Source organism: Poecilia mexicana, unplaced genomic scaffold, assembly GCF_051168715.1.
Source record: "Poecilia mexicana isolate PSO_F unplaced genomic scaffold, ASM5116871v1 scaffold_9, whole genome shotgun sequence".
In the NCBI taxonomy this organism is placed as follows: domain Eukaryota; kingdom Metazoa; phylum Chordata; class Actinopteri; order Cyprinodontiformes; family Poeciliidae; genus Poecilia; species Poecilia mexicana.
Window position 1 is genome coordinate 23,479,474 of NW_028263378.1, and position 72,089 is coordinate 23,551,562.

General features: G+C 40.4%; 2 protein-coding genes across 4 annotated transcripts; both read left to right on the forward strand.

Annotated features, from left to right (window-relative positions):
- Nucleotides 1-8,524: 8,524 nt before the first annotated feature.
- On the forward strand, nt 8,525-16,694 carry unm_hu7912 (un-named hu7912). Its single transcript, XM_014992549.2, has 2 exons — nt 8,525-8,759; nt 12,155-16,694. Exon 2 carries the CDS (start codon nt 12,207-12,209, stop codon nt 15,405-15,407), a length of 3,201 nt encoding a protein of 1,066 aa, XP_014848035.2. The 5' UTR covers nt 8,525-8,759; nt 12,155-12,206; the 3' UTR covers nt 15,408-16,694.
- A 1,872-nt stretch (nt 16,695-18,566) lies between these two features.
- On the forward strand, nt 18,567-54,068 carry gapvd1 (GTPase activating protein and VPS9 domains 1). 3 transcript variants are annotated; one of them, XM_088009024.1, is made up of 28 exons: nt 18,567-18,698; nt 27,777-27,995; nt 28,415-28,682; nt 28,765-29,337; nt 29,427-29,510; nt 29,986-30,120; nt 31,266-31,458; nt 31,959-32,039; nt 33,842-33,996; nt 34,319-34,448; nt 34,678-34,803; nt 34,914-35,087; nt 38,809-38,946; nt 40,550-40,684; nt 41,396-41,515; nt 42,224-42,301; nt 42,981-43,327; nt 44,067-44,154; nt 46,349-46,420; nt 46,547-46,675; nt 46,760-46,886; nt 46,986-47,098; nt 48,670-48,829; nt 49,007-49,194; nt 49,521-49,734; nt 49,845-49,917; nt 50,718-50,915; nt 51,203-54,068. In XM_088009024.1, exons 2-28 carry the CDS (start codon nt 27,811-27,813, stop codon nt 51,341-51,343), a joined length of 4,425 nt encoding a protein of 1,474 aa, XP_087865150.1. In that variant the 5' UTR covers nt 18,567-18,698; nt 27,777-27,810; the 3' UTR covers nt 51,344-54,068. The 3 variants fall into 3 exon arrangements, with proteins under 3 accessions (XP_087865150.1, XP_014848046.2, XP_014848047.2); XM_014992560.2 differs by lacking the exon at nt 31,959-32,039 and having other exon boundaries at nt 33,839-33,996; XM_014992561.2 differs by lacking the exon at nt 31,959-32,039.
- Nucleotides 54,069-72,089: the final 18,021 nt, after the last annotated feature.

Here is a 72,089-nt window from a genome sequence, read left to right on the forward strand (position 1 = left end):
AGGCTGCTGGGACCAACTACGGCTCACTGAAGGGAATAAATCCTAATTCATATACCTCACAGTCTGCTTGACTGCAAGACTTTTTTACTGTGCACTTTTTCAGTTCTGTTTTTCCACCTTTAGCTATGGCCCTGATTTGCGGGACCTACGTGTTAGATAGGATTATAATAACTTCAGCCACAGGAGGCGCCAAATACAGAGAACATAAAGAAAATGAGGGGAGGAGCAGAAGAAGTAAAAAGAAAAGATTTTTCGAGAAATACGGCGTGGAGAGATTTGCTGTTTTCCTGCGGTGGACAATTTCTCTCTCAAGAACAACAAAGACATTCTGGTGCGATATCACTTTTGTCTTCATTTTATGACTTCAAAGTTAACAGGTTAAAAACCATTATTGTCCTCCATAAGGCTGTAGTGAAAACTGCTAATGAAGCCGGGTTGCTCAGGTGACCCAAAAATAATACGAATAGGAGAGCATGGTTCCACGAAAGCTCTTGTAGAGACAACGAGAAATATGTCAAGCCTTTAACAACAATATGTGGCATAATATCACTTTTCAAAAGCCTCCTGCAGTTAGAGTAGGCACTGATAATTCTGCTTGGCTAACAACCTGCTATAACATTTCTGATTTTTATGTTGTCATGTCCACTTAGCAGAAATACTCCACATATTCTAATAGCACATGTTTCCCGCAGGAATATTATTGTTTGCGGACAAGCTAGCGATATCGACGATCCAAATGAGAGCAGTGAATGAGAAACACAGAGTATATAAGAGAAACAGCAGACAATTAAAAATGATTTAGTTTTAGTTAAAGATGAAGTTATACATGTTGGAATCATTATTTAATTGTTTGCATTAACTGTTTATAATTTGATACTAACCTCATCGCTTCAAAAAAATTTTTAACAGATTCTGCACATGAAGAAATTTGTAGTTTTAGTTAAGGAGAAATGTACTGTTAGGGACAAATATGCTTTTCTGTGGCATTTAGCTAAAAATAATGTCCAGTAAAGTTTTTTTTTTTCCTTCTTAAATTTAAACCTTTGGAAATAATTGCAACTAACTACAGAGCTGAATAGGTTTTCACCGTTTAGTTAGTGTAACAACAGTTGCACACTGACCACAAGGTGGTGCAGACCATCAGTCTGCCGCCTGCAGCCTCCGGCAGCACAGAACCACTCACACATTACAATTGGTCAAAGTAGGTTGTTTTTATCATTCTCAGTTAAAAATTCACAATAGCATCACGTGCACTCCGGTCACATTTATGAATGGTTTATCAGTGTAAAAAATTTAAAAAAAAATTGTTGTATATATGATGCTTGCGAGGTTTCAATTTAAAAAGATCTTTTCTAAAATTTTATAATTTATTTTCATTTACTTTTGACATTTAAATTGCAATCATACAATCATATATATATATATATATATATATATATATATATATATATATATATATATATATATACACACACACACATATATGTCGACTCAAACGTACTGAATACTGTTTATCATCAAGTCATCTTTGGTAGGACAGTGGCCTGTTTCTTGCTTTATGATGTCATATGGTATATTTTAGTCTGACTTTCCTAAAGGCTTTAATTCTAAATACAGCAGCTGCAGCTGAGAAATGCTAATATATTGTACTATGTGACCCACCATTCCAGACACACACTCATCTCTAGGGCCCTGTTCTGCATACATCGCTGACACCATCTACAGATGAACCAAGCGGACTGTTTTACTTATTCTCATCAGGTACAAAAGGTGCAGTTTTAACCACTAAATGGATCAGCTTCTACATCTACTGCAAGCTTCCATTGCAGACAAAAGGAAATGTGTAAAATACAGTTTGCAGACAGAATAATATATATGCTCACTCATGAAAGGTCAGTGCTTTTTTTTTTTTTTTTTTTTGGTGTTTCGTCTTGCTGCCTTGCATTTTCCACCCGGAAAGATCGCACTGTTCCCTCCTTGAAAATCCAGGTTCAGGAAGTGGGAAGGATGCTCATCCGATCAGGGGGGGTTGGGGGGGAGGATTTTTCTCTCCTGCTGTCTACTGACGGCACCAAAATAATGACTTTAATATCTTGCCAGAACACCAAAGGCTGCTTTTCATAGCTTAGAAAAAATTCATTCATGAGAAAAATAACAACAGGCGGCATTTTGTGTGTAATCCTGCTGATACAGATTTCATGACTTTGCTGGTAACAAACAAAGGATTCATACACATTGCCGGCAGTAGTTTCGCTCTGTTATTGCCAAGAGAGTAGAAAGCAGAGGAGGGGTTGGGGTGTGTGTGTGCTGGAGGGTGGGGTATCACGACTTCTTCTCAGATCCGTGATATTTGTAGAGCTGACCCATTTAGGGAAGCTGCAAGTGCAGGTGCATCGTGCATGTGCAAGGCTGCAACCAGGGTGCTCAGCTACATAGTATTAAGATTGCATTAATTCAAAAATAGAAGCGGGTGTCCAAACCGATATGCACACGCAATTTGACGGGGCGACTGGTGCAAACTGCACAGACCTCCTAGCTGTCCAGGCAGGGAGAAGTGTTCCCAGCTCCTCGTCACGTGTCTTCATTCAAGCACAGAAAATAACAAACCGTCTCAGCTGTTCTTTTTGTAGACAGGATAAAGGGGCAGACGTATGCACGACTCAACTCTTAATACTGCAGCCCCGAAGAGGCTGTTACAGCTTTTATAGGAGGCTTACAGCTCTGCACAATTAGTGCAACCCAGTACTGCTTTTGCATTGTGCTGCTGCGGGGTGGTCGGTGAATGATATCCATATTTAGAAGGCGCTCATTGATTCTCCCTCGACGAGGCACAAAAGATTTGTTGTCTGTCCGGTCTTGAATAGTGGGGACCTTAATGACAGCCCTGCTTTACAAAACCCCTTTCCCCGGACGTTAATCGGTGTTAGAAGAACAGGAGAAAAAAAAACAACCCATAAAACTGCACGTTGAGGCTGCTGGCTTCTCTAAACGGACCATTACCGCGTTCTATTTCTATTCTGTTACATAATATCACGGTGACAATGCACCAGCGCGAACAACTCACATCTCTCAGAAAGAAGCGGGCGCCCGCTGAGAGGCCCCGTCTCCTCATTCCAAAGTGTTTCCCCCTTTAATAAACCTGCACACACATGACTGAGTGATTCCTCGGCCAAAATGGCAGACGATGAAGGATGAGAGGGAGAGTGTGCAATGAAGATTTAATTAAATCTCACCATGGGATGTTTTGCTGGGACTCCAGAGACCAGGACAGAGGAGTTTGTGTTTTGCTCAGGCAAGCTATGAATAATATCTGCACTATTCCCCACTTTGACCCAAATGCACGGAGAGTGGGAGGATCGGAGAGTAAGGCCGCATCGCTGCAGGTTTTTTCATCTGATTTGCCAAGCACACAACTCTTCTACTTCAAGCTGTCAATCTCAGCTGGAGATGAGCTGCTCTGCAGAGCACACGCTCGCTTCGGCGTTTCCTCCCGGCGTACGTTCCACACGACGCCGAACTTTCTTTGCGTCTGCCGAGTGACGAGCAATTTCGCCTCGCTGCCTCTCACTCGCGATGTGACGTAGATTTTAAGGTCTCTACGGATAACTCTCGTCAGTCCTTTACTTTATTCCCTTTCAAATCAACCCTGCCTATTTTGCTCCTACTCAGTGTGGGTTACCATGGATACCGCTCCCAACTGGTTTGGCTGGCACATGAATTTGTTTATAAATGTTTCTCTGAGTGGACTGGAATGTTCTTTTTTTTTCCCTCTGTGCAGTCACAATGTTCTAATTAAGCACAAGCAAATTAAGTCTAATACTTTTCTCGTTTCTGTCCAAAATATTGTCATAAAATCTCTTCATGTGTAGAGTTTTTAGACCATGAAGTTTCAGATACATAAGGGAAATCTGCTCCTCCTCGGGTTATTCTAATTATGACTTGCTGAAGTATTCACATCCTCTGAACCTTGCATAACTTATAACATTACAACATTTTTTCAGAGAGTTTATTTGAGAGATCAACGCAAGGTAGCACATGATCGTGAAGAGGAAGGAAATAGGTATGTGAAAATCTTAAAAACATAAAATGTGGCATGTGGATATGTTCAGCTTCCTTTACCCTAAAACCATTAAATAATATCCATTGCAACACAGTTGTCTTCAGAGGTCACCAAATTCATAGTTGGAATTATGTGTGTAGTTTGATATGTTAATCCAGCTGTTCTTTAAGCTAACACATAAAGAAAATAGCTAACAATCAGGAACTCACCAGACAGACCAGGAATAAGGGTTTGGTGATGTTTGACCATTCAAAGACTTCAATTTACTATCAACATGTATTGTTTTTCTTGTTATGTAAAGTACCTTGCTGCTAAAATGTGTTATACATATAAAGTTGACTTAAATCAAGTGGACAATTTATGTGAAGACTTGATAATTGCTGACTGATTGAGCTTCAGCTGTATTGATCGGGGAGGAATTTTTGTCTCCACGTGTGACAAAAAAATTCACATGCGGTGTCTAAAAGACTTGCGGCTTCAGCTAAGATGCTTCTATAAACTATTGATACCCATGCATTTGTTCTTTCCCCTTCACAGTTATTCACTGCCTTGTGTTAGTCTGGCTAATAAAATACTTTGTAGTTGTAATGTGAGGAAACGTGGGAAGGTTCGAGGTGTATAAATATTGCTGCAAGGGACTAAAGCACAGTAAAAACAGTCATTTGCGCTTAATCTGGTCTGATCCAGTAGGACCGAAAATTATGGCAATGTGGAATCTGAAGAGCCCTAGCTGAGCTGTAAAGCATCTAAATACTTAACATGGCAGCCTCTAAATCCTCATCAAAGTTCTGAGTGGTGTGCATCCTGCACGGACAGCCGCGACAATCTGGGCCAAGGAACGTGGACAGAGAGGATTCACTGGTTTAATTTGTCAAAGACTTAATCAGGGTTTGACTGGATTTATGGGGAAGTCTGGGTGCGTCTCCCACTGAGTCTTCAGATTCTCCTCTGCTGGACTTCTGTTCCTTCTCAGTGTGAGCTCACTGACTCTAGATGTCTTGCTGATGGATCCCAGAAAACCAACAATATTCGTTCACGTGGCTCTCTGAAGGGGTCTAATTCTGGCTCTTTGAAATATTCAGCAGTGCAGGGGCCATATACAACATCTCTGGCTCCCCTGAGAGCAAAGTGAAGCGGTATTTCTTTGCCCTTTGTTTTTTATCCCCATGTAATGCCTTTTCCTTGTTTGCTGTGACACATTATTGAAGTCTAAAATAAAAATACAGACTTCACATACTCTCACATTTGTGTCTTGCAAGGGTATTCACACCGCTTGAACTGACAAACCGTTTACCATTTTATAGCCACAAATGTAATGCATTTTATTATGATTCTGTGTCTTAAGCCAACAAAAGGAAACATAAATATGACACAGAAGCAAAAAAAAAAAAAAAAAAAAGCATAGTCTTTAATACACTGTGCAAATAAAAGTCTAATGAGTGTGCCTTTGGCATCGTAACCCAGCCAACATGTGGAAGAAGGCGCTCTGATCGAATGACGCTAAAATTGAATTTGTGGTTTACATCTAAAAGTTAAGTGTGTTGGAAAACTAACACATGCCAACAAATCAATTTGAACACATCTATTCCACTGTTGGAGATGTGCTTTTTTTATCAGAGAAAGTGTCAGATGTGAAAGGAAGACGTGTAGAGCTGAATGCAGGACAAACAGGTTCCACTTATCACATAAAATAGCAAAAGACGTAAAAGAAAAAAAAACTGTGATTGTGACATTACAAATGAAGAGTTATGAGTAATTTTTCCAGTGTACAATAGCTATTGTACATGCCTGGGTTTCTGATTGCGTGTCCATCCCCACATCTCTTATGTAATTCCCTCCAGTGGGAACTCAGAAACCAGAAAGTAAATCTACAGTGAATCGCTTAATCTAACATAGACTTAATGGGAGCCAGCCAGAGAACTGAAGGGTGTTTACTGAAAAAAAAGAAAAGCATGAAAGCTTGTTTGAGCAGTCAAGGCAGTGCTCTGCTTCAATGCTGCTGCTTTGAGGCGCAGAAAGCCTGATTGATCCCCGTCAGTAAGGTTTCTAATCAACAGAGAGCCATTGATTTTCTCTCCACGCACTCTATGAGATGCCCAAGACACCTGCTGGCAGCCAGCTGACAGACACTGCTAATCAACAGCTGACACACGCTGATGCCAGTTTGCCATGCCGGAGCCGGTAAGCTGCACATGCTAGCATAGAGATGCTGCAGCATGCACAATGTGAGATCCAATGTTTTGTGAATCATATCTCATACACGTGGTATGTCACAGATGGGTTCTCGGTAAGTAAGCCGGGGGTTGTTTTGTAACCAGCGTGCAGTGGGCAGGAAGACGAAGACTCACCGTATCCAAACATGCAAACGCACACATAAAAAAAGAACAAAACTGGTCATCGTCTTAACACGGGAGACATATTTTTACAGTGACAAAAAAAGACCTTTGCACCGAGTGTCATTACGATCACCGCTGTGATCAGCAGAGTTTGTCTGGAGTGGCTTCCATCCGCAGGGAGAGAGAGCCTTAGTAAGCAGTTTCTCTGCTGGAGTCACATGATTTGAGTTGAGGCTCGCAGCCAGCTGTCCCCATCATGAATTCAGACAATGCAGAAGGTTGATGTAAGATTGGAGTTCGGAGCAGAGGCATTTTGAACGGGGAGAGATGGGTGTAGAAACTGCAAGATCTGCCAGCAAAAAGGAAACAGGTTGTTGGATTAAAGTCACAGCTTCCAACATGCACCTGTGTCCATGGGCTAGGCAAGTTTGAATACACATACATTGGAATAGCAAAAGTGGGTCTACTATTTGGTTATTCAGTTAAAGTAAATAAAAAAGTGTATATGAAGCAAAAGGGACATCTGTTCACTAGATGTTAATCCTTAAACCCAAATGATGGATTCATGTTGTTGCAACAGAAGAACCAAAGAAAGAGTCAAATCTTTGGCCCGAGTTTATTGGGTTAGAGGAGAGGGAGGCTAACCGTACGGCCATTTTGACCTATTCAAAGAATCTGATCAAACTTCAGTGAATGAAATGTTGCTGGATAATAATATCAATGTCAATATACCATGCTAATGACTATATATTTGTCCACATAAGTCAAAAATAGCCCTTCACCTGCTAAATAGCTGGAATTAGCTTGTGCTGTCCATAGCCAAAATTCAGACTTTGACCAATGAATCAGCCATACAGTCAATATTGCTTCACAATTAAAAATTAAAATTAAATAAAATGCATTTGCTTTAAAATTATTATTGTTTTTAAATCTAAAGTAGAATTGTTTTGTAAAGTAAATTTGTCGCATGAAGGTGAAATAGGTGTATTATTTCTTGCTGCTATTGCATATTTTATATTCTAAAAGCTACAGAGTTAGCTCTTTAAAACTCCCAAACTGGATTTCTGCTGCTTTATGTGTGTTGCAGCAGAGACAGCTAAGTAGCAGAGTGACACTAATTGAACTGCTTAGCCATGATGACTGTCATTAAATTTGGATGGAAGAAGGTGAGTGCTCACAAGCCTGAGAACAGCACCTTAAAGCAACATGTTGTGTGCTTTGCTGCAGGAGGGACTGGTGCACTCTACTAAATAGATGGCCTCCTAAGGAAAGAACATTATTTGAAAGCTTTGAAAGAATATTGTTTGAGTTTCTGAAAACATCAGAAAGGAAAAGCAAATCAGTTTTTCCATATGAACATTGACCCGTAAAGTAAAAAATAGCTAGGTGAACTGAGGACAAAAAATTAATATTTTGAAGAGGCACTCTCAGTTACAAAGAAGATTTTTGATGAGTGAGCAAAGAGACCTGCCGCTTTTAAATTAGTAGGCTGCTGTAGGATATTTGAAGTCTTCATTCATAGCAAACATGTTGAATATGTTGAAATAAAAACTAAGAAATAGTTCCTCTTCATTTTCCAAAATTATTTTGTAGAGGAACCCAAAGGTGTTAAATTATATCCCTGTTTGCTGTAGGTGTTATGTCATTATTAATATTTGATCCAGAGCTGAGTTTGAAAAATGTCTGGATCTGGATTATTTTTCACCTTGCAGTTTTTAGAGTGCATTTATTTTCTCTCCCTATATATAAAAATCTTGGCATAAGACAGGTTTTCTCTACCTCTTGCCCAAGAGTGTGGGAGGGACATCAGCAATAGTCAGTCAAGTGAGAAAATCTGCAGATAACTAGTTTACTGTAAAAATCTCTGGAACTGAGGCGTGCCAGAGTTGCATTTTCTCATAATGGACAGCTCCAACGCGAATCTGCCATTGCAAAATGCACAGAAAAATCAAATAAAAATTAACACCCCCGGAAATGCCCATTAAATCTCAGCAGAGACCGCATTGCTGCTTTGCTCCGACGCCCAGATCATCCCCCCCTCGCCCATCCTCACAACAACCCCCTCTCCCCTCTTCCTCCCTCCCGCCCGCTAAAAACACGCACAGCCACGCCCCCAGAGGCACGCGCACAGGCGCAAGCTGTGACACACCTCCTCCTCCATCACACACCAACACAGAGATGCCAGCGAGAGCGAGAGGGAAGAGCTGGGTGATGCAGATAACATCATGAAGGACGAGTGCTCGGCTACGGGAGAATCGCAGCAGGTGCGATAAGGCTGAGGCTTCAACTCGCGGAGAAATAACAGCCTGCTGCTCTTCACCATCATGTCCACCGCATCCGATCAGCAGCTCACCGCCGACACGGTAAGGCCTCTCCGGTACCCTTTCCTAAATGTCCAAACTTTTTTTTTTTTCCTTCTTTGCTTTTCCGCATTTTTTTCCTCCCCCGAAACCGATCTCATTTCGAGCTCAAAGGCGGCCGACCAAGATGCGGACGGCCGTGTGCGCCATTGCCGCAGCACTAAAATTAAAGGGGCGTAATAGAGCGTTAAAGCAGGTCCTCCCAAGGCTGAATGCGCCCCACGGGCCTGTGGGATCTGCATTAGATTTATCACTGCCTACAAAACCCAGCTAAAGGACAGAAAAGACTACTCTTTTCCAATCTGAGTATAAACAAGATTGGGATATTTAAAAAAAAAATGTTTCTGTGACATTCTTTCTGATTACTTGCACGCCACAGATTGCCCTCAGCACCGGTTTAATGGCGATGCCGCTAATTATTAGTCAGTTTTATTTTCAGACAGATTTGTGCAACTGCAGGGGGGCTGAATGGTTTCCTTGCTGTGGGCTGTAGCCATGGAGACAGTATGTGGCATGTGGCTTTAAACTGTTAGAAAGTGCAGTGTTCCTGCTGAAAAGGAGCTTTGAGGCTGGGGAGTGAATGGAGTGAATGGAGGAAGGAATGCACATATTTACCTAGTCAAGATGAAAGTTATGGAATTATGAAAGTATCTGAAGTGGGGTTGTGATTGTGAACTAATCCCCAAATCTCTATCACATTTTTATCGCATATATAATTGTTTTATTTTAATACGATTTTGGCTTAGAAGTTGATGATTTCAATCTAGATGAGACCGCAGTAGTAATCACAAATCATGCACTGTTACACATGGTTTTTGTTGCGTTGTTGTTAGAACAGTGCGACCTAAAACGTTCAAGTTGATTTAGGCACACGTTTTACTCCATAGCTACTGGGTCAAGTCTAATTTGTGTGTCCATTTAAATGATGTTATAAACTTAAAAGTAGAAAAACATTTCCCAAATTAGTGTAATTTAAATGAGCATAATAATAAATGTGCACCTTGTCTAACGATGTAGGTTTGTGTGTAGAGGTTGGATGTAAACAGGCGTGATATTAAGGTGAGCTGCAGAGACATGATGGGGAGATGGCTGGTCACTCCTCTCATCATGATGAACAGATGGTAACTCACGGTTGGCTTGTGGGCGAGTGCCAACTAGAAAGTCCATGTTTGTGTTAGATACACAAAAGCCCCTTTTTGGAACGTTTTGTCCCCGGTGTTCTTATTAAACCTAAAAATAAAATAAATAAAAAAATCTGAATACATTTTAATAGATTATTAAATGTTTATCTATTTAAAACATTTTGTCTTTGCATAGTAAAGACAGGGGACAATATTCTAATCAATTATTTCTGACTGATTTCTTATTTGTGTCAGATCTGAATTCATTCTTGGTTCAGACGTCCAGCTGAGGTCACCGATCCATCCACACGATCCTGCAGGATGTATTTTGGCCAATTTTACTCTAGAAGTTTAAGCTAAAAAAAAAAGAAGAAAGTTGTACACTGCAAAAATTAAAATAAAATAGAAATCAGTGAATTTCACAGTACAACAGTACAATTTTGAAAAGTAAAAAACCGTAAGACTGTCTGAATGTCAAACTTACCGTTGTCATAACGTTGTCATTTCTGATGTAAAAACTACAAATTGATGTATGTAAAACAAAGGAACACATTGTATTTAGCGCACAGTTAAATAAACCACAGGGCAATCCCATAAATTAATTTAAAAAAATATATTGTTATATATATTAATTCATGGAAGCCTGCTGTTAGTAGACAGTCTATAGCTGCAGAGAAGCACTGTGCTTTGTAGCATCACTTTCTTCTTAAATATTTTAGCATTGAAAAAAGGAGAAAGATGTTAGGCATTTGTTATGATGGAGGGTACCTTAAATTGTTGAAGCATTAAAAACTGAGGCGAAAACTGTGGCAAACAATGAGAGCTCTAACAGACAACAGGAAGGCTAACTGTAAAGTAGCTGGCAATTTCCATGCCATGGACCATGAAAGTTGAGAATTTGGCAACCTACTGGAAGACTTTGACACACTGTATAAATGCAGATTGGGGTGATGGAAAAGAAAGAGTGGCAAATAAGTGTGATAATACCAATCGATACAGACATTGCAGTATTAAAAAATTATATATCAAAATGTCATATTTTCCTTGGAACCCTCATAAAAATGGGTCCCCGTTATATGTTCATCACGCCAAATAGTAAAATACTATTTCATTCAGCTGTTTAGTGAATTCTCTTAATCACCTTGTCATGAATAATTAATGACCGGTTGTTGCAGAGAGGTTTGTTAAGGAGAGGCTGGATGTAAAGGATACAACTCAATAAAACTAAGGAGTTGACAGCAGCAGAATATTTAAACTACTGTGAAGTTTTAAAGACCTTTGACCCTCACTCCCCTACTTAGCCTCAGCAGTCTGTAAGCAGATTAACCAGCTCTGAAGTAAAACGTTGAAATGCGTGAAATGATCCTTCTGAGGCATATTACGTAATTATCAATCTCGCCATAATTAATATAACTGAATGTAGGGCACAAATTGCAATAATATGGCTGGCAGTGCCAGTTTTCATCACAACAAAAATAGCATTAAATTTTTAAGTAAAGGCATTGAAAATTTTGCTAATGACAGATATTAAACTGTGATATTGGGATTGATTACAACTCAAAAATCCTGGATTGGAATTAGGATAGTGTATGCACTGTCTTAATTCCATATTATTGCTCCAACTTATATATAAGTTGTAACTGTATCTGTAACTTATATATAAGTTAAACCAAAAAACCCACATGAAATAACAAACATATATATATATATATATATATATATATATATATATATATATATATATATATATATATATACATATATATACACATAAATCATGAATTGAACCTAAGCTGAAGTTCTTTTGCTGTTTTTGGCAACAATACATTTTAGCAGTATCAATAAAAACTATTTTTGGATCAAATTGCACATAAATGGCAATTTGTTGTGTGTACTGGCATGTGTACATATTTTTTCCCTTTCTTTCTTTAACTTAGTTACTAAAGAATGATTATTTATATGCTATTTTATAAATGTTTCTTGTCTAAAAAAAGTATATGCCTTGATTACTCTTTTATGTTAACTGTTAACACAAGCCTTAAAAGAGGAAAATGATTACTACTTTGTTTACATACTGTGATGCGGTATGATTCTTGCCATAGCAACCATACAGAGTAACAGAGTATCTAACTATTTACTTAGAGGCTGGTATCAGTTGTCCCTGAGTAATACTTACTTAAAGCACTGGGTTTCCATTACATATCTGTGTGTGGCTTCTAGGAAAAATAGAAATATGATGAAAAATGCATTTCTTTTGTCGCTCTGTCTCTTCCTTAGGCGGTCTTGATCCTAAATGGAACTGACAGGAGAGCCGTGAAGTTTCTTCAAGATGACCAGAACGCATCCCCCTGATATACTGGCGTCAAATCTGTACAGGGACATCACACTAGGCGACATTACTGGTCACTCCGTTTCTCTCTATTCCTCAAAGCAATGTGACTTGAAAATGCTCGATAAATCGGAGATAATTAATAAAAGACACTGCCGTAGTTTCGACTTTATTGAATCCCTGGATGACCCACAGTCCTTCTCCTCCTCAATGGAGCAACACTACAACAGGCCTGAAAATCAGCCATTAAACAAAGATCTCTGGAATGGACTTGATCAGCCAGGCCATCTTCGATTTTCATCTCCTGACCTTTTTAATACCAAGCAGTTCCAGCAGCAAGCTACCGAAGACAAAACAAGTTATCTTACGTGGTCAGAGTCCAAAAAGAGGTCAAGGTCTAAAAGTGCCCCTAGACTAAAAGCTACCCTCACCCCTGTCCCCATCTCTGTATCTCCACCACAAGCCAGGAATGAGAGGGACGGATCTCAGGCTGTTTCAGATTCCATGAGGACTGCTGAAACCCAACGGGAATCCACTAGCAGGCCTTTCTTGAATGAGGTGCATCCTATTAAACTACAGCCCCACACCCCCCTCTATGTCTCAGACTGTTTTGAGCAGGATAAAACTGAAAAACCAACTGTAAGCCCGCATGTCAGGTGCCGTGTGGACATCAAACCAGATGCTGCTGTACTGGAGCACACATCAAGGCAGATTCCCAACGCACATGGTGAACATCTTTGGCAAAGGTACTCGCAGGCCAGTAGCAGGTCTGGTTTATATGTCCCACGGCACATTGCCTCTTCTCCAACACCAACTCCAAGTGAATGCTATAGTGGAGATTTTAGACAAGGATATCTCTATACCACCAGCATGTCTCCTATCTCCTACCAGCATCTAGACACACACCGGATGCCGTCACCAACAACACCATATCTGAGCCAAGAACACAGAGCCTATTCTAATCCTAACATACCAACAAAGTTTTTCTATACAGAGGATGCTGTCCGGTATCCACTTCACCCCTACGCTAGGACGTATTTCCAGGATGATCGGTCCAGCCTAACCAGTTTTGGCAGTACAACCCCAAGTCAGTATGATCCGAGGACTCGATGGGTGCACACACTTCCTGTGAGGTCATACTATACCGACCACCTTACCAACAGAGAGGCAGCTCACTCTGTATATAACAGACCTTACTCCACAAGTGAGAGAGGCTCATATTTTTCTCAAACTCCACTTTCTAGAGCTTACTATGGAGAAGACGGTCGGTTCACTCCATACAATATGAGTAGCTCAAGGTCATTTTATTCTAAACCGTTCTCCTCTCCTGAAGAGCAGTACTTCCCCCCAAGGCTATACAACACAGAAGGTTATCGACGCCCTCGAATGTCTCAGGCCTTTTCAGATGACTGGTATCGCTCTAGTATTTCTGGTTTCTCGAGCCACTCATCGCAGAACACACCACCAAGAGTGAGACAAGACCTCAGCATTCCTCCGTGGTTTACTAACAGCTACACAGAGGCCAGTCGACTTGGAGCAGATGTTAAAAACCACTCTAAGTCTTGGGACAACATCATCTATCCACGGAATGAACGAGAGCAAACTGTGCCACGTGGACGTAGCTATGAGAATCTGTTTCACCAAGCAAGGCAAGGGATTTCCTCTGATGTTACAGCTAAGCCGGTCATACTTAACCTTTCAAGTTCACCAAGGCGCTATGCTGCTCTATCTTTATCAGAGAACTCTTTAGAGAGGAATTCAAACAAACCATGGAGAAATTCTAAGAGTGGAAACTGGTTTGTTACTCCAGAGATCACCATAACAGACAATGACCTATGTGCAGGAAATGCCAGGCGTCGCGATGTCCATTCTGTCAGCTGGGATACTTCTGATGTTGATAATGCATCAACTCAGAGGCTACTTAACGAAAAGAAGCAATCCAACACGACAGAGGTCACCAAAGAAAGGAAACATAATAACTTCTCCCTCCAGCAGAGTTTGGAACAACTGGATGAACTCTTAGCTGATTTGGTGGTTGACTACAAACCCCCAACGAGCAAAAAATCCAGTGAAAATCTTTTAGACCAGTTAAAACAACTGATCACTGAAGACGACAAAAACACAGAATCCCCGGGACTCGAAAACTTAGAATGCCTCAGCACACAGCTTCCATCATCTAAATCCAGCCCAGACACATTGAAAGATCCTGATAGTGGGTGTGATGCTTTCCAAAGGAGCGCAGAAGAATGTTCTCCAGACCACAGCACAGATGAAGATGACACCATGGCATGTGCTAATAAGAAGTGCAATCGGATTGAGAGCATGTTCAATGCTTGCTTGTACTACAAGTCCTGTCACAGTTGCTATACCTTTTACTGCTCAAGAAATTGTCGCAGGGATGACTGGGAGATCCATAAAGAGACATGCCTCTATGGTCGTGTCAGCAGTGTGTGTCGGCATACCCTTAAGTTCTGCAGAGAGAATTCAGAAATCCACAAGGCCTTCTCACGCATCGCTAAAGCGGGCTACCTCTCCAGAGGGAGAGGGGTTCTCTTTTTGGGTTTTGCAAATCCAGAGACTGCAGAGAACTTCTTGCAAGTTGGACTGGAAAGCCTCCTCATGTCTCCTACATATTTGTCTCTTAGAGAGCTGGATGGATTTAAGGACAACCTCGGAGAATATTGCAAGGAATTGCAGCAGGCAGGCAATGAATATGACCCCAATGAATGTTTCCTTCTGAATGTATCAGTAGCTGTTGGTGAACTAGTGCCTAACAGACCTTCACCAAGGGTCCCAGCACCAACAGTTAGAAAATATGCAAAGGTGTCCTTGGCCTCCTCGAGTCCAGACAAAAAAGTGCTCAAGAAGGACGATGAAATGGAAACTCTCATTCTCACACCACCCCCAGGCACACCCGACATTGACAAAGAAGGGGAGGAGGGAAGGAAAGCGAGGGAGGTGTGCTTCGTCAACATCCAGCGTGAACTCAGGACCAGGGGAGTCTTCCTCCGTCATGAGTACCCCAAAATCTATAATCAGCTGTGCGAGTTTGTGGAGAGTAACAAAAGGTTCACTCCCACAACAATTTACCCAATAGACAAGAGAACAGGGAAGCAGTTCATGTGCATGATCATGGCGGCATCTGAGCCAAGAACACTTGACTGGTTGGGTACTCCTCATCTTTTAGATGATATTATATAGCATAGCACTTAATAGTAACAATAATGATGTCAGCAGCACTAATTGTATTTACTGTTAATTCATATGGTGGTTTGGAAAATTGAACAATTGTACATGTATAAATATGTGACTTAACTTACTCATTTTCTCACCCTTTCTTAGTTTTGTCTGTTCCCAAACTCTTCCCCCAATTCAAAGACAAAACAAAATGCACTTTTCAAGGTTTACCTGTGTTGGCTTGTTTCGATCATGATGCACTCAGAAGAACTTATAGCCTGCATGTAGACTAGGCTTAAACCCAGTTATTCAGGTGTTTTAAAGTGTAGGAAGACAAATATATAAAGCACATATTATTCAGGGAGTGCACTTCCATTCACTCCATGTCGTAGTAAAGCCAGCCCAAACCATATTGCAATGGTAATTTTATTTTCACTATCAAATGTTATATCAGAAATTTAAAGGCCATGTTGCAGTGGTTGTAATATTACAACTGTTTGTATTCAAGTATTTCCTTGGTATGGTTATGTGGATATTATTTAGCAACACTTTATTCAATGATGTTTCATAGACAAAGAAGTACAATCGAACCATCTATTTTTTTTTTTTTTTGCCAGTCTGACTAAGCATTTTAGTTGGAGCTTATCTCATTTAATACTAATGCTTGATGTCATTCTTGTAAAACATTGCATAGTATGAAAGTGGCCTTCAGTTAAGAACAAACAAATGCATTTGACACAGAGCAATGTATGGGATAGGTATTTCTAAAGTATTAAGAGCTTTAGATATAGGTTGTTTAACTAGAACTGTACATAGATAACTATTTTGCTCAAAGCATGTTATTTATATTTAAGTATTTTTAATTGCTTTTGCTTATAAGTGAATTTATTATGTTGACAACAGCTGCTGCTTAAAAATGCAAGAGGTATATCACACCGTATTTACTGGATATTGGATCATTTGAATATCTTGACCTAGAGACCTCATAGAAACTATTACCACCACACATTCTGAATTTAACCATATGCAATGAAAGAGCAACCTTGATTTGTAAAATCCTATTTTACTATAAAAACAGAATAATTCCTTTAAATTAAGAGTTGTTTGCACTAAGACATGAGTCCTAAAATGATAGTGTTCCTAACAAAGCTCCAGCACTGAACTTAGCCTGCTTTAATTGCCCTTGTTCACTAAGCTAAGGTTGCTCTTTTACTGGATTATATATCTTTGTGCAAGAGCTCTCTTCAAGTTTCTATTTTGTGATGTTTCTAACCTCTGTATAAATATATAATAAATGGATTTTAACAAGTGGCCAAGTGTGAAATATTTTAACTTAGTTTAGATTTAACGGAGTTCCATTTAGCAACAGCACCTCTTTTAGTGCTCAACCGAGATTTCAGCTGCCAGAACAAGTGTCAAACTTGAACAAGTATTTTTAAGGAAACTTAAATTAAATATTTTATACATACTGAATCCAATGTTGTTAGTCCTTTAAGTCTTTCAATAGAATATGAGATATGTGTTAGTATAGCATTATCGGGCAGATAAAGTAAGTTTGGGGATTGTTAACATTTTAGCTAAGTAGCTTTCATCCAAACTTTATTTTTAATAGCTTTTTCGGGAGGATTTAGTTCCAGTTATCAGCATAGTGACTTGTTTAAACAATGTTTTTCCACAAAATGTGAGTGAGCATCAAATCTTTGCTGTTCTTGCTGCAAAGAAGAACAGCAGCAAGAAATGCCAGGGCTCTGTGGCATTTCTGTTGTTAGAGCACAACCAAGTGGAGGAAAACACTTACTACTTCCACTAATATTTTTGACAACCTGCATGAACTTATGGAGGCCCAAATCTCCATATTTAACAACCTCTACTCGTGAACTCTGAGTTCCTTTCATGTTTGAATAAATAAATTGCAAAAAAAAAAAAAATGTAGGCATTATTTTTCATGTTAATACTAGTTAGCTTGTTACAAATTACAACAGAGGGCATGTCCCACTGGTTTTTCAAAATGGAAACTGAACATGGTTATGTCAGTCTTATTCCCAGATCAATGTTATGATTGATTTCAGAGCCAATAAAGTAGTCAGCAGCACTTGTTATTCGCTCCTGTCTGTTTTACCAATAAAAGTGATTCTGACTCTTCTTTATAGAAAACAAACATACTGCCTAAATGATGTGAAATTAAGAAAGGGACTTGACAAGATAAATCCACACTACAATGCTGTCAGTGCTATCATGCGATAAAAAATACATAAAACTATAGAAATAAATTTGGTTTGAGAATGGTACCAGAGAAGTAGTTCCGCAGACAGAAATTATTTTTGTGAAAAAATGGAAGATCACAAAAACATTTTAGACTTGAGCAGCTTGTACTGGCAGCATGTTAGAATAGCTCTGCTACATTAGTTCTGATGTGTTCTTTTTGCAGACGCATCTTTTGTTCATCGTTTTTTGATTGAAGCATTGCTTTTTTGACAATTACTCCCTATGGCTTTGGATGCTATGAAGCTGGAAGGTTTTGGGCTCTTTCTTTTTTTACTTACTGACTGTTGTTATGTTGCATAACCTTTTCTCTCCTCCCCCCACAACTGGGAACGGCTGATTGGGATCCCCAAAACTCAAGTAGTATCTGAACTATGACCCCCAAATCCTAGAGAAGTTGAAACGGAGGCTTCATGGGTGCATAGCAGGACAACAGAGCAGAAAGCGGCAAAGGTAAATGAGGTGGATCAGCAGTGCATGCTAACAACATATGGTAGTGTTATCCAGGACATGCTACTGTGAAATATCGTCTCTGTCCCTGAATGTTGAGCTGTTACCATGTCATGACAGTCATGAGACTACCATGCATCAACAGTCTTCAGTAAGAGGCCTAAGAGTTGTTTCTAGATGGACTGCTACTGGAGAGCCCTCCTGCCCAGAGCAAGACCATTCACAACTCTGAAGATACTTGGATGATGAGTACACACAACATTTATTTTCCCTTTGGAATAAAAAAAATAAAAATAATGTACCGTAGGTAATTTTAAACATATGGATAATTTCCCAAAGCACTGGTGAATGGTGTGCATGTCTGCTCACTTTGTAAGATGCACAGTACATACCTGTTTATTTTAAAGTGGGAAGCTCCCTTTAACAGCAACAACTCCCCGTCTGCGCATGTCTCCTCGTGATGACAGCAAATGACAGTACTGTTTAGCTGCAGCCAGTGTTAAACCGCTAACCGCCAACAAACAGTTCTTCTGATCTGACAAGTCTAATGACTAGCCGTGTTTAGAGACTCGGGGAATAACCTGCAGAGGCCAGTTACACTTGGTAAGTAGCACGACCTTCGTCACGCCAAGTATTTTGAACAACGTCTGGTCTCTGTGGACCTCATAGTCGAAGGCTAAGCTAAGTCTGCTAGCTTATCCTTAGCTTTCGTTGCTAGAATTGCTAACGTTAATGTTAGCCTGCTCACCAGGTTGCATTCTGCGCCCCTCCTCCAAATCAGTGCAAACACACACTTTGTCGTTTACTCGTCCGTTTGTTGCACTTTGGTTTCTTTGATTGCCTTCATTTTTTTCCGTTGTCCGTTGGGTTTATCCGTCAAACTGGTCGTTCAATGGTACTTTACACAGAGAAAGAGCCCTGGACAAGCCACCTTAGCTGGCGATATAAAACCTTACTTGACGTTAATAAAAGCTATCGGGATTTATTGACTGCCTTGCTTAGCAGGAGGTTTTCTTCTTCATCTTTTAACGGTAAGACTTTGAGTTTTATGCCTTAAAACAGTTGGCAGTTTAACAAAATGTGTCCCCTTCCAGCCCGTGAGAGGAATGTCCGAGCTAAAATACCAAGCTGCACAATAGATGATGGGACGCTGAAACGAGTTAGGCCTGGTGTAGTAGTTGAACAGCATGCTGTCATTTGACACGATAAAATGTTTAAACACCAAATATTACTGGCAGCTGTTTGTAGCAACTGGAGATTAAGGACGAGACGAACATAATCATGTCCTCATTTTTCCCCGAGATACTGTAATGACAACAATAAGTAGGGTGATTAATGAGACAATTGCTTTCCTGTTGTATTCCACTAAAGGAGAATGTTATCAACTCATTACTTGCTGAAAAATAATGGAAACGTCATAGCAACGTTAATAAGTGACATTCTAGAAACTACACTGCATCTTCTAAATTGTGTGTACTTTAGTACTTTGTTTAATATGAACTTTAGAGATTACTACATTCTGATCGACTTCATGTGAAGCTTAGTCAACAAGCTTTTACTTCAACTGTCCTGCTGATTTAATCACATTACTCGGAAATTGTCAGTTTTTATATTTAGTGACAAACATCATGACTTAGATTGAATAAGGCCCATGTGATTACACATCCTGCTTACAAGTTTATTCAGTTATGAAAGATATTCCGGCTTACTAACACATTTTGCTTGCATTCATTCTGACTCAGACCTTAAAGTTCCTTTCCTTCTGCTGAATCGTAATTTTTCATTGACCCTATTGTAATAGTTATCTGATTATTATTGATTGATAGTAAAATTCCCAGAAGATCTGAGTTTGGCGTTCTAAACTGAATGTTTCAGCTTTCCTAAACAATCTTTCTATGCATATTTTTTTATTGTGATGCCCATGCTGATCCAAAACTAATGTGGTTGCTTTACTGCAACCACATTCTCGGACAGATGCTTTGAAATCGCCTCTGCTTCAGATCCACTTAATTAATGGCTGCTCATCATGACTGTAAGGCTAGAAAGAACTAGTTTGAACTGTATTATAGTTCTAAATAGTAAGTAGAATTAGCAAAAAATCATCATCAGTCATAAACTCCACCTTTAACCATCAGTCATAAACTCCACCTTTAACTTTGAAATATGCTGGCTACTTTATAATTTTTTTCTGTTGTATGATTAAAAAGGCCATGTTTGAGCTTTATTTGTGAATTAAGGGACTTCTGACCAGAACATGCCCCTGTTGCACAACGGTCTGTTTACAAAGCGTGCACCAATAACTGAGGGACATATTTTAAAGGGGCAGCATTGCATATTTTTCTGGCACATAGTGTCATTTTTTTGGCACAGTCAAGTAACTATCAGTTGTTATAAAACTGCTGAAATTTCACTTCACAGTTTGTCTTTAAGTTGGCCTCTGTTTCTTTAAGAAGCTCCTACTCTTAACAGTGCTCCTCCATTATGTTGTTTCTAACTATTCTTTGGTTTGTGGAAGCTCAGTGGGAGCTGCAGCTCCAAGGAGGAGCTTTGAGGAAATAGGTGGCAATTTGTGAGAGCATGCTTTTAGGTACCCATGAGTGGTTGCCATGGGAGATCAAAGGATTTCTCACACATGTGTGAAAGAAATCAAAGCAACACACCAGGTGTGTTTTTGATGAGGGAATAACATTTTAACATGATATTTAACTCAGTTCCCTTTCATTAACTTTGACCTCTGTCACAGTGCTCTTCTGCCCCATGATTAGCTTTAGCCACTGAGCTACACAGAACATTTAAAGCTTTGGTTGAGAACTCAACCCTAATCACTGGCAAATTGTCAGTCTGTTATTTTGTTGATGAAACTATCATGGCATAAAGCACTTATTCATAGTCATCTAGCAAGCTTACATGTTAGTTGTTTAATTTTGTTCTATTTAGTACCACCTGAAGCACATTGATGACTCTGATCACTATAACTGTATTGCAGGTACAATTTAACATGTTTCAAGCCCATTGCTGCAGTTCTGCTGATCAGAACCGACGCTGTGTGGCTCGTAGCACTTAGCGCTCTTAGCTGCTGTTCAGCTTTAAAAATACCAACCCACTTTATTCTTAATGATGGATAATGGCGATCTTACATTTGTGGATGAACTAATACACCTCTTTTATTGTGCCTTCACTGAATAGAAACCTCAGTATCCGGATGTCTAAAAGCCTGTTTTATTAATGGTATTCTTTGCCGTAAGATGAAACATGATCCTGCTGTTCTGATCACTGTTGGAAAAACTTGAGATCTGAAGTGTGCGTACTGTGTGTCCTGGAACTGATTGTCCGGGTGTAACGGTCTCCTTAATGTGCCCCCCCTGCCCGCCCCCGTTTTTTGAAAAATGAGTTTTGAACTAGAAAGGTTGTTGTACATGTTTGATTCATTTAGTGAGAAAACGCTGGAGCTTGCAGGACATTTTCAACAGTAAAGTAGTATTATTATGAATGAACAATAATTAGTTTTGCAGAAAGTAGTCTTTTGTATCCTTAAATGGCTTCATTGTACATTCATGTTGATGCACAATTCTTTACATTAGTTTTAGAATTGCGTCACTCGTGGTGGCAATTGTGCGTTGGTTATGATTTGTTCTTTTTGTTCTTTTTTTTTTTGTGGGTGAGGCATTGCATGTTTGGACAATTGTCCCCTCTGGTTTTGGATGTTGTGCAACTGGATGGATTATTGCTTTACCTTTTTACTTTCGGACAGTTATGATGCGTAGTCGAGGCAGCAAGATGTTGTTTTTACAACTGGGAGCAGCTGATTATCATTTAAAACGCTCAATAATACTTGAACTATGACCCAAAATACCAGAGGCGTTGAAACGGAGGCATCATGGATGCAGAGCAGGACCAAAGAGCAGAGACAAAAGGAGAAGTTCAAACCATTTCTTCTGTTGATAATAGGAAAGGATTTCGTCTCTCTGCCTAGTTTTCGAAACATATTTCAGATTTGTTGCAACACTGACTGCTACTGGACATCCTTTCTGCCCACAGCATCACCATCCACAACAACTCTTTGAAGATACTTTGACGATATGAGTTACATTATTTGTTCTCCTTTTGTAATGTGTAGTGTAAGAACTGATGCGCATTATTCATTAAAGTTCAGTTGACCTGTCCCGTAGACATTAATGTTTAGCTATTGTTTAACCACATATAAACATTGTTGCTAACCATAACACAGAAGTTGATGCAGTTGCAGTCTGAGTGCTGACAGCACATTCCACAGCTACTCTGCAACCGTCATCTGAAGTACCTCAGCGTTTTTAGCATAATTGTCTACCATGTCAAACTTAAAGTTCTGGATTTAGGTAATACAAATACACACGTTCAGGTCCTCCTTTCAATTTGTGGTCTCCGAAACGTTATAGAAAGCGGGGTGAGGGGTGGAGGCTGGCGTGTGAGACCAAGGTTCTTCAGGTAAAATGATTGAGTCTTTTTTTTTTTTTTTTTACTCCTCACCCAGCTGGTTGTCCCTGAAAATCTGTCCAAGCACTCCAAGCTGGAATTTATTAAGTTTTCCAGAAATATTTCTCAGAAGGAGGAAAGGGTCGGTTTTGATGAACTACATGGGCTTCAGTTGTACTATTCACTTGCTGAGCAGTGTAAGAAATTTTCAGAAAAGGAAGTGTGAAGAGGATGTTTGCTCAGAATCACGAATGCCTTTTGTGGAAAGTGAAATTCTTTTAATAGCCGTCAGAAACGCTTTGTACTTTTGGTTGGGCTGCCTGAAAGCGTGTGGGATCATGTACCGGGAGGACTGGCCAGTGTTCCATACCTGATCGCTCTGGCGTGCAAAATTCCTGCCTCCTCGCCTTGTTTTTGCATCACCTGTTATTTCTCGCTACCTTGTTAGAATGACAAATGACTGCTCAACAACTGGCCCTGTTGTGATTCATGTTAGGAATATTTAGTGGCTGTCGCCTCCTGTACTAAGATTAGCATCCTCATTCAGGACTCTTAAGAGTTGCAGATTATCCACATAGTGTGTTACTGGGTTTCTCTTCTGCTTCCGAGTTCCCCAGTGCTCTCCCTGACTGACTCACCAGTTAGCTCTAAACTGTGGATTTTAACAGAGCTGATGGCGCACAGCCCAGTGACAGCGGTCCTCCTTCCTGCTAGCCACTTAGTATCCTGACTGCCTTTTTCACTTCTGTGTGAAGAATGCTCCTTGTTAAGAATATGATTGTGCATGTGAAAGTGAGTCATAAGCTTGAGCCTGGTGGGTTTTTGAGGGGAAGAGTTCAGCAGTTGGTGGTAATATGGTTGCCAGTTACATTAATCTGGTTACTGGATTAAAAATAGTCTTTCTTCAAGTGGATTACACAGAACTATTTCACTGATGTTGTTATGGAAACAATTTAGGAGACTGCTTTCTAAACAGCAATTCACTCCATGAGCATTCAATGCAGCTTCCTGTAAGGGTGGCAAAATAGTGGAATTACTACATTCTTTTAAGATAAACGGGAAGGTAAGTAATGTTCTGCAATTGTGAATTTTGCTAACACTTTGTGAAAATGTTAGGTTTGCACAATGCATTTTGTCATTGTATTCCCAATTTGCTCAAAGATTAGGTTCACAATAAGAGAGCATTGTAAAAAGCAAACTACATTTTAAATGACATACCTGTGTGCATTTTGTGTTCAGGATGAAATACTGCTATTTCTCCCTGACAAATAAGACGTAATATAGAAGATACTCTAAATGTGTTGGTGGAAAAAGTGAACTTATGAAACATATTGCTACTATTTCTAATAATAATACAGTAATAATAAAGCAAACTGATGGGAATATATTTAGAAATCCATGTTTCCCTAAATGGTGGATTGTTTTTTTAAGAGCTTCAAATTGACAAATTGTGAGTGGGATTATTCCTGAGGAAAACAGTGTGTTTTTTTATCTATATCACCAGACCGACCCAAATTACAATTTAATTGTGTAGTGCATTGCAGTAACGTGGAAAATCAAAGAAATGTTCTTCAGCTGATAGAAGGCTGACTTTGTAATTGTCTTTATACTAGAGATGTGCCGATCAGGTTTTTTCCTGCCGATACCGATACCGATCACCCATGAGGGCCGATCACCGATACCGATCACCGATACCGATCACATAATTATTATTTATTTATTTTTTATCATAAACCCTACCAATTACATTATGTGGAAAAAGGAACCATGAATTCACCTTAATTTAGACAAAAACTTGTTTTTAATAACTTTTTCCAAGAAGAAAACTAAACAAAACAGGCATTGTGCAAATTGTACGGCTACTGATAATACTATCTTTAACAGACTGATAACATATGAAGGCTCTGAAGAGGCTAAATAATACAAAGAGCCAAAATAAAACCTCTCAACATTGCCAAGAAGTTCAAGTATAAAACTTAACATTAAAAGGCAAAAACAGGATCCATTACAATAAACAATCCAGAGTTACTGAATGAAAACTTCCTGATAGCATGGCGGCTAGCTGATTACTGCTAGTTCTGAGTGGCTGTTTCTGACTGAGCGGAGTAATTATGCAGATCAGGGAGGAGATCGATTATTTTTTCAGAGATTATCTGTCTCATGTTAGGACAACTAAAGTTTTAATACGTGTGTAAAATTTATTTTTTAGGTTAGATGCTGCAGCTTTAAGCAGAGATTCGGTGTGAGAGTCACTACCAGGTGGAGCAGAAGCGAAGCTCCGTCTGTGAAATATTACTACCTGTAGCGTAGCAGCGGCTCAACAGGAGAGCAGAACCAGCGACTTACATCGCAGCTCGAAGACTTAAATAATTTTCCAGGTTATTTGTTTAGTTTTCTGACCGTCATGCTAATCCGGGTGAGTGTTTGTAGCTGTTCGCTGCTTTACCTGCTATCTGATCCTCCATATGTCTTTTTTACTGCAGTGAGCCTCGATGTAGCCAAACTCCGTCAAGTATGGCATTGTTTTTATGTCGTATTAGCTTCGTTGTGTTGATGCATTTTGACCTGCTTTAATTTTCCGCCGCAACAGGCAAACGTCCCCATTCACTCAGTGCGTTATAGTTCCACATCGCTTAGGATTTGTTGCTGCGCGTTTGCGCAGAGTGAAGGAAAGAAGAGACCAGCTGCACAGGCAGGCTGGAAATGAGATGATCGGTATCGGCAAACAAGAGCCAATGATCGCCGATCACGCACTTTTTCAGGAAAATCGGCCCGATTATGATCGGTGACCGATCGATCGGCACACCTCTACTTTATACGTCTCTGACGGTTCAGGTCTGAGTCCATTTGAGACCTGAATCCACATCAGCAGTTTCCAGCTATAATGGCTGAGGCAGTGTGCTGACTCTTGATCATTCCTTCTTTGGTCCGAAAGTAATTACCAAAGTAATTATCAGTTTGTTTTTTGTTCAACAAAACCGATAAGTTTTGTAGACACAGGGAGAAAATTATGACACACGGATTGACTGAGAGAATTTTAGTTTTTTGATGATAAAATTATGATTATGAGGATAAAATTAATTCTCAAAAATACAATTTGTCCAATAATTGTATCACATATCAATAATCAAGACTGAATGATTACTGTTCACATTGAACCTGGGTTTTCCCAACATGAGCCAGCAACCAGGGAAAGCATCTGAAAGTTGAAGGAATGTGGCTCTTCTGGACTTGACTTATAATCCCCTGTATGAAGCTGGGTTTATTATGCCATGTTGACATTTACCACAGTCAGTTTGCGTTTCCCCTGTAGAGTTGGTAGATTCCTGTCTTAAATATTACATTTCCATTTACAGTATGTTTTTGTGACAGAACAGGACAACAAAAAAAAGAACAACTTAACACATTCAGCTGCCCTCCAACCTCTACAATACCATCTTGATGCATTATTTCTTCATTAATCTGAATCAGGAAAAGCTTCTTGACACGAGAGTCCCTAATCATTTGACCATTTTAATAGTTTGGCACATTTGTTTTTTGCAATTACTATCCTAGAGGGTTTTTTTTTAATTTTTTTTTTTATGAGCATTATTTGTCTGCAGCTTTCCTTTCTTGCTTATCAACTGGTATTTCAAAGGCCTTTTTCTTTATGATTTGATACAGTAATTAACTGTAGAGCTTATCTTTTGTCTTAAAAAAACACATAACCAATTTAATTTGTCAAGCACATCAACAAAAACACTGTGGCTGTCTGTTAGATTGTGTGGGTTGATACTGCCTCACAGTCATTCCCACTCCCAGGCGGTTTTCTCTGCTCCCAGTCCTATTCTCTGCCCGGAGCCCCAATTCCACACTTTAATCTCTGTTTTCACTGTAAACAGCCGACTATAAAGAGGCCTTTGAGGGAAGGATTCACTGAGAAATCATTCAGATTTCATGCACTCAGCTTGGATTTCATATTAAGGCCGTGGGTATGCAAAAGAGTGATTTGCATTTTTTTTGGCCATGTGATGTCTGCTGGAGCTTTAGAGCTTTCTTTTGTTGTCATTGGGCCCTTCGTGAAAAGAATACAGAATGCAAATGATGGTTTTCCTCGCATGATGGGGCCGTCATCGCTCAAACTAATGGTCACCCAATACTTGGGAGAAAACACAACCTTTTCCAAGTCCAGTTGAATACAAGTTCTTCATACATTATTTAGTTTTTTAGGAGATTCTTAAGAAAAACTATCCTCAATAAAAATAAATAAAATAAACAAGCTGTTAAAGAAAAATGTTGTGAAACCTCTGGAGATGGTCGTGCAATTTGGGATACTTCATCAGATGAAGAACAATACTGAGCTCCTCTTAATCAGCCATACAACAACAGAGTATCTTCAGTCAGAGCCTTTGTCAGAGCCGCTGTAATCCAGACCGCTACAGAAGATTCTTCCTGCCCCCAGCCTTCAGTGTTTACAACTCGTTAAAAAACAGCACAGCCCATGTAAGGAGGCCTTAATCGAGGCGTCCATGGCCAAGGTCTCCATGACCATGGCCTCGACCATCTCCATGGAGGCCAATTTCGGCCATGAGGGCGAGTCTTGGTGGCCAGAATCGGGCCTGGTGACCCGATGTCTTCCCCCTCTCTCATGACCTACTTTCCTGTCAAACCACTCTCAAATAATGGCCACTAGAGCCAATAAAGCCTTAGAATAATAATACAATAGGCCTCTGGATGACTGCCTTAGTGCCTGTACCACCCGCCTGTTCTAGGTGAAACCCTGCAGTTGTGGAAGCATTTAATTTCCCTTTGGGGCGATTAAAGTTGTTTTTTAATTGAATTGAATAGATATCTCATTAGATGAGCGAAAAGTGTGATCTTTTTTTGTTTTCATTAAATAATTTAAGCCCACGGCTCTGAGAGTTCTCCAGTGAAGTGACTGGAGGAGTTTATGGTGCGATCCATTCAACCATAAATACTGACTTCCTTTTTTGGAGAATAATGGAACTGAAACCCAAGCAGCGATAACCCTGATGATATCACTGTGGTCCGTTTCCCCAGACTTCAAAAAAACCTCGTCTAAGCTTCATTAAAAGGCGCTATGCAACTGTTTAATGCCACCTGGTTAACAGGATTTTTATTTCCCGTCACTTGTGTCTATGAGACGTTTTGATTGAAAGATTTCTTTTCTTTTTTTTGAGCTTTTGACTTTGTCTCATTTTCTGATTTTTGTCTCCATTTGTTCTGCAGCCATTTTGTTCTCGGTCTGCGTGAGCCCGTGAAGATGGTGAAGCCAGACATCCACACTCTGGCCCACCACCTAAAGCAGGAGAGGCTGTATGTGGCATCGGAGAAGCAGCTGATCCAGAGGCTCAACAGTGATGTGCTGAAGACGGCCGAGAGGCTGTACCGGGCGGCCTGGATCGCCAAGCAGCAGAGGATCAACCTCGATCGGCTCATTCTCACCAGGTCAGGCCGCCATGAGGCTTTCCGCTTTAGAAACCACAATTTTACATAAACCACCCCTCACAGAAGAGTCGGTAAAGCTTATTCCTGCCATGAGTCTGAAGCGTACGTCATTTAACTCTTTGAAGAATCTTGAATTAGTATGAGTTATATTTAATTTCCCTGCGGGATCAAAAAAGTATTTTTGAATTGAACTGATTTCAGGGCTTTGAGTGGACCAATCAGGAAGCCCAGTATCAACCTTTCAAGGCCAACTTTGCTATATGTCTGTGATCATTGTTCACCGTTTAAACTCTGTTTTAAGTTTTAACCATGTGTGGAGCCATTGTTGTGAGAAAATCAAAAACTAAATGTCTGTTGAAGCAAGAGTTTTTTTTTTCTTTTTTAAATCATATTGATTATGAAAAATCTTTGTCCGATAGTGTGGAGGCCTCTCCGGCTGAGTGCTGCCAACATGCCAAGATGCTGGAAGATACGCAGTTCATCGACGGCTACAAGACTCTGGGTTTCCAGGAGACAATCTATGGCGAGTTCTTGGCCAGGCTGAGGGAAAACCCCAGACTTGTTGCGTCCTGCCTTGTGGCAGGAGAAAGACTTAACCAGGAGCACACCCAGGGCGTCATCCACAACGTCTTCACCTCACTTTATGGCAACTGTATCATGCAGGAGGATGAGAGCTACCTGCTGCAGGTCAGAAGTTCAGAACAACAGTCTGGTAGGCATTCAAAAAGATGATTGGCTTTAACTTGTATCTATTTTTTTTTCCTGGCAGGTGTTGCGATACCTGGTAGAATTCGAGCTGAAGGAGAACGACAACCCCCGCCGTCTTCTGCGACGTGGAACCTGTGCCTTCAGCATCCTTTTCAAACTCTTCTCAGAGGGCCTGTACTCGGCCAAGCTCTTCCTCACCGCCACCCTTCACGAACCCATAATGCAGCTGCTGGTGGAGGACGAGGATCACCTGGAAACCGACCCGGCCAAGGTGACGGAGCGCCTCACCCCGGCCCAGCAGGAACGGTTCGGGGAGAAAGGCTCCGAGGACTACAAGCAGAGAGTTCAGGCAGCTGTGGAGGCCAACGAAGCCAAGCTGGTTGCCTTGGTGAACAAGTTCATCGGTTACCTGAAGCAGAACACCTACTGCTTCCCTCACAGCCTGCGCTGGATCGTGTCCCAGATGTACAAGACTCTGTCGTGTGTGGAGCGACTCGAGGTGGGCGAGGTGCGCACCATGTGCACCGACCTCCTGCTGACCTGTTTCATTTGCCCGGCTATAGTCAACCCAGAACAGTACGGCATTATCTCAGATGCACCCATCAATGAAGTGGCTCGTTTTAATCTCATGCAGGTGAGGTTCCTGAAGGATTCTGTCTGCACTTATTTGCACATTAAGACCACAAAACAACTATCTGGAGCTGTTCTGCTCTTCTTCTACAGGTGGGGCAGCTTCTGCAGCAGCTAGCCATGGCTGATGATGATATAGACCCCAGGAGGAAAAGCAGTTTGTCTAAGTTTGATAAGGTGATTACAAACTATCTGAACACTGGTTGACCAATGATAAAGGCAAATTAATGTCTTATTCTTAGTATTTGATTAAAAGGGCAATACTTAACAGTCTAATGCTGTGTAGTTCTGAAACGATTAATTGGCTTAATCATGATAAATCAATTAAACTAATTTAGTTATTAATTAATCATTAAGTGGAGTATACACACTCAAAAAAAGGCCGTTGGCTGAAAAAAAACCAGTAATTAAGCCAAACCTGTACGAAAATATATATACATTTTACATTGAGGGTAAAAACATTTTTGTAAATCTGTTAAATGTGCCCATTATTTAATCTGATTAATCATCAAAACTAATTGATAGAATAATTGATTATTAATTGTTAGCTGCAGCCCACTAGTTTAACTCAGGTATCAAGGTGCTTTGTGGAAAAGACACTTCTTGATGTGCTTTTAGAAAAACTTCTCTTTTGCTCTCTCCCCGTTTCCAGAGCTGTGTTGCCGCTTTTCTGGATGTGGTGATTGGAGGACGAGCAGTTGAGACCCCGCCCATGTCCTCCATGAATCTCCTCGAAGGGCTCAGTAGAACTGCAGTCTACATTACTCACAGTCAGTTGCTTGCACTGGTAGGTTTAGCTTAAGCAGTCCAAAAAATATGTTTGTTTTTTACTTTTATTTCCTTACAAGTGCAATGTAAGGAAACCATCAACGTGTTATATCATAATTTTATGTGATGGATACTCACTGTGCATAACTGACAAGTATAAGGGAAGTGATTCATGGTTATTTTTTATAAGTTTTTTTTACAGATAAAAATCTTAAAGGTGTGGTGTGCAATGTTCCTCCAAGGCTTACAGCAATTTAAGGAGGGAGCGTTTACACAGAGGAACACCAAAACAAATGCATTAAGGATTCAAATATCAGGGTCTTCCTATAACTAAAAGGAAAACTGAACTGTAGAAGCACAGTATTAACAAATTCAAATTTTCATTCTAGTGATCAAAAGATGATAAATTTGAATTTTTAAAAGAATAAGGTGCTTTACACAGAACATTGTATTAAATTTATATGCTTAATTTTTGAGTTTTCATATGAAAAAAAATTTTTCCCCCAAATTTATTGATTGGTTTTGTTTTTCCAGAGTTCCAATTGATGTATTTTGCACATACTTTTTTCCCCCTCTACATTTCGTTTTTTCAGTTTTCATTCATTTTAGGCGTCTCGATCCAACCGTACTTGTAAAAAAAAAAAAAAAAAGACAAAACGGTGAAAACTGAAAAAGATTTGATTTAAAAAAAAAAAAACTGAAAGAAAAAAAGAAAAGCTTTTTAGGGCCTTGGTTTTAGAGTTAATAAAAAATCTTGAGCTAAGTATTCATAATAAAATATATTAGAAATAAAAAGAGCCATTTCACTGTTTTTTACAGATTGCTCTTCTTGGATCAGGTTTAGACTGTCCTCAGTATGATTTTTGCAGGTAAAAGTGTCTGCTTCTAGATGTGTGAAGCTGATAAATTTTTGCAGCTGTAAGTTCAGCAAATAGTGGTTGCACTCAGGGTGGCTATACACACCATGCTTTCCAGATTTTCAATCACTAATGTATCATTTTCCAATCACTTTCTGATTGTGTTGTGTGTCTTAAAAAACTCTTAATTTCTTTTTAGACTTTAAAATGTCATGTATGAACTTGTCCAAGTCAACTAACTCACTTCTCCAAAACAGTTTAGGAATTCATGTGATTCTGAGAGAAATGTCTTCCGTTTGTATCGTAGGTGGACTTTGTTCGGAGCGTAACGGCAGGCGACCACCTTCGAGAGGAGGAGCACATGGCCCTGGAGACCCTGCTGGCCAACGTCCCCCATTCTCGAACCGTGAAGAGCAACAGTTTGGAGCTGACTCCTTCCAACACCCCTCAGCTTTCCCCAGCTACAACCCCTGCCAACAAGAAGAACAGATTACCCATAGGTACCCTCCTGTGCTGCATTCTCCATCTGCGTCTTCTTGCTGTTCAGGTTTTCAGGTTCCATTGACTGACCTGTTTGTAGTGATGTCATTTTCAGATGTAAGGTAATAAAAGATGTGCACTAAACCTCATAAAAATTAGAACGAAGCAGAGCTGAGTGGTGAAAAGCTGTTTCATGGGAAGCTAATGAGCTACTTCTCCGCTTGTTACAGGGATAATTAGCATGCCCTGGATTAAGGTTCAATTACAGAAATGACAACCAATTAAATTACCAAATATAAATGAACTGTTTTAATTGTAATGGATAGAAAAAAGAAGCATAGAGACTTTTTTCTCAAATGATGGTGTTAGCAGCACTCTTGCATAGAAATGAACCACTTGTGTTTGCTTCTTTTCAAACTCAGATGTTGACATGATGAATTCTGAGATACTGTGTTTGTTCTGTCTCCAACTCCCTACTTTGTCCTTCTCTTCTCCTCTCGTGCTGCCATTGAATGACCAGGACAACATTTAGCTGCTATAACATCCTGGGACCCCTCAACCACCACTCTGTCTGCTCACATTCCATTAGTAACCCCTTTTGGTGGGTAGCCTGTCGGTTAGCTTGGAGCCTCAGAGCACCTAACCCACCCACTGTTGTTGTCGTCTCACCCAGCCTTCGTGTCAGATAACACACATTAAGCTTTAGACCGTTCTCCAAGCCCCACAATGACCACCGTGCTTTCTGTTGTGTAGCACTGCTGTCGTCCATGTGTGCACAGCCTTTATTAATCATGATAAAGACTTTTTTTTTTTTCTTTGTTTCTCTTACTGATTTTATTTTTATTATTATTTTTGCTTCATCAGATTTTGGCTATTCGTTACCAGGTAGAGTGGAGACAAAACATTATTTTCTTCTGTTCTGTGGGACTACAATAGCATTCATATTCGAACCAGCAGTGGAACTTTAGAAAATAAAAACAAAACATATTTTCTCTTGATGTGGTCTGAGCTGTGATCACAAGCCAAATACTGAAACCTCCAATCAGCAACAGGCTGAGTCTCAATTTGGAATCTGAAATCTGCATTGGCCAGGAAAAGTCTCACCAGCGCATCTCCAGTGGCGATGAGCGCCGTATGTAATATTTTTGAATACAGATGTATAATTATACAGCAACTTTGTAGTTACTGGCACTTCTAGTACAAATGTGTAAGAGGTTTTAAATAAATATTTTATGAGTAATCTCACACTGAATGTTTTCAATAATATAACCTCTAACTTAATTGAATTTATTCGGAAATGGGGGAAAAAAAATCACAATTAGAAATAATTAGATTTATGTATTAGAAGTGTCGCTTCTAAGAATCCCTTTTAAAAATAAACATTACTGAAGCACATTTTTAAAATATTTCTTTAGACTTTTATTAAATTTTTTAGACTATTTTTTTTATTATTAAAATGTATATAAAAAAATAAACTCTTGAATTATCTGGATTTTTTTTTTTTTATCAGTGGAATTGGGAAAATAAATTGTACTTGAAGACAGGGAGGCATAAAAAGACATGCTGGCTTTTATTTTTTTATTTATTTTTGGAGCCCATGAAAAGTGATGCATGAGCTTTTCTATACGTCTGCATTTAAGCAGCCTAACAAATTAACTGCTGCTTCTAATCCATACACAACAGGCATGGGACGGTGTGCTAACCTTGAGTAAAAATTGCACAGTATATACGCAGCAAGTCATAATTACAATGTGCAGATATAGAATTAGATTACAAGTAAATTTGGTTATTGTGTAAAATATTCTACCTTTTTTCTTTCCTCCTGTGTTTTCTACAAAGCAAGTAAAACGAGCTGCAAATTAGCTTGTTAATTAAATCAAACTATCTGCTTGGATAGCCAGCCTGCAGTGGGCTGATTAATAAGCATGCAGGTCATGGCTTGTCAGCTGTAGCCTTGGTAACAGCGAAATCGTAATACAATTGGTGCCAGTATCAACTAGCTGACTGGCAGTGCGCAGCACTGCGGAAATGGCAGCACTGCATTCAGCTGAGCATCATGAGCGATTTAGAGGTCTGAACACCGTGACCTTTTGAAATCTTGGTCACCAGTAACCGACCCATGCCTGATACAGTTAAATAATTCACTTTTATGTATTACTAACACCTTTAATATAAATTAAAATCATATTAGTTTATATTAATAGCCGTCTTTGTGTCGTTACGGTTTTATGTTTTCTTTCTTAGACTTGTGATTTATTATCAGTGCTTAAATTTTGTTCTCTTTAGTTTTCTTGGGGGGGGATGGCAGGAGGGGAAGACATTTTAAAGTTTTTTTTTTTTTTTTTTTAAAGTTTAACATTTTTAAAATACGTTGTCTTTTCTCTGTCACCTACAACCCAGCAGCTGCTCGCAGCCGTAGCCGTACCAACATAGCCCAGGAGGGGGAGGCAGAGGCCAGCTCCCAGGAGTCCCTGCAGGAGTTGATGCCAGAGGAGGTGCTAGTAATTTCACTCGGAACTGGTCCTCAAACTGTCCCTGGGATGATGTCAGAGAATGAGGTAATGGGACTTGAATTAATGTACTCATTTGGAGGGGGAGATGATGATGTGATAAATTCAGCCCAATATTATTTCCTGTCACTGAAGGGGAGTGAGATCTCTCATCGTCTCTACTATGCATTTTACATTCCCAACAAAGGAAAGGCAAAGAAATGGAATATGTTCGTTGTGGAAAACTAATTCTCTGCTCCAAATGAAATTTGAACTGCTGTCGTTGAATTGGGTAACCCTTCCCCCCCTCTAACCAGAAGGACTCTTGTCAAAGCAGGATCAGAGAGCTGGTTTCTATGAGCTGTCTGTTTATCCTTCCTCTTCTCTGCAGGTTTTAAACTTGCAGATGGCTGATGGGCCCCAGGGGGACGGCCCGGCTGACGACACTAAGCTGCATGGTAAACCAGACAAAACCCTGCGCTTCTCGCTGTGCAGTGACAACTTGGAAGGAATCTCAGAGGGTCAGTCTGCAGCCTGAGGTCAAACAGTTAACGCATGGCGAAACACAACTGGTTGACTTTTTTGTGTATTTGTACAAATGGAAGTCAAATATTTTTCCTCTTTTCATGCATAGATGAATAATAAAAACAAACAAATAGAGCCAGTATTCCAGTTTGATAAATAAGGTCACAGCATTTCGCTTCTGTTGATTCATTGGTATTTATTTATTGATCTGTTTACCAATCTAAGGACCATCCAATCGTTCCAACTCTGTGTCCTCTCTGGACCTGGAGGGAGAGTCCGTTTCCGAGTTGGGAGCCGGACCATCAGGGAGCAACGGCGTAGAAGCGCTGCAGCTCTTGGAGCACGAACAGGGTGTGTGCTTGCACCTCTAAACGTTGCTGAAGTATTTAGCATGATGCGTGCACAATTATCCACAAAATGGGCCGGCTCAGTCTGAATCTGTGACGATCTGTCTCCTTCAGCTACCACACAGGACAACCTGGATGACAAACTGCGCAAATTTGAGATCAGAGACATGATGGGTCTGACGGATGACCGTGACATCTCCGAGACGGTCAGTGAAACCTGGAGCACTGACGTCCTTGGCAGCGACTTTGACCCAAATATGGATGAAGATCGACTGCAGGAAATAGCAGGTGCAGAACCTCCTTGTGCTCTTCATATGTGTGTAGACTTTCACTCTGTGCATCAAAAGGTAATTAATGAACGTACACAAGTCATTTGTTTACTGAACACAGAGACAGTCTGTATTTATGGAAATGGAGAGAAATGTCATCACCTTGTGGCATTTGGGTGAAACAGCATCCAAAAGCAAGTTTTTACGTCTTAGCCCACTGCTGCGAAATGTAGAACACAGTTAGTTCATTTCAAAAAGAGAAGCTTGGATTTTATTGAAATTCATCACAAAGTGATCCATTTCAAGCATTTATTTCTGCCAGTTGTTGCTTACAGATATTGAAAAAAAAATAGCTTCTGTAAAAATTAGAATATGCAATGAGACTTTTTTCTGCTTCATGGAAACGTTTGTCTATGTACAATATGTACACTCAGGTTTTGATCAGGCCTCCGTCTGCATAAATGAGTGGGATAGCGTCAAGCAACCGGAGGCTCTGCTGGGATCTTAAGAAAACCCAAACTGTTTCTATAGCAGCCTTCAAGCTTGTCTGCATTGTTGGCTGCCGTGTGTCTCATCTTCCTCTTGCTGATACTTTGGTTTACTATGATCATTGCACCAGGTAGTGACACTTTTCCAAGTGCTGGCAGGTGCCAAGTCCTGCTGGAAAATGAAATCAGCATCTCAATAAAGGTTGTCAGCTGACATAAGCATGAACTGGTGTGCTGCCCTGACTTTGAACTTGTCTCTCATATTCATCACTGAGTGTGGAAACTTCACACTGGATCTCACACAACTTGGATTCTGTGCTCCTCCATGCTTTTTCCTTTCAAAATAAAATGCTACTTTTACTTTTATTTGAAAAATGTTACTTTGGGCTCTTTTGGGACAGTGCATTTGCTTATTTTGCTTATCATGTACAAAGACGATCTTCTCGAGGCTTATATAGTCACCTTTTTTTTACCACATTTGTCCTTCCACTAAACTTTTAATCAAGATTCTTGTATACAGCACTCTGCGAATGTGCAAGCAATGAGCTTTTGTAGTTTACCCTGCTTTTGGGTGTCAACTACTGTTAGTTTGACAAATGTCAAGTCAGCAGTGATTGAAAACAAACATTAATTTCTTATTGTTCTCGTGTAATCTAATTATCAAAGAAACTTTTTTTTTTTTACTTTAAGTTCTAACCATCATTCAAATGATCATAAATAGTGTAGTATCTGCTGAATCTATATGACATAAGTTTTACATTTCAAATTTAATCAATAAAATAACATTCTTTCTTTAGTATAATTGAATTTGAGATTAAAAGAGTGTCTAGTTGCTGTTTCTAGAGAAATAATGCAGCTATGTGATTTAAAGTGATTATTTCCAAGGATGTAATGGATAGAGCATTCTTTAAACAAGGCTAACATTGTGATGGGAACACTGAGGTTATGAGCTTAAAATGTTTATTTACAGCCCAACCAGAAAGGATCTTTGAGCGTCTGTGTCACTGAGACCCTCACCGTTTTTTTTTTTTTTTTGTTGTTGTCAGTACTCTTTCCCCCAGCTTATTTCTCCTCCTCTCTCTTCGCTGACATTCACTCAGTCCCCGCAGTCTTATTGACCTTGGTTCCTTCTCATTTGCATCCACCATTTTTCATTCTTCGGAATATGGCGTTGGGGGACTTTTCCATCATTAAGTGAATTTACAGCGATTTCCTTATGTGTTTTCTCCAAGGGATTGGGTTATGAGATGCACATTAAATATCCATTAATACCTCATTATCCCTCTGATAAGATTACCATGATAATGAGGCAGAAATTCTAATTGTTTCACTTCTTGTTGTGCCACTCATTTAATCATCCACCTGAAAGACAAGTACTCTGCGCCCCTACCTTGAAGACTGTAAACATGGACAGCGGGATGGAGCGCTCCCACTGTCAGTGAGAGGCCTGTCCCTGCCAAAAAGCAGCACACTCTGATGCCTGGGTGCCTGCATGTGTGTGCGCTCAGTGTTTATGGATGTGCCGTGATGTGGAAGCTTCACTAACCAGGGAGCGCACCTACCACACAGGTTGACTTTTTGGTCATGAGCCGTGGACACCGACTCCCACTCACACCTGCTTGCCCAGCTCCCCCCTCCCTTCCTCCTCTGCATTTTTCCGCCTTGTTAAGTCACGGCTTCCCAAATGGAGATAGAGGGACTTTCTAGGAGGATGGACAAAGCAGTAATTTGGTTGTGAATTATGCCGCACTTAATCAGCAGCTCTAAGTCGTGGCCCCGGAGGCCAGTATGGGATGAGATGTTCCTATTAACCTCTGACCCTTGGCACAGTGGTGCATCCACTTGTGTGTCCCAGTAAAGCATATGACACCTTAGTGTATCTATGTGCAACTCTGTGTCAGTCCTTTGATCAGTCATGTTTTTGCTTATCATAAACCATTGTGCTGTTCAGTTTAAATTGGCTTCAAGCTTTTTCAAATTAAGGCCTTAAATGTCTTAAATTCTTTCTTTTTTCAAAGTTGGCCTTAAATACCTCAGGCACACGTCCTAAATTTTGTTGCACAGAACTATTTAATCTTATATTCTATGTAGTTCTCCCGGGACTTCAAAATTATGCAAAACTTTGAGTTGTGTGCAGACATCTTCACTTAGTTCTGTGACTCAAGGCTGTTGCGGCTACAGCTAACTACCTGCTAATATACCCTGCCAGGGTAAATCTAGCTAGCTCATGTTGATTATAATTTATGCAAATTTATCTGCAGTTGTCTGGATGACATTCATTGTAGCCATTGGTTAACATTTGTTGCCAACTGGTACGATTTATTTATTTTCGATTTTCTTTTGTCCGTTTCTGTAGTAATGCAGGTCTTAAATTTAATTCACAGTGGCCTTAAAAAGTCTTGAATTTGAGTTGGTGAAACCTGCAGGACCCTGTAAAAGTTATTCATCAATTGATAGAATAGTTTACTTTTTATAATATAGGATGAGACAAACAAAAAGCATTTTCAATTTTAATGTTTGTTATACATGATTAAGACATTACAATTACAGTTATTAGTCCCTGTGCATTCCCTTTAAGGATAAATTAATAGAAAGCATTTATTTTTTATTTACACTTTACTCTTTTCAAGTAATCGGAGTGTGTTTTTTTTTTTTTTTTTTTTATCTTATGTTTACTACATAATCCATATCATTCTGGCTCCCGTACAAATATGACCTGACAAAGAGCGCCACTGTCATTAGCTACAGGCTGGACGAGGAGGATCCATATCCAAAGTCCCACAGACAATGAGCAGGATGCCACAGAGGTTAACAAATGGCTCCAATGCTCACTGTTGGAGAACTGCTGCAAAGAGTGGTATCTTTTGGTCAGCGATTCTCTATAGCAACCATTAGACGCAATCTACATATCTACTGGCTGTTTGGTAGACTTTCCTGGCCTACCATCATTAATATAAATGTGGAACGTGCTGAACTCTAATGGGACTTTAGCTTTCTGCAAAGAACCGCCACTGAATATGTTTACCGAAGTTAAATATTGAATTTTTCAGTTCAAGATTTACTGCAACAAACTACGTATTTACAGTCTTTTTCTATCCGCATCTGTAGTTGCCTTTTAATAAAGTAAACACGTCTGCAAGTCTGACCACTGTTGCAAGTTGCTGCTGGGTCAGCGTTTTTATCCCCCCCCCCCAGACAGTGTAGCTGCTCTGTGCCGATTCAGGACGTTAACCCTTTGTCTCGTGCTCTCAGGGGCAGCGGCAGAGAACATGCTCGGCAGCCTGCTGTGCCTTCCCGGCTCCAGCTCTGTTCTGCTGGACCCCTACGGCTCCACCATGTCAGAGACCACAAGCGAGGCCTGGAGCGTGGAGGTCCTTCCGAGTGACTCAGGTGGGAGCAAAAGGTTGATTCTGGACTGGCTCCAGTGTCGTGTGTTGTTCTGCAACTTAAATGACAGCCACAGATGTGCATTGGAACACGTGTTTATGTGTGTATATTTATGTTTCTGCAGTACAGTGGGGGGAATACCAGGTGTGTTTTCTGTCGCATTCCACACTAGGAACGTATGCGCACATCTGTCATCGCATTTCTGTACACTTGCCTGTCTTTCAGGGCAGCTCTGCTTGTGCCAGTAAAAGGCAGCTAAGGGTTTCCTTAGAGGGACCACCAGGTGCGTTTGCACCTGTGACGGCAGCGGGGAGGGAAGCACAAGGACAGCAGCTGTCCTCAGTTTACAGTCAGCCTATAGACTGTCAGTTCTTTATCTGGACAGACTTGCCAAGCTGCTGCTTTGAGACCCAAGTTTGTGAATTTCCTTCTGAAACATCAGCACTCATCGCAGCTTTCTCGCATCCATATGAACCACATTAAAGTTCTTGTCTTATATCAATTAGAGATGCCGTGTCTGACTTCCCATTTTTGAAAACGAGTGCTTTGTGGAAATCAATAGAGAGCTTTAACGGTCTTAAGTGTTTCTTTGAAAAGCTTGGGCCTGTGTTAATTAAAGCAGTGCAGTATTTCAATATGTGCACTGCAACAAAAATGACATGCATGAGTGTCTTGATTGCCTTTTTTTTTTTTGTTCCATTTGTTGCCCCCGTTCTGCTCGGTAATGGTGTGAAATCGTGCTCAGTTCGAGCACAGTGCTTGTTTCATGGCTAGGCAGCAGAAAACTACACTCTAAAGAGCACTTCAGCAACGCATTATTACTAACGAGCGTGCAAACGAGCACTGCTGCTAGAAGAAAGCCTCTGGGTCGGGCCCAACAGCACCACAGGGTAGCAAAAAAATTGGACGCGGTTGCTTTATTGTTTAGATTGGCACTTATAAGGCTAATAATGATGTAGGCTGTGTTATGTTTTTCATATGTACACTTTTGCTTCCCTGATAATCATAACAAAGTGAGTGGATGATTTTAAAAATGCCTATGTATGAGTTACAGTGGGATCTGAGTATTTATGGGGCTTGTGTAAAAATACTGATTTTTGTTGTTGTTTCTAAGGGTTCTTGTGAGTTATTTCTAAAGAGTTGAATTTGTTTTTATTGCAAGCGAGGGAAAAGTTCAGGAGTTTTCTATCAGCCAGCTCACTGGCAGTGCTCAATCAGTGAGGGAAGGAGCATGACAGGGCTGAGTGATGTGGCTAAAAGATAAAATGTTTGATTTTATTTTATTTTATTTCAGTCATCCCCTCTGTGAGTTGTATGACAGAGTTTTAGGACCAGTCTATGAACATTTTTGTTTAATGATGAAATTAGTTGTAATATTTCCAGATTAAAGATGCAATTTTATTAGAGCATTTTAAAATTGAGGAAAAAGTTGAGAACAATTTCTGATTTCCCAAAAATAAAATCTTCCAAACCAAAAATTGGATTAATCGATACAATCGATTTATTGCCCAGCATTAGGGCATCATTTTTTTTTTTTTTTTTTGGAATACTAACCATGAAAAATATATCTAAAAATAAAATCTTTTTGTTCTTGGTTTGTCTGCAGAAGCCCCAGACCTGAAGCAGGAGGAGCGTCTGCAGGAGCTGGAGAGTTGCTCTGGCGTTGGCAGCACCTCGGATGACACCGAGGTCAGAGAAGTCAGCTCGAGACCCAGCACACCAGGCCTCAGTGTTGTCTCAGGTATATATGTAGTAAAAACAACAACAACAAAAGACTGCTTTGTTTGTTTCTGTGTCCTAAAAACTTTGAGTCCTCTTTCAGTGTTTGACTCTGTAGTTTTTTTTTTTTTTTTGTCCTTTGGAAAGATATTAATCGAACTGTTTTGGTGTGTTTGGGTAGAAACAGAAGACCTCTCTTTCCCAGGCTCTTTGTTTCAGAGCGGTCATGTTGCTGGGAGGGTAGTTAACCTGCATAGTTGCATTGGTGTGTGACCTTTTCCTGAGTGACACAGGGGTTAATGCTGGTCGTTTCGTCCGTGGGCTCAGGTGGACGTGGAGTTTGGAAGTACATGAAGTAGTATTCTAGATTAAGAAGCCAGCGGTGACATTCCTGGCTCAGCTCACGGGAGGAAAGTCCCACAGGATCCTGCCGATGGATAGTCCACTTCTGATGATCATTCTTACCCGTGTCTTTCCCTTAACCCATGGGAGCTTACGCTACCAATTTAAAGTTCCCACTGGGTTCCCACCTGAGAGAGAGACAATACAGCAAAGTCTAAAGACAAAAATATCCTCTTTTGTTTTAAAAACCGTTGCACATGCACTTTTCTTTTCTTTTCTCTTTTTTTTTTTTTTTTGATTGGTGCCAAGTTAAAACATCTATCTGCAGAGGTGATATTGAATTTGCTTTTGACCTCAAAAGAACTGTTCACTTTGTGCATGTTCACTACAGGTATCAGTGCGACCTCGGAAGACATCCCAAACAAGATCGAGGACCTGCGGTCAGAGTGTAGCTCAGATTTTGGCGGGAAGGACTCCGTGACCAGTCCTGATGGCGAGGAGTCGGGTCATGGTAGGAGATTTTTTTTTTTTTTTCCCTCTGTTGTTTACATGGTCTAATCCACATTAACTGGATCCTTTTTACTGAAACTGCTACCACTTCCATACTTGCCACACAACTAAACGACTGCTTATTCATTTTTTCAGAACTTATTATATTGCATTACATTTTTTTTATATTTCTACTATTGCATTCTATTAAAAATGAAAGTGGATGGTAATCAGGAATGAAGATATTTACATATGTATAAGTGTTTTGAGTTCTGCTCTTGAGTCAGAATTTTTTTTTTTTTTAATATAATAAGAGATGCCTGGAGAAAAAGAGTAAGTGGCTGCAGTAAACAGATTTTCAGTTTGACCAGCCCTTACTGATGATTGATGATTGGCGACCCCTAAATCTAATCAGGTTCTGATTCTAAGCACTAATGAGTCACAATAACAGTAGCACTCTTCAGTGTGGAGGTTGTTACTGACCAAAGATAACCAAAATCTGCCCACTATCATGAACAGTTGGATAGTTAGAAAGTTGGTTTTTCGACAAAATTTTCTATCGAGGTAAATCTACTGTTCATTCAGGCTTTATAACACAATTGGCTAAAATGTATATACATTACATTACCCCTTTAACCTCATGGCTAACACTGTGCATCATCACTACAGTTTAGATTCATTCATCCTTAGGAACACTGTTAATTGCTTCATTGTTTTCACGTGTCCGCAGGAGCCCACCATCTGACATCTCCGCCTTCACAGGCCGATTCTTTGCTCGCCATGTTTGATCCGCTCTCCTCTGGTGAAGGTAATTTTCAATTCCACAATATTTTGTGGGACTTCAGAGCTAGACATATGAGCATGGATCATGCTTGAATCATGCAAAACTAAAATTATAAGAACATAAAGGGAAATGCCCTTTTTTTCCCCAGCTAATTTAGTGTTACAAAATATTTGGTTCTAGCTTCTGTTCAGTTTTTTTTTGTGGAGCAGGAAAATGTTTGAGAGGACCGGTAGTGTCTGTGTCTCTAAGGCAAGGTGAGGGGATGACAGGTTGAGAGACCTCACCCCAGGCTCTCTGGCACTGTCCCCTTGTCCCACTGTGTTTATGGCACGAGGCTGCCATTGGAAGCTTTTCAGGAGAGAGTCTACCCTTGGAACAGGTGGCCTACCTCCACCTAGGGCTCATCTCCCACCAACATCTCTCTTTAGCTCTCTCTCCCCCACACACAGAGTTTTTTTCTGCTGATTACGTTTCAAATGGTCTCTCTAGAAACATAAAATGGTTTGATACAGAGAAGAAGTACCATTTCATAAATATGTTTGGACTTTTTATAGTCAAACATAATACACATCTGAAAAAAGTTTTAGAAAACTGGTCAGTTACTCTGAAAATAGAGATAAGTTACTGAACACTGCTACATATTGCTACTAGATTGCTATAGTTTTATGGATTTCCTCACTCCTTTTCTTCCTTATTGTTTTAGGCTCCTCCACAGGGACAATAGTTCGGCCCAAAGTGCACTACGCCAGGCCCACTCACCCTCCCCCTGACCCTCCCATCCCTGAAGCCAGTGCCATGGGCCCAGACATACGGCACTCCATTTGCACAGCTCAGTGCTTGGCCCAGGCTGAGCTTGAGCAATCAAAGCAGCGCCATTCCTTCCCCGACAGACTGGTCCGCAGTCGCAGTTCTGACATCGTGTGCCCGGGCCGCCGGCCCACAAGCGACCCCGGCCTTAACAGGCGGGTGGCGGTTGAAGAGCGTGACCCTCCCGGGGCCTTCGCCGCCGGACCTTCCTCGTCGCCGAGCAAGGACTCCCTGAAAGGAGAGGTAACGAGTTCTGTTTTATTTACACCATCGATTAGTGACTGTCGTGATCTGTGTTTAAATGCTCATAAAGCAGACGTTTGTCTTTTTTTAGATATTGACACTTGTCTTCAAATGTTCAAAATATACAATACCTAAAATGGTACACTCAATATTAAACTGGTTAATTAAATATACTACTTGCACTGACAGTGCAACTGAGCTGCTGGACTGATTCCAATCAGTTGAATTACGAAAACAATATTTAGTCATGTTCTCGTTGAACTGTTTAAGTCAAGCCAAGTCCTGTTGGAAAACAAAATCAGCATCTTCATGTATTTCATGTAATTGTCAAAATTACATGAAATAAAGCCTTGGATTATTTCACTTTACGTGTAATAATTTTATGAGTTTTGCTTTTTGAAGTCATTGACAAAAAATATAAAACACTTTCACATATTCAAAATATTTAAGTTGAAACTGTAAATGTGGTTCTTTTTGTCAAACAAATGTTTGCTTTTATATATTTTAATGGGATTTTATGCAGTAGGTCTGGGAGAAAATAGAAAAAAAATTCTTTCTCTGAAATTAAGAAGTAACTTCCTATGAAACTGAAACACTAAAGAAGTTATTTTAAAATCTTAGTTACTTGGGCAATTGGAGTTATTGCCGACATGTATGAAGGAGAAGCTGTCGCATATCAGACATGTGGCCCTTTAAATACACTATTTACTTATTTTAATGTCTAAACTTCTGTTCAAAGATGGAAGACAGAAAAGACAGCGACGACGAGAAATCTGATCGCAACAGACCGTGGTGGAAGAAACGTTTTGTGTCAGCCATTCCCAAAGGTAAGGAAATAGATGCATTGTCTTCATATATTTTTTCTCTTTTGCTAATTACATTGCAAATTACAAATTAAATTAAAATTAAATTTTTATGATTTTCACTTGTTTGTTGTTGTTGTTTTTGGACTTGGTAGAAAGATTCTCCAAATAACTACTGACAGGAAAAATCACACTTTAAAGAGCAAAGCAAAACCAATTTATAACACGGGGAAAAGAATGATTATGTGTGATCTCTGCTCTATCGCTGATGGAATTCCATTTGGAAAATAATGTTTCATGTTGTTTGAAGTTACCGCTGAGACACGTCCGGTTGTTTTCCTCACAGGTCTCTCAGCTGCAGATTTATATAGACTTTTCAAAGCTGATCAGTCTCCAGAGGAGCTTTAACTGTGTAGATGGTGTGGTTGTAGCCCTCCCAGCAGCGCTGTCAGCCAGCAGCTAATGGTCATTAGATAGACCCTCTCTGTTGTCAGCACCGACAGATGATGCATCTCTTGCTGCTGTTCTAATATATAACCATTTCTCAAACTTCTGTCTGCAAAAAAAAAAAAAAAAAATCCTGCTTAATACTCTTTAGAATCATATTTAATTGTAGAAAAAGGAATTGCGAAGCCTAAAACAAGCATGTCTCCAAACCACCGCAGTGTTTTTTTTTGTTTTTTTGTTTTGTCTCATATGCCCTACATGGTGAGGCTCAGTCTGTAGTCCCCGCAGAGCGGCAGCGTGTGCTTGAAAGGCCAACCTTGTCTGTTGTGTTCCTCACAGTGCTGTATTGGACGGCTGAGAGTGACGTCCCAGGTAAACGCTTCCATGCTGTCGTCACCGTGCTAGCTGTTAGCGCCGAAGCCGACGGCTGCGCGCCACGCTGCTTCATAGATGTCACCTTATAGCTGTAGAGCTGTGATGTGACGTGGTGTAGGCTGAGTTCACGCAGTCACGCTCCTCCTCCGTGCATCCAGTTTTATCCACCCCCCTCTTCTATTTTTATGCTAGCGTCATTCATCGTACGATCAAAAGCATGTTTTCCTTTTGTTGCCTCGGAGGAGGCCTTTGTAACTCTTGCTTGTCCATTTGGCACCACTTTCAATAGGATGGACATCAGTAGGAGTTTTTGCTTTTTATTCACAGTTTATGAATCATGGTGGACCTTTGTGGAATTCTGCTTACATGCCAAAGGTCTAATTCTAGATGCCCATATATTTTTTTGGCTTTGTTTAATTTTGGTCACAAATTTTATTTTATTTTTTTTTTAAATATGCAGTTGCTACAGTTTTGCTCAGAGTTTACATACGCTCACCACTGGAATGAATGAGATAGTTTTAGCTATTTATTTGTAATGTTCCCTTTTCAGAAAGGATGATTTTTTTCCCCCCTACATGTCCTATCTCTACATTTCAGGCCTGCCATATAGCGAGGCTGGATGCCTGCATGTTCAGGGCAGTTTTACGCTGCAACAAGGAAGAGTTGACATTTTACATGCATACACTTGGATTAATATTTGGATAAATGTCCCTTATCCTGCCTGAGTGACCACTTTTTTTTTTATAGCTATCAGCAAAGTCTTGACAAAATTTTAGCTCAATGCTCTTCATTACAAAGAGATTGCAATTATTTTAAAAATTTGGGCCACTATTGCTATCCAGTATTAATATTGTTGCTATGGCCAATAACTGATATTTACCAATATTATTTATGTTTCACCTTCGGAAAAAAAAACCGGCCTGATTTCACTACAGCTTCAGTTAAATTCCACAAAATCCTGCACGGCATCACTATCATGTCACAAGACCAAACAAATACCACATTGTCAACATTCTCCGTCCCTCTGGAGAAACAACAAGATGGAAATAAATATCAGTTGTTAATATCAGCCCAGTTTTATTTATCAGACCAACATCAATATGTAAAAAAAATATCATATATGCTTATACCAATGTTAGTTCCAATACATTGTTCACACCTATTTATGTTGGTTGAATTTTGCCTAAAAGAACAGTTTAAAATGCATCAGTAAATTGATCCCTCATTCTGGTTATGGGTGCATGTTAACCTCTGAGTGGAACTTGGTGAGAATTTTCATCTCAAAACATCCCATAAAGTAACAAAATTTTACCGAAGTGGCCATGAGGTGGTGATGACTACTCGGCCTGTGGGGAGGTAACAGTGTTGTCACTCTTCACGCGTCTCTCCTCCACAGCGCCGATGACGGCGTTCAGGAAGAAGGACAAACATGATAAGGAAGATGCTGCACAGGAGCGTGTCCCACAAGGTCAGTACTGGGTTCTTTTTTTTATATATATATATATATATATATATCTGTATGTATGTCTGAAACTCTTCCTCCGTGACGGGTTTTGTTGTCGTGCTGCTTGATTGTTGCTGTGCGGTTTGTCAGATGACCCAGTGCCAAGACAGAACACTCAAGTCCAGGCAGCAGAGGACATCCTGGACAAGTACAGGAACATCAAGAGGACCAGCCCGAGTGATGGAGCCACCGGAGGAGCCTCTTATGATGGATCAGGAGGTCAGCAGAGAAAACTGATACGTGTGTTCAAGGCACATGATGGCTCTAGTTATGGTAATTGACTTTAATGGTGTATTTTTTCAGAGCTGTGTGTGGAGGATAATGTGAATGACCCTCCCAGAGAAGACGCTCTGCAAAACATCTCTGCAGATGATCTGCCAGACTCAGCCAGCCAGACGGCACAGCGGCACGATTCCAAATTCTCTTTCAGGTGAGACATTCAAAATGGTGCTTTAAGAAAAGACCCCGAACTTTACAAACAGTTGCTCAATTCGCCTTTTCTGACGTTTGATTGGACCTTTTCCTGCAGCGACGCAAAGAAGAAGCTGAGGTTGGCTTTGTGCTCTGCAGACTCTGTAGCTCTCCCCATCATGGCGCCAACAACAACGCGTAACGGGCTGCCTGATCACATGGATCCTGAAGGTGGGAGAGATTTAGTCCAGTGCAGCGATTCACATCTCATTATATGTCACAAATGGATCATAAAAGCACATATCGATTAGAAATCATTTTAAAATACAAATGTGATCTGGTTGTTTCTGTAGATAGAAACGCACTGAATACACATTCTGTTCCAAAGCAAAACATGTTCAGAGTTTGCACAAATAAATATGTGGTTGTTTGCAGACTTCAATATTAACTGCATGAACTGAAAACATCTTGAAAATGTGGCTTTTCTGTGAGTCACTGAATTGATATTTGACTGCTTAACAACTATTTGTAAAAAATGGACATGTATAGATGTATTCCAGCCCAGGGGGATTGTATTACATTTTACTGTTCCTGCTAAGTTTTGGGCACGTTTGATTCACTCTACAAGTTTTCTACTGGGTTAAGGTTTGCAGATTGGTCTGACAGCTCTTTAATGTATGTCCTCTTGGACTGGACCCAAAGTGCTGCTCACTTGTTGGTGTTTGACTTGCTCTTGAGTTTAAAACATCGTGGTCACTTCAGTTATTTTGATGTTTTCAAACTGATCCACGTTCCCCTGTATGCAGACAATTGACCTGACGGCATATTGTATGGGAGGAAACCCCCTGTTATGATACCCGAACCAACACCAGAGTTTACAGTAGCTACTTCCCAACAGTTTTGATTCACATAAGCCTCATCTTATTGTGACAGTGCTCACAAGTAACCATAGACCTTCTCCAATCAGCCTCAAACTGATCGTTATGTTTACATTTAATTTTCTGTTTTCATCGAGACTTTTTGGTTTTATTTTCCCTTTTGCAGCATTTGTGATCTTTTTAGCTGAGCAGCCAATCATTTTCTGCACTGGAACAGGGAAGGAGTGCACTGTGACTATTACTCCTACTGAATTATTTGGCATACTTCTTCCAGAAATGGTGATTGAGCTGTTTAGTGATGATGATGGACTGCTACTAGTTTGAGCACAACAGTGCAGAATAAGTTTTACAACTTCCTAAAAGCGTATATATCTTTGTCCCTAATGCCCGTTAGAAACTAAGTGTAAGCCTAAAATTTTGGCACACATCCCTGTTGCTCAAAGTGTCCTTTAGCAAAATAGCAAGTTTGCACAACCTCCAGACTCTGACCTTACTGTGAAAGCTTGGGACAAGCTTTAAAGAAAATGTTCCTGCTATGCATTAAACCATATTGCATGTGTCAACACATAATGTCTCTGGTGCTTGCAAAAGCATGAAGCTTTGCAAACAGGAACCTTTCAGTGCTTTCTTCAGTAGATACTATGAAGTTAAATTTGGACGAAATGGCAAAGTGTTACCCAGGTCTTTTTATGGGTTGTTTGATTCTACAAATTCGTACTACATGCGGTGTTAGGTTTCCTTTCAATGAACCAACGACTTCACATTTGCAGGATGACCACCATCTGCCTGTTTAAGGACACAGGTGTTGCTGAGTGACTTAGTTCAGTTTAAATAAACTTCATGTCTCCTGAAGGTAGAAGAATGCTGATCCTTTCTTAGCAGGTTGTTTTATCGATCCTTTTTCTATCATCCCGTTTCTCTCAGACAATGAGATCGTCTGCTTCCTGAAGGTCCAGCTGGCGGAGGCCATCAACCTTCAGGATAAGAACCAGATGGCCCAGATTCAGGAGACCACACGCTGCGTCAGCCGTTTCGACGCGCGCACCTGCAGGAAGCTGCTTGCCGCCATCGCGGAAGATTACAGGTAACTCAGAACTCCTTTAGAGATCAGGCCACTCAACTCACGTCTGTCTGTAATTAATATTTTGTTGGTTTTTGCGTAGTCCCTTGAACTTTGTCATGTTACTACAAAATGCGGGGTTATTTGAAGAGCCAGCATGTAGGACATTCTAATAAGCGGTAATTTTTGTGCTCTCTTCAGGAAGCGGGCTCCGTACATAGCCTATCTAACCCGGTGCCGCCAGGGTCTGCAGACATCTCAGGCCCACTTGGAGCGGCTCCTGCAGAGGGTGCTGAGAGACAAGGAGGTGGCAAACCGCTATTTCACCACCGTCTGCGTTCGCCTCCTCCTCGAACATATGGAGACAAAGATGCTTGAGTTCATTAAAGGTATTTTTTTTTTTTTTTACCGTCCTCTATGTGGCTAAACCCAGGCTGAGCATATTGACTTGCCAGCCTTCAGAGGAGAGATTCTGACAATCTCACCAGGGTATTTTCTAACACTTTTTGACATGCTATTCATGATTTACAACGCCTTTTCTCTATATTGCTTGTCAGTCACAACACTAAAACAAATTGCACTGATTGAATGTTTTAAATCCAAAGTCCTACTTTATTAGTGTTTATATTCAAGTGATTTCCTGTAACTCTTCACGTCGTTTCAAGGCACGTTTTGGCACACGAGCATTGGTTGTTGTTCCTGTGCTTGCCTCAAGCTTTCCAGGGGTGCACGGCAGCCGATGACAAGACTGCAGCAGTGGAGGATTTTCTGCGCTACTTGTACGGTGCCATGGCCCGTGATGCCATTTGGCAGTATGCAAGCGAGGACCAGCTGCAGGACGCCCAGATGGCTATCGAGCGCAGCGTTATGAACCGCATCTTCAAACTGGCCTTCTACCCCAATCAGGATGGAGATATTCTCAGAGACCAGTGAGTGGCTCGTTGCGCTTGCCGTGCCAAGTAATCTTCTGATATGTGTAATATGTGAACTCCACATGTGCCATGCTGGTCTCAAATGGTGTTGTTTTTGTTGCACGCAGGCTGTTCCATGAACACATCCAGCGGCTTTCAAAAGTTGTGACGGCAAATCACAAGGCTCTGCAGATCCCAGAGGTATTATCTTGATGACTTTCCGCCCCTCCCGATGCATTCATAAAGAACAGGAGCTACTGCTGCTGTTCAAGGAATTAAACTATCATTGAAAAGTAAATTTATTTAATCAGTCATTTTGAAAAAATTCAAAGAATCATTACATGTGGAGTGATACATTTGTCATCTTTAATTCTGGCAATTTTGGAAATTATGGCTTCCTGCTAATTAAAACCAAAAACCTTTCTAGAAAAATCATAATATTACGCAACACCAGTAGTAAAATAATTTCTATTTCTATTTGTATTATGACCTGCACCGTCATAAAGAATACTGCTGAACTGACAGCTCTACACTGACTTATTGCTAAAGAATGCTTGAATAGAAAGTTGAGTAGAAGGAGAAAGTGTAGCAGGTTAAATGCACGAGCAACAAAGAACCCCCAGTTTTGACAGGAATCCCATTCAAGACATGAAGAGGTGTGGAATACAGCTACATATGGAATTATCTAAATGTATTCTTGGAAAGTTAGGTGGAAGGAAAACATACTTGAAAATGTGTTTCATCATTTTTTAATGATGATTGAAATATATATAGTCTAATATTTGATTTTCCGACATCTTCAATTTTTAGTTTTCATTATCACCCAGCCATCCAAATTACTTGACTGTGTCACTCGGTGTGTAACGCACCTACATAATCTGTGTGTTTTACTTTTTAAAATCAGTTGCAAAAAGAAACATTCCCTCTTCAGTGATATTCTAATTTACTGAGCCGCACCTTTCGACAGAGTCCAGTGTTGCATTAACCTGTCCTGGCTGCAGGTTTACCTTAAAGAGGCCCCCTGGCCTTCAGCTCAGGCTGAGATCAGGACCATCAACGCTTACAAGACCCCACGAGACAAAGTCCAGTGCATACTGCGTATGTGCTCCACCATCATGAATCTGCTGAGTCTAGCCAACGAGGACTCGGTGCCGGGAGCAGACGACTTCGTCCCAGTCCTCGTCTTCGTCCTCATAAGAGTAAGTTTTTTTTTTCCTCCTCCACTTGTTCCGTCTGACATTGGGCTGAGTTTGAGCTATCTGTTAAACTTCACTGTTTTCTTGTCAGTGAAGATTAAGAATGATCATCTCTGGAAAATTCTCTCTCTCTGTTTTTGACTGCGATTGCAGCACACTGTTAGAAACCCGCATGTGTGCGTTATTATTATTTTTTGTTGACACGTTTCTGATTATAATCCGCGCGCTGTTGCTCGAGCCTCTTCCGCTCTCTTAATGTGGGCCCGTCCCCTCGTTCCCTCCCCCTCCAGGCAAACCCGCCCTGCCTGCTGTCCACCGTTCAGTACATCAATAATTTCTACGCCAGCCGGCTGAGTGGGGAGGAGTGCTATTGGTGGATGCAGTTCACCGCTGCAGTGGAATTCATTAAGACCATCGACGATCGCAAGTGAAGCAGAACAGCCACCTGTACGGGCAGACTGCGGGGGAAGGAGCCGGGAGACTGGGAGACTTCCCAACCAACTGCTCCCTCTGCACAGCTTCGGAAATCCTGGCTCTCGGCCCTGCTCCGAATTTGTATAGCTTGTACATAGCCAGAGACGTTGAGAGATAACAAAATATATATTACTGTACGTATGTGGAGAAATCCAGATTTTAGCCACGGCGAGGGGGGGGGCGCAAAATTTGGCAACAAAAACGCTGAATCTGATTAAAAATTTTTTCCTTGTATTCTTTTAGGGTTTTTTTTTTTTTTTTTTTTTTTTTTTTGTCTTTTGGTGAGCGGGGGTCTGTTAGAAATTTTATTGTATTCACAACTGATAATATGAGGTTAAATCAATGTAAAAATATAATCTTATCTAAAGGGACCAGACTTCCTAGGTGACGATCGCTGTTTTGTTTTTCACCCAGGTTTGAGGGATGGGCCTCCAAATTAATGTCTCTGTAATGTTTATTAATTGCATTTCGTCGCAGGGTGGGGGAAGGGGAGGGGGGGATTCACAGTTATAGCTGCTGATGGGAAACGGTGAGATCAGTCCGCATTTAACCATACTCTCATAAAGTTTTAAACAGTCGGGCAGCTTATTTCAAGAATTGTTTACTTCAATCTTTTCCCAAACTTTCACTAATTCGAACAGACGGGGCCTACATATGTGTAACAACTTCAAGGTATTTATACGTGTCGCTCTATTTAATGCTTTATCTAACTTTAAGAAAAGAAAAAAATAACAATGCATATCATGTCTGAGGTTACAATAAACTTGTTTGAAACGCTTGAGACAGGAAGGCACCTTAGCAGGGCGATTAATATGTACAGGGTTAACTCATGCACAGAGCAACAGTGGCATTTATGGATATATTGAAATAGTGCCTTTGATGTGGGGTGCTCTGTACAGGTTTTTCCATTTGTTAATCCAAAATAGGCACTGTCCCCCCATCCACATGCACACTCCATTGAAAACCCCTTTATGTCCCTCTGCTGGAACACGGCCATCGCCACACTTCTTACGTCACGGCTCAGACATGTCGTTTTTTTTTTTAAAGCACCTGAGCGGGAACAAAACAAAATAACAAAAAAAAAAAAAAATCCCAACCTACCTCAGAGTTGTACCCAATGAGCCTAAAATCAGATTAATTGTCCTGCATTAATTGACAAAAGAGTGCTGGATCACCTTTACACTGGTTTAAAGAAAAAAAAAAGATGAATATAGAAGAGAAGTTGAATATTTAATTGAACTACTGTGATATCTGTTGTGCCATCGTCTCTCTTTATCAAAGCAGCCTTTTTTTTGGTTGATGGCATTGTAGTAAGTTTTGTAATGTTATACCTGAGATTCCCACGTTTCCATGTGGAAACCGTTTTGGCCGTCTACCTCCTTATGAGTTCGACAAAAGGGACTTGTATTTATGTGTGCTTGTTTCTTTTCTTTTTTTTTTCGTCTTCCCCAGTTACAGTGCATTGTGATGGCTCAGTATCATTGTTTTTATTTTCCTCGTTTTGGTATAAGCATGCCATTAACTATCCAAAAATTACTTCTTTTTTTTTTTTTCCTTCCCCTTTAAATCCTGCTTCATTTTTCTGCACGGCTGTGCCACATGTATTATAGTTTCCAACGATCCATTTCTTTTCGCAGTTAATGACCTGCCAGCACAACACACAATACGATAAAGATCCAAAAACAAGAAAACAATCAACACTATTGACTCGTTACTGACTTTTGATGCTAAAGTGATTGGTGTAGGTGTGAGAGGCTTGTGCGACCTGTTGACCCTCTGCCTCCTCTTGCATGAAGTCATCGGATGGTCTGCGCATCCTCAGCCGTTCATAAACCGTAGAATAGGATTAGTGCCACAGACCTGCAGCTGAACCTGCAAGAGGATGCGAAGCTTTCTTTTCGTGTCAGCGATACATGCATATCAGAAAAACTGTATATTTTGCACAAAACATGTTTTCCTGGAAGATTCGACAGGGAGCAGTGCATTTTATTTTATTTTTTATTTTTTGCCTTTAACCCTCAACGCAACTAATGTGATTAAAATGAATAGCAATGTTACAGCATCTCACTGATTTCTGTTTCAAGCTCATGAACAAATAATGGGAAACTTCACAGCCTAGCTTTCTGTTTTCTTTCTTTCCTTCCCCCTCTTTTCTTAACACGCGTCTGCAACAGCACACAAGCAGGTTCTCTGTGTATGCGCGGTGCACTTCCTCGCAGTCAGAGTAATGAATCCGATGAGAAAACCACGCACTGGAAAATCAAGTTGCAGGTTGCATCTATACTACTTAGCTTTATGTGATGTCACTTTAATTGGGGAATACATACTCCACAGATCGGATCAAATTACTCGGACCCGGCCTTGTGTCAGCCTGTCCTCAGCCAGCCAATTGCAGCAACAGTACTCATGGAGAAAACAATTTATTGTGCAAAAAAAAAAAAAGAAAAACTTTCTGCAAATGAAATTGAAGTCTTCATTGAAAGCAACCAAACAGTCTAAAGAGTTCGTGTCAGAGCTCTCCTCCGCTCCCTGAACCACTGAGAGTTTTAAATTTTGCATCCGATTTGTAAATTCATTTGTAAGCTTGCACAACTCTGACATGCGGGAAAGGCCGGTTTGTCTTTACTGTGATTAATGCATTATGTAATTCTTTAAAAATAAATAAAAGCTGCAGACATTTTCCTCCCCCTTTCTTTTCTCCTTTTTTTCCCCCTCAACAGCTACAAAAAGAAAAGAAGAAAAAAAACACCCATTATAAATGAACAATAAAGCTTGATCACTTTGAAGCTCCTCGGATAGTCAGAGCTGTATCTAGTGATTCGCACAATAGCTGCAACAGGTTATAAAAAACAATGCACAGAATATAATTGTTGGTGGGAACAACAGAGGTGCATTATCCACAAACGGCAACGTCTCTGCAAACATTTCATTACTGCTGAGTGGAGTTTCAGTGGATTGTAATTGGAGGTGCCCCCTCCCCGCCCTCTCGTCTAAAAGCCCTCCTTCCTTCACCGACTGCCTTCTCTAATCCCCTTCTTTTCACCATCATAAACTTGTTCGTGGGGTGCTTTGTGTCCCCTGATGATATCTCTTAATTGTTCATTTAAATTCAAATATTGGTGAGTAAAGTTAATTAGCAGCATAAGCCAGTGGCAAGATGGGATCTTTTAGACTTTTGATGCTCAACAGATCTGAGCTGCACAGAGGTTTGTTTCAAATTTCCACTGCTGAGCAAGCTCTATTTCTTTATATAAATATAAATAAGGATGTACTAGTTTCTTGCAAATGTATTCGTAGCTCGATCACATGTTTAGCTCAGCGCATTTTTATGATGATTTTATGGGATATATATATATACCAACACAAGGCAGTGCATAATTGCAAATCGGAAATCTGGTTTTCCATAATTTCAAAGTTTTTCACAAAGCCTCTGGGAAAAAGGTTGAAGTTCCATTTGTAATCAAGCCCCTTTAATCTGGTACAGCCAAATAAAATCCAGTGCAGCCAGTTGCCTTCTGAACTTACTTAATTGGTAAACAAAGTCCACCTGTGTAAGGCTTTCACAGAACAGGTGATCTGCGTAAGCAGCATCATGAAGGACAAGAGATGCAGGCGGACCGGTCACAGCGGAAAGTTGTGGAGAGATTTAAAACGGGATTAAATTCTTAAACAAGATTAAGCTTTGGACAGAGCACCGTTAAATCTGTCGTCCATAAACGAAAGGCATGGCTCGACTCCAAACCTACAGAGATGACACGGAAAGGCGCGTTATGCTCTAGATGAGCCGCAAGCATCCACGGTTCAGATGGAAGATCCTACTGGCAGGACAACTGTTAGCTGTTCCAGCCACACATTTATGCTTTTATGGAAGAGTGGCAAGATTAAAGTTAACAGAAGGCCTTTGGAAGTATTGGAGTGTAACTGTTTTAGGCTCAAAACGTGTGTGGTTGAAAAACTTAACACTGAACAACACTCCCATGGATGGCAGCATTATGCTATGGGGATTTTTTTTTCTTTCCAGTACAGACAGGAAGCCGGTCAGTTGAAGGGCAGGATGGATTGAGACTCCATACTGTGAGCTAATTTTCATGAAGGATAAAGTTTAATCTCTAGATGTCAAAGCTGGTAGAGACATAAAGGCGATTCTCTGAAGCTTTTATTCAGAGAAAAAAAAAAGCTTCAACTTTTATGTTCAGTAAATGCACACCAGACTTTTTTTAAAATTATTTTTAACATACATCAATAAAACACTTTGAAGTTTTGAAGTTTGTGGTCAAAATGTGACAAGATGAGGAATAAGATCTGTGGCAAACGGAGATGATGAGTTAAGCTGAACGTTAATTTCAATGTGATGACAGATGGATCACAGGAATTTTCTTTTTAAGATGTAATTTTTTTAATGTGTTTTTTTTTTTTTTGGTCTCATCTTTGTTTTATATTGAAGTCATTCTGTTGCTTGAAGACATAAGCAGGCTTGAGGTCTCACCCAGATGGCTGTGGGATAACAGATGATCAGTCCAGCGGGGTTCATGCATGACTTCACATGTTGGTGTGGTGCTTCCTGGCTGCAGGGGGACAACGGCCTCCCACCTTACCAGCAGACAATGATCTCATGGTATCCATAAACCATTTCGTCTCTCCGCGCTGTGTGGGAAGGCAACGAGTTCACCCAGATTTCCTCCGCAAAAGACAAGATAAAGTGACCACTGGCTGTTCAGAGCTAAACGGGTATATGTTTTGTAAAGAGTGGCCAAATGGGAGCTGCTTATTTGGCAACAACAAAAATAAAATAAATGTAGGCACAATTAGGTATTTTGCTTTGTGTAAGCCTTAGAAAAAAAAAAAAATCCACAGATTATTATGCAAACATAAGAGATATCCTCTTGTTGATTACTATACTGTTACCCGTCTTTAATAGACTTCTAAATCAAGTGGACTGCATAGTAAAACCTGTAGCAACTACAAAAAGAATGGTACTAAGCAATTTCCACACAAAAAAACAACAGCAGGGGTTTTCTACTATGCTGTATACCTTAATAAATTGAGATATGATAAATGTATTATTTTAATCATTCAGTTCAAACAGTAAAACACAAATGTGATCATTAGACACAGATTGATAGATAACTTTAGTCTTCATAACAGAGTGGATGAATAGCTGGATGACATGGCTTCACACCACAGCCCAGACACTGGAAAACAACTGATTTCCAAATGACATGCCAAATTTACTTTAATCTGAAAGAAGGACTGTGGACTACGGCAGTACAGTCCCTTTTTCTCCTCAGCCCAGGTAAGAGGCTTTTGATTGAGTAGCTTAACATGAGCAAAACAACAGTTGTAGTCTATGAAGGACAATGAGGTCAGACTCTCGAGACAAGAACTATTTCTGTTGCTTGTCCACATTTTTTCCCCCGTTCTTTTACCTTCCACTCAACTTTCCATTCATGTGTTTTGATACAACACTTTTGTGGCTTACCCCCCCCCCCCCCGCCTTGTGGAGAGTGTTTTCTGTATAACTATTAGGCAACCAGATTCCCCATAATATTACATTTCACATTCTTATTGGGCTTTTGTAATACTCTTATTTTCTGAGAAACGCTCTGTGAGTTTCTCACAAAGCGTTTTTTTTTTTTTTTTTTTTTTTTTTACACAGACAGAAATTATTTTACCTCTGTGTACTCTGTATATATTTCATGAGATTCACATTTTGATTTTCATTACTGAAGGAAAAACAAAACAAAACATTGAATGATAATGTACCTTATTGAGACAGCTGTACAATCCAGGCGCACCAGAAAGTGTCTTACCCTCAGTTGCCTGCAGATGGCAGACACACCATTCCTGATGAAGCCGTGCTTCCCTGCACTGAGGGGCGATCAGACAAAGAAGTCCATGGAGCTCGACGACTGACATTTAAAACCATTAGGGACCAACTATCTGGTAAAAACAACATGAAAACGTGCTTTGTTCTTTTAATTTTATTATTATTATTATTATTATTATTATTATTAGTTGTAATAGTTGTAATAGTGTTAAGGTTGTTTTTATTGTTTTTTTGTTCTTCAATACTTATGTATGTGAAGCTAATGATGATTCTTACGCTATGATGCGAACGTCCACGTGCCATTTTCTGCTACGTGCCAAGCACCTTTAGAAGACGCGCCGCGCACGCGCCCTCTCTTCACCCCTCGCGCGCTCCCTGCCAGCCTGCCTGCACCTACACATAGCTGTGTGTTATTGAGCGCGACTGCACACATCCAGCTGCTACAGTGGCTGGGCCTTCGCTCAGGACAAAACAACACAAGGCAGCAGCACGTCAATTAAATTAAATGTGGGGGAACGGGAGGAAGAGGGGAAAAGGAGGGAGGGGGTGTGCCTAAATGAACAAAATGTCAAATACACATATTAAAACTTAAATGAAACAGCCGCGAGGATGCAGGCAGACGAGAAGATTAAAACTCAAAGGGATACCAAGTCTCTGTGCCCAGAGGTGCTGATATTGAAAGAGATGCAAATGGTAAAAGAGAGCCCCACTCTCACTCACTCTAATAATTTCAGCTCAAAACTATAGAGACAAAGCCTTTGAAAAGGGGATTTGTGCCTCCTTAGAAAAAAGGCATCATAAGGTTGCTGTCTCGAGTCAATAGAAAGGAAAACAAATGCACACGATGAGCGTTGGCTGCGCCAAAGCACTGCTGCTATGTGTTGCATTTCAAGAACAGGCAAACAAAGGAACGGATGTATACCCCCTTGCATTTTTCCATTTCTGCTCACCATAAATGATTCTTAATTAGGTAGAAGTGTCAATTACACCACTGCATTTCCCTTTCTCTTATTTTGCTTATATCATTACAAAAAGAACAATTTTCACAGTCCCGGCTAATCACCTCCGAGGGGAAAGAGTGGGTGGTGACATTAAACTGAACCGTGGAAATGGAACAGGAATTAGATGCACTTAGCCATCACATGTTAATGGCAGCAATCAACAGCCAATTACCCCGCGTTCTTGAGTACCTTGACAAGCGCAGGTGTGCCCTACGACTAACGTGAGCCCCTTTTGTGCGTTTTCATAAATTCCACCGTTTACTGGCCTCTCTGATTGTGCCTGTGCATTCTGTCGAGGTTGCAATTAGGCAATATTGTTATGTTGAAGTGTCAAGTGTTGATCAGGAAAAGGGGGGGGGGGGGAAAGGGAAGAAAAGAGAAGGGAAAAAGTATCCCAACAGAGCAATACTGCATGCACTTTATCGAGATGCATGTAAATCAATGAAGCTGTTATTTGTTTACGTCGTAATGTCTTTTGGTGTTGTTGCTTTCAGACATGCCTATACTGTTACACCAATCTGCATATTTTCCAAAATAGGTGTCAGAAATGTTGTTGGCTGCCAGAGGTTTTTCCTTCCTGTCTACAGATTGCAGTGGTGTTTCTGGCTGGCACTGGTCCTCGCTGCGAGCGCGATCCAGGCTGAGGATGTGCTGCTGATGCTGATCGTCTCTGTCACTATAGGGTGGATTTCAGGGCCGTTGCCCTGACATATTCCAGAAAACACACAGAGACATGCGTGCACGGGCATTGCGTGGCCCTGGACGCCGTGAGGCCGGCGTCCCTCCACGACCCATTTTGATTATTCTGTCCTTAAGCAACAGGTGATAGGGCTTCCCCCGGATGTCATCCGTGTCGCAGGCCTCTGTCGAGAGACAGCGTTCGGGACCTGGGGAGGGCTGGCTGGCTGGCAACATGCCCGATCTGCAAGTGAGCTGTCCTATCATTGACATCAAGTAAGCTGAAGATGTCATGTCTTTATCTTGTGAGAGTTCAATCCCCCTTTCAGAGCGGATCAAGCTCTCGGTCGCTGCAGACAGGCAGTGCAGATTGGTCCTTCTGGGTACATCTAGAAAATCTTCCCTCGGATGTAGATGTGCTCAGCAAGGAATGATCATCAGGGAATCTGCTGCACCAGCTTGGGTGTCTTCTAACTTTAGATACTGTGATGCAAAACAGAAATCAGCTATAGGTGAGGTTTGTTGAACTTGAGCATAAACATGTAAATAATGTAAATATATTTTACAAGTTTTGCAAGAAAGCAAAATTTCCTTTAAAAGAACATTTAAATAGAGATATTTGTGTCACTGTCTCATGACACACACCACAGCCTTGTCTGCATAATATAATATAATATAATATAATATAATATAATATAATATAATCATTATAAAAAGAACCAGACAAGGGACAGAAAAACTGGTTTTGCCAAAATAATTAAATTCACGGTTTGTTGCAAACACCCATGCCTGTCACTACGCCGCCTCCAACTTGTACTTCATGAACATCACTTCCGTGAGCTGTGATTCAAGCTGCTGCATGCTTGGACATAGTTTCAGATTCTTGTCTGAAACCATTTCAGAGTTTGATCCCAGGAATAAAGATACAAAAGCTCTCCTCGCTTTTTGCACTTTAAAATCCCTCCTGAGCCCCTCCAACTAGAAGGCCTCACTTTAGCACAGAATAACCTTTATTTCAGGTGGTAAATCCTAATATTGTACATGATTTGAACTGTTCGGACATTATGAAGATCCTAAAATCGCAGATCTCAATGCAAATGCTGAATAGGTTTAGATTAACAAGCAATATAGACTATAGAAGGGAATCATAGTCGCATATCTGCCTGACCCTTTTCAAAACTTATATGCTCTACTTGAAGAGCATATCAGTTTTAAACTGCACACAGTGTGGAACATCTCAACCATTTTATTCTGTTAGTTTCGATGATCATGGCTTAAAGCTTATGAAAAGACAAAATTCAGTTTCTCACCAAATTGGAATCTGACTGCCACAGGCTTCTGCGTGATGGATGTGAGACTTCCAGTTGAGTTTATGGTCGATTTTGACCTCTAAGAATTTGCTTTCAGTTACCTTTCTGGTATAAGCCCAGCCGTGTTTTATTGTTAGTTTCATGATGCAAAAAGTACCACATTTTTCTTATTTTTCCACATTAAGTCGTAGCTTATTATGACTTATGTTTTCACTGCTTTTGTCCTCTAGCACTTCTTGAATGTACTTGCAAAAAATATGTTGTTGTGTTCTGCAAGCAGAACGAATTTCAGAATGGTTGGTGCTCGAATGTATGACTTTATGTTTAGTTTATCTTCTGGGCATTAATGTGACATTCAAGGCAGAAAAATATATTAGCAACCTGTAGAGTTTGGTTAAGACGTTTTTGTTATTCCACATCAGTGGCTTAAGTTAAATACTGATCATTTAAGTCTGACAGCGCACTCCTACTATAAAGCAAACATATTTTACATTATTTTCTATAATATAATTTGACCGTTGACAGTCCATTAGCTTTTAAGAACGACCTGTTCTCTCTCCTCCCTCTTCTCCCTTCTTTTTTATTTGCCCTCCAGCTGCTTGACTTGTTCTACTTGACTCCTGAACCATTTTAATATCAGGCTGCCACAGGCTTCCTTCCTGTAAGCCACATCTTCATATTTCTGTTTCTGCCCTTCCAGACCGAGAGATAAAAAACCGGAGTGCCGCACGATCCTTCTGGTGTCGTCCCAACAGTGTTTAATAAAAGGGGTGATGATCCTGTTCAAATACTTTTTTCTTTTGTTTTTTAAATATCACAGAGTGTGTGTGTGTGTGTGTGTGTGTGTGTGTGTGTGTGTGAGTGTGAGGTAGTGGTGGGATGTCATCTTATTAAATGTATTTCAGTTATTAAGAAAAACAAACAAAAAAAACAAACTGAATGACATTGTGGTTTATTTCAAGCATTTTTTTGTATTAAAAATTTGAATATTGCATAATACGATTTAAAAAAACAACAGGATTTTTAATAGAAATATATTTTGCTATGGTCACAATACATTACTAAAGAAGCTGGCTTTTTACATATGAATATATTTATAGAAGGTTTAGTGGAAGGAAAAGCTGTGGCTACAAAAAAAGGTAGCCATGCGACAAAGATAATTGCTCCCTTAAGAGTATTTTGTGGAGCAAAGCACACTTAAGACTTTGGTGGAGAGACACAAGATGTGGACTGGGACGGGGATCAGAACTCCTGGTGTTAAGCCATTTCTGAAAAAGAGACGTCTTACCTGAACTAAAGAGAAAAAGACTGGATTGTCGTTCAGGTGCCATAGTCCTATTTTCAGATGAAAGAAACGAACAATCTAAATTTTGCAAGAGTGCCATGCTGCACTGATTGTTATTTTTTACAAAAAAAAAAAAAAAAGCATTGCCAAGTATCAAGTTACAGATGCTGTACAGTGCATGGACATACTTGTCAGCAGATCAACATTATTGTGTTAAAAATTTAATTTTAAACACCAAACAACATATTCTGATTTTCTGACGAGCTAAATTCAGGCTTTTCACAAAGCATGTGAGTTTGAAATTGAATTTATAAAACTAACACCTCTCTGCTAATTTATTGAGCTGCATTGGTGTTTGCGTAAATATAAAGAAGGATTGCGATCGCATCCGGAACGCAGCTGAATCTCAAAGATTTGCTAAATAATAAACAGAATCTATGCAGACGGTTTATTTTATTTTTTTTATCAATTCTGTCGGAGTTCATTGTTAGAAAAAAAATCAAAGAAATTATCGACGTCCTCCACGCCGGCTCACTTTTACTCAATGCTAAATGCAACAGCTAGTTAACAGTTCATATTAATCACTTCTGAGATGGCATCGATAAAGCACTCCAATGGAAAAATGGCAATTAAGCGTTTATTGGCCCAAAGTGATTGGTGTTGTCAGAGGTCATGTGTTTCACTGGCAGAGGATGTGTAGTTTTTTTTTTTTTCTTTTTTTTTTTTCCACGCTTGCTCAAGATGGCCCAACTTTTCTTTATGACATCCATAAAAAAAAAAAAAAAAAGGCAGCTCGTCTAACTGCAGCGAGACTCCCTCTGTGCCATCTTTCTTTCACTGGCACCTCGTTGCGTACTCAAGGAGTGGCCCACAATGCTATATATTAATTAGGGGACTCAGAAACAATAACGATGACGATAAAGACAGTCCTCCCTTTGTGCTCTCCATTCTGCCGTCAGACAACATTAGGAGGCATGGGAGAGGAGATAGCCAAAGAGGAGGGGAGGAAGAAGAAGAAGAGGAGGAGGAGGGGATGGAGAGATAGAGCTCCTTCTCTCTGGAATGTAATCTCCCTGATGTTACATGGTGCAGCCTAAACTGATAAATTGCAGATTAAATGGCGGCCACACTCCACTTCACCCTCCAGCCTACACCACACCCCCTTGGTTCCGTGCATTTTTGCTGTTCACTCGCCTTCTTGGCCTGTCAATTCTGCCTAATCGTGAGAGGCACTAAAACACCAGGTCTTGACAGAGCTAGATCAAGAATGATGAACATCTCTCAATGGCAAAAGACTCGTGCTCCTAACTCTACTCGAAGGCTCGCATCACTTATGCAGAAATCAGCGGCGCACCGGCATGCAGGAATTATGCCTGCTGACAGGAGATGCATGAGGTGCGTATTGTGCGGCTGGAAGCAGCCTTGACAAGTTATAGTTAACTGCAGCATTGGCGACCCCGAACACAAAGGATACAGCGGGCTTATTAATGGTGGAGCATCTATGTCAATAATCCCTGCTTTTGGGTTGCGTCCAGCGTCATGCATCTTGCCACTGCTAAGTGGCACACACACTTAGGTTTTTACAGTCTATAAGCGCACATAGTGACATACACACACACACACACACACACACACACACACACACACATAGAGCTCACATTCCCCCCTCAGTGTCCCTGGAGTTATGGGGTAGAAAGCTTTTTTCTGTTCCCCATTGAAACGCAACTACATAGGGAAAGAAAAGATGGTTGAATATAAATATGTACATATAAAAAAACAACAACATTCTGAAGCAGTTAAAATAAGTATTGAACACATCATTGTTTTTCTACATTTCTAATGAGGCTGTTGGCATTAAATTCGCACCACATGTTGCTACCCAAGTAATTCAGATACAGAGAAATTAGTTCAATACATTACCTGTAATAAAGTGCTACGGTCCAAAATAAATAGCTGTTTAACATTTTTAATAAAAGTTAATGAGCACTTGCAATCACTTTTGGTAATTCCAGCTCCAACACGTCTTCTGAATGTTGAAACTAGTGACTTACGTAGGTTTGATTCTCCACACAAACTGCTGTTCGGATGCTCTTTTAGATACCCCACTCTTCATTTCTTTCCATACTTTGAGTGGATTCATGTGAGTCGATTGTCTGGGCTTTTCTAGCTGCTTTATCTGCTTCCTCTGAGGACAGTTCAGAGTTTTGTTTGCTGTGCGTTCAGGATCGTTGCACTCGTTAAAATAAAGTCCACTTTTTGTTTAATCTTCAGATGCATATGTGTGGGACTGTGTCATACGCTGACACAGTCCCACACCGTGACGTACTCGACCTTCAAACTTCACAGCTGGTGTGGTGTATTTGAGGCGATTTCACCACCAAAAAGTGTAAAGAGTTCAGTTTTGGTTTCATCTGACCAGACTTGATTCTCCCACTGATGCGTGTAAGTTGTTCTGCAGCAAACTCTAAATAATCTTTAACGCGCATTTTCTTCAGCAGTGGAGTAGTGAGCTTGTTTTCTTTGAAACGACTGCACCTGTTAATTGGAGCATTTGGGAGAAAACATACATTTGTAATCAATCGTCTGTCACTAGTATGTTTTGCAAAAACAAAGTTGCCAAGGTCTTTTTTTTTTGTTTTCACCCATCACAAGTCGCTTCTTGTGTTATACTTTGTTAATGAGAAAATCTTTATGTAGTCCGTCAATTAGAACTAAAACAGCTGATATTAATTGTCACTGATTGGGAGCTGGGTTGCTTACTAAATGCTAATTTCTTTTTTTTTTTTTTTTACTTATTTTCTTCCTGCGCTATGTGCCTATTCTGTAGATAAACCCAATTGCACATAGCTTAACATATGGAGAAATTTCTTTTGATCTATTTGTAAGTGCAAATAACCTTGGTTATTATTGACATGTGCTGTGAATTTCATGAAAATACCCCCATTAGAGATATTTTAATGGAGAAAAAAAAAACCCACAAAGAAATGTGACGTGTCCAATACTTATTTCCCACTCCACTATGTCTGTGCTTAATTATTTACCTGTTCCCTCAAAAACCCTGAGGGGCGGGTGTGCTCTGCCTGACCTAATCCACAAGCAAAGATGCAAAAAAAATAAGTCATTAGATTCCTAACTGCATGTTGCTCATGTCGTTCATGGAAATATTTGTAATGTATATTCTAATTTTTCTGAATAAATTAGGCAGAGGTGCATTTCCCATGTAAATTTATTCACGGCACAACGAAAAGCAGTGTGGGGGGTGCCGCTAAGATCTGCCAGATTATGCATAATTGTAGTATTGTAGCCCTCATTTCTACATCTAGCGCCGTATTGCGTGGTCATTAAATTCTAAAATAATGGCAACCTCACAGCTTCTCCGTCCTAATTGCCCCTTCCATACAATTGCCTCCTCAAGACAATATGATGAAGTGTGCCGTGCTATGTGTTAATAAGCTGGCATTTCGAACTGTGGAGGAAAATGCTTTTGGAGTTTTACTATCAGAGGAGATTGTGGGGATGACTTCGCTCACTCACTCAGTCTAATTTGTTTTTTTGTTTTTAGTTTAGTTTTTGATGCCTTCTGGGCGGCAAAAAGCTGATCTGGATGCAGTCCTGAGAAGTCAGGAGGAAAAGCGGTATTCCGACTCGTCTCTGCTCATTTCAAAATGTAAAGGAATCAAAGAGGGAAGAAAAGGCTCGTTGAGGGAACGACGCGTGTCTAACCCACTCAGATTTCGGGCAGAATTTTTTATTTTATTTTATTTTTTAAATGAAATGCAACATGCTAGCTAATTGCAAGGCCGCATCAGAGGAAAAATAAAAATATGCGTGAATTTCAAATGCAGTAGCTCTCGAGTGAGACCAAAAATCAAATGAGCGCTTGGTCAATCTCTGTGATGATGTGTGAAAAGGGCAAGTTTCTGACCAAGAGTGTATGTTTTCCTCATTACTTTTCATTTTGCAGCTGAGCATCTTACACTTAATCCAGAAAATAAATAAATAAAATAAAAAAATCCAGCATGAGCACAGCATGTTGATATTGAGCTGTGTGTAGCCACAGTGGAACCTGCACATCCTCATCTGTGCATAAACACACACGTTTCCACCTTAAAGCGTCAGACTCGCAGACATAAAGGAGGTTATTATAACGTGTTTAAAGTGTCCCCCAGAGGACATTCAGCCTGAGCTCAGACTGTGTGAACTCATCACTGGCAGTTCTGTAGACCTGACCAGTCTGTGTTCTCTCTCACTCTCTCTCACACACACACACACACACACACACGCACACCAGATTGCTTCATTTTAGTTTAACCCACCTAAACATCCTTCCTGCTCATTCTGACGTTTAACCGCGCTTCATCTCCACATCCTTAAAAGCAGAAATTAATGACAAGCACAAAGCTGCTCATTTATAATTGCTTCATTATACTGTTGTGTTCTCCTGACAATAATGGTGTTGCTGGTGTTTTTCTAATTATATGGCTTTTTTTTTTCCCCTTTTCTTTTCTTTTTTTTTTTCCTGCTCGTTATCAAGGACTTCAGGTAATTGTGGAGAAAATAATGACTGCTTGCCTGCCTGCTCCGTCTCTCATGGATTGCACATCACAAACAGTCTCAGTGCAACCCAGAGCCCTATCAAGGAGGCTGTTGGTGCTGCCTTTTAAAAGCTGACTCCATTTGCACTGCGAGTCATCAGTGGCCCGGTAGCGGTGGCATCTCTAATGAGCGTGTTGTGCAGGGCTTAGCTGAAGCTTTTTTTTTTTTTTTTTTTAATGACAGATTACGGTTAGATTTAATCTTTGTTTCTCTTGAATCTCATTGATTAGCACTTTTTTTCTGCGTGGTCGTTATGCTAAAGCTGCTCTTAAGAGGGAGAGTTCTGGATATTTCGAGCGAGGTTCTGTTCGGATCGCGCTCTTGGTGTAATGCTGTGAATAACATCACAACCAAGTATGGGGGTTTTCTAGCTGCTAGCCTGAAAAGCAATGGTATTTGGTGTGGTGCTAACAATTATTGTCAATTCAAGACAATAAAGAATTACCTTCCATCTTAAGCTGTAAAACACCAAAGGGACGATTCTCACAAACAGAGTTTGTGTGGTATTATGTGTGACACCGGTCTAATGACACAAACTCTCTGTTTTGCGCAGAAGTGGAGGAGTATTTTCACAGGAAATGTAGGTTGGAGGTTGTGCGCCAACAATAACCTTCCCATCTGAAACGTATTGAGAGACATTTACAGAGTAACTGCCCCACAGAAAAAAAGTAACCCAGTTTAAAAATCTCCTTAATACCATTCACTTAAACCGTCATGCTGTTGCTTTGTGCACTTTTACATGTTTCATTATCACGATGTGACTGGTAACACTTTAATTCTAGTTCTTATGTAAATAATCATTGTTTATATCTTTCTTTGGTACATAAGATAAAGCACTTTGACATGCCTTGTTGCTGAAAATGTGCTATATAAATAAAATGACCTTGCGTTGCCTTAAGATCAAAAACCAAACGAGATGTAAAGTTAAAAACGTCAACAATAAATATACTGCTCAAAAAATTAAAGGGAACATTTCACTTTAATTTTGTGTGTGGCTCCAAATCCAGGCCTCCATTGGTTAATAAATTTGATTTCCATTGATTATTTTTGTGTGATTTTGTTGTCAGCACATTCAACTTTGTACAGAACAAAGTATTCAATGAGAATATTTCATTCATTCAGATCTAGGATGTGTTATTTGAGTGTTCCCTTTATTTTTTTGAGCAGTGTATTACAGACTCAGATCACTTTTGCTCATGCCCAGATGGAGGGCAGGGGATAGAAATTTGAGATTAAAAGACTAGAACTGGACGAAGACGGTCCATTCCTCCAGTTTTAACTTTAAGGAGAACCAGCGGCTACCTTCCTGACTGCGTAATTGGCAACACTGATCATCGGCTGGTGTGTAAATAACCGCTTAATGTCGCCTTAAGTGTTCCTAAATTAGATACAAAAAGACACAGAGCCATGAACAGCTGCGATGTTTTTGAGTTATTTTAAGTCTGCTTTGGTCTCAGCGTCTTTTAAATTGGCCATTACCTCCAGCCTCCAAGGCCAATTAATCTGGATTTATACTAAGCGAAGATGCCAAAAGAGTTAGCTAGGGTAAGGTACTGACCGTATGAAAACGTCTTAACCAAACCTCTCTTTAAAATATCCCGAGCCAACAGTGTGACTTTTGAAGTATTTTTGATAATGCAGAAATATATGTGTGTGTATACATATATATTTTTTTTTCTTTAAGCGTAACGTTGAACAGAAGTGTGAAACCTCGCCACATACCCACAGAAGTCTCATATGAAAAGTCTCAAGTTCTGATGCAAAGCTGCGATGATAGAATCACTAATAATGCTGTCTTTGTGGTGAGATTTCCCTCAACTGTGAGAAGATTAGTGATTTGCATTTAATACCCGGTGTGCCCCGCTGTTCTTTCCCGTTTTTTTTTTTCTTTTTTTTTTGTCTGTGCAACATTGCCGGATATGGATGATGACATTATAATAATTAAAGAACATTATGGACAGAGGGCGCCTCGCTCTTTGCTACCATGCATAATGGCGGCCAATGCTGTTATTTCTATTTGAAGAAGGCATCCATGTGTGAAATAATAATACTCCCTCCAGGAATACAATTGTCATATTTTATTCGTCAGTGTGAAAAGATGAAACGGAAAAAACATAATGAAGAGTGAACTCGCGCTCTTCATTTTCAGCCTTCCTCCCCTTTTTTGTTTTTTAATTCTGCTGCTGCAGCAGCATCCAGCGCCGTTTTCTGTCTGAAAACCTCAGAGGCGGACTTAATTAGTTGCTAAGAGGACGCTGCCAGTGGTAGGGAGCTAAGAGAGTGGGGCAGATTTTTAGTTTGCTCTGAACTTTGCTAATTATCAGGTAGGATGTAATTTTCTTCGTTCCCATGAGGCGCCCGGTAGCGAGCTGCGCCAACTAAAAGGGAGAGAGAGAGAGAGAGAGAGAGAGACAAGGCTGAACCCAGAAAAAGTATAAATTATTGACTTTCCTGAATGAATCCTTTTGTTACTTTTTCTTGCGAATTTATTATTTTAATGGTATTATTACTAAAGGTACGATTGCAACCAGCCCAAAAAAAAAAGAAAAGAAAAAGAAAAAAAGATTGCATCTAAAACAAAGCTGTGATCACAGACAGGTGGAAACAGGGCGGCTCAGAACGGGGCAGGCGAGCGCAGGCCTCGTGTATCATTTATATCCAGCAATGTCTGAGCAGTGACAGGGACTGTGTTTAGCAGGTTCCTAACCCACATGCATCACATTATGATTCTGAAGTGGCTCAGACGAAAGAGGAGGTTGAATTGCTGTTGACCTGAGTGAGCTAAAATGACATAGATTCAGACAAATAGAGCTCTGAGCAAAGCGTGAAAACAAGATGGATGTCTAATGGCAGCACATCTGCACATGCTCCCTCGGTTTTGCTGTGCTGCTCAGTCCCTAATGTTTGGCTCCTTTGCCGGGAACGCCACATCTAGATGTTGAGCGGCGCCTTGCAAAAGTTTTCATACCCCTTTGCGTTTTTCTTGCTTTATAGGCACAAGCATTGCTTTTTTTTTTTTTGATGAGCTGCGAAGTGAAAGAATATGTGGTTTTTACATTTCATTTGGAAAATAAAATGCATAATATAAAGCCCTCTTGAGTCATTACTGCCACCTTTTGCTTAATTGACAGCTGCAGACTTTTTTTTTCATGTCACAGACTCTCAAACTTTGACTAAGCCCTTTGATCGAAACCGTTCCACTGTAGCTCTTGTTTTAGGGCCATTGTCCTGCTCATCAAGTCTGAGCAGCTTCCCCGTCAAAGCTGAAGAACATTGTCCCCACAGCATCATGCTGCCAATACCATGTTAAACTGACAAAAGTGTGTTCATGATGTTGTGCAGTGCCAGTTTTTTGAACCACATGTAGCACTTTGCCAAATGCTAGGTTTTGGTTTTATCAACCAGAGCATCTTCTTTGCTTTTACCCCGTGCTAACCTTTAAGCAGGACCTCGTGTAGCTTTCTTCAAACAGCGTTGTTCTTGCTTCTTTCTTGATAAAGGCCAACTTTGTGGAGTGCACAACTATTCGCCATCCTGTCAAAAAATGTTCCCCACCTGAGCTGTGACTCTCTGCAGCTCCTCCTGAGTTACCAGGAGACTCTTGGCTGCTTCTCTGCTCCCCTTGCCCAGTGCAGTCAGCTTATGTTGTCAGTCATGTCTCGTCTTGGTTTTGGCATAATCGACTGAATGTTGCTCTGAGATACTATATTATAGTTTAAACCTGCTTTAAATCTCTCCACTTCTTTCTCTCTAACCTGTCCGCTGTGCTTCTTGGTCTCCATAAAAATGCTTGTTTGTTAATATTCTCTAACAGAATAGCTGGATTTATACTGAGATCACATTAAACTCAGCTGTGCGCTGTTTACAAACGAGGTAGCTTCTGAAATCAACTGCACTGGATTTCATTTGGGGGTATTACCTTAAAGGGGACTAAACACTAACGCACATCACATTCATCAGATTTCTATGTATGAAATAAGGAGCTTTCAGAGTTTTTCAACTGCATTGTTAAAAAAAATGTGGGAAAGTTCATAGGTTACGAATACTTTAACAAGGGGTTGCACATAATCTTGTGAATACGGGGGAAATTAAAGCTTTAAGGACAAACCGCTTCCTGCTTTTAATGCTGCAGAGTCCGGCCGAAGCTTACAGTCCAGCTCTCCGTGTTCTGAAGTGTCAACATGAAGTTTTTTTTTGTTTTTTTTTTTTTTCCAGAGCGCCTCTCTTCCAAGCTCTCCCACTTTAAAATCTTGGCAGAGCCTTCTGTGTGCGAGTGTATCGCCATGGTTGCAACGGCTAATATGCACGCCCCAGTGCATTGAGAAAAGAGAGCACTTCTTCCTCACTTGGTTTAATTGTCCCTCAGAGACCTGTGGAATTGGAATCTAAGTGGAATACCAGTCTCTTTTTCTGCAGCCTCAACCCCACCACCACCACCACTCCCCTGTCCCCTCCGTCCTCCCCTCCCCTCTCGCTGAAGCCAGAGCCGGGCGTTTGGAGACTCTTGATTTGGTCCTGTCTTTATTTCATCACAGACGTCTTCTCAGTGCACTCCTCGCCGTGGCTCCTGAGCACCGCAGCGTTAGGCTTTATTAACCCCCCTAAGCAAGAAGCACCTAAGGGAGGTCAGACGCTGGTCGTTAAAAATCTATTGTGACTTGTCTGAAAAATGAATAAATGAGCACATTATTCACCCCCCCCCCTCCCCTCCTTTCACAGCCCCGGCGCACTGTTTGTCTAATCAAGTGCGGGCGCAGGCAAAGTCAACCAGGGTTGACATGCACATTTTATTTAAGTTTTTGTCTGTCAGAGGAGTTTAAATGTGTAATGAACAAAGGAGTGGTGATTTGAAATATAATCCCATTACACTGATGAAATTACAAAGACGGCGAGAGTTCACAAATCACGCTCATTGTTTTCTATCATGAGCGATGCCCCTGTTGAGGTTGCGGCGCGAGGAGGAAGGGCAGGCCGTGAATGAATAGTGACAGCACTGTAAAGGGACCGGCGGTGCAGCACGGCCCGGCTTCAAGGCACCTCCCTGCTGCTGGAAGATGCAAAGAAAAAAAGAAAAAAAAAAAAAGGGGGGTCTTTGTTGTTGTCTCCTCCTCTGTTCAGGGTGAACTCAGAAGGACCGGCTGGACAGGAATGACACGGACATACGTCTCTCTCGAAGTAAAGACGGGGAACATTTGGGAAGAAGTTGCCAGATCATTTTTCCATCTTTAACCTAGAGTGAAGATTTTACATACACTGTATGTGTGGGCTTCTTTTACAAATAAATGTACACTGACAGTGAAAACACAGCTGGGTAATTACAAATGTCCGCAGCAGGATTTAGAGTTGAAAGAAGAACAATAGCAGATGTATGCATTACTTTAAAAAGTTAGCTCAAAATGACTGCCTGATGCTTTACATGGTGTGATCAGTGTTTCTCTTTTTTGTATTGTGGTCAATATAGTTTACTGAAGGGGTTTGATATTTTCAGGTGGTTGCTTTTAAAGCCAAAAAGTGCATGATGCAACTTTTTTTTTTTTTAAAGGTTCCCAGGAGCTCTGCACTTGAGTTTATTGTTGTTGTTTTTGAGGCATGAAATGTGTTTATCACAGTGTTCCTGTTCATGTCACCTTTAGCATACAGACATTTCCTAGTTCTTTTACAGAATTTACAGACTTTTTTTTTTTTTTTGCAGAAGGAACAGGTAGATCTGCAAGCAACATTATTGTGATTTAAAAATCATTTTAACCTCTAGTAGATTGTCACAAAGCTGTGGCGTTGCTTATAAAACACAAATACCTGTTGATGCATATTTAACAGACACAAACGATTTTATTTGAATCACTTTAGTGCCATCTAGTGGTCTAAGTTATGCCCAGCTATGGCTAAGTTGGTCATTTGCATACTAAGCAGCAACATCTGCATCTGTTCTTTGTGCTTTAATCAAATGAACAGTCTCTAATTAAATGTCCAATCTGTTTGACAGCAAAAACACAAATTTTCTTAACA

Bases quoted from the DNA above. Each gene is read 5' to 3' on its own strand.
- unm_hu7912 (XM_014992549.2), top strand. From the start codon at position 12,207: ATGACCAGAACGCATCCCCCTGATATACTGGCGTCAAATCTGTACAGG.
- gapvd1 (XM_088009024.1), top strand. From the start codon at position 27,811: ATGGTGAAGCCAGACATCCACACTCTGGCCCACCACCTAAAGCAGGAG. The intron at 30,121-31,265 runs GTAGGTTTAGCT...TTTGTATCGTAG, and splicing joins ACAGTCAGTTGCTTGCACTG to GTGGACTTTGTTCGGAGCGT. The intron at 46,676-46,759 runs GTCAGCAGAGAA...GTATTTTTTCAG, and splicing joins CTCTTATGATGGATCAGGAG to AGCTGTGTGTGGAGGATAAT.